Raw genomic sequence first — 72,089 nt, 5'->3', positions numbered from 1 at the left:
TCATATGTCCCCTGAGCCCATGGACTGCAGCCTAGGCAAACGGGTCTCCTATTATGCTTTCCCAACCTAAATAAAGAACAAAAACGAAAACGATCAGAAAGCCATAAATATAGAAATATAACAATGTTTATTAACAGATAGTAGCAAAAGGGGATAAAAGACAGGTACAATTAGAGTAGAACCTTAATCCACGTGCTGCATATAGAAGTAAAGGATGGCAGATTTGCAGGATATATTATTACCTCAGAAGCCCCATATATCAGATACAATCAATAAATATATAATGAATATCAAAGTGTGCCCAAAACACTTAAGTATAATACTAGTACTCATGTATCCATACATATAAAGCCACAAAAGGCCCTCATTATACATACCAATAAGTCAATACTAGGAAGAGCCTATGGGCAAACAAACAGGGTACAGGGGCAACAGTAAGGAGGCTGCACACGTGGAGCTTCTGAGGTAATAATATATCCTGCAAATCTGCCATCCTTTACTTCTATATGCAGCACGTGGATTAAGGTTCTACTCTAATTGTACCTGTCTTTTATCCCCTTTTGCTACTATCTGTTAATAAACATTGTTATATTTCTATATTTATGGCTTTCTGATCGTTTTCGTTTTTGTTCTTTATTTATGCTTTCTATACGATTTAGTCTACTATTAGTCCATATTTGGGTAGTTTTGGATATAAACTATGTATTGATATACAGATGATTCCCTTATGGGGTAAGGATTACTACCGTTTCCATGAACTATATGTGTTGCTTACCCAACCTGCAGTGTGGACTGACGACCCGGCGAGGGGCCACAGGCGTGTACTGTATCCATTAATGGAGTGAAAGTGCTTGGACTGTTAGACTCTGGGAGTCTTGTGACCTTAATCAGAGCTACCCTTCCCCACAAGTTTATCCCTTTCAAAACTGTGGGCATTTGGTGCATCCATGGCGATGCCAAGGACTATCCCGTGGCCACAGTGACAGTGGAAACAGACTGTGGTGCCCAATCCCACGAAGTCAGGGTGGTTAAGGACCTGATACATCCCGTCATACTGGGTCATGATTTTTCTTTATTTTGGGACTTGTAAGGGAAGGGAACTGGACAAAGTAGTGTGGACAAGCCAGGTCCCTGGAGAAGAACCCCCGACGAAGTCTCAGGTGGATGAGTTCCCACTGTGGCTCCCTGAGTTAGATATGTCCAGAGAGAACTTTGGGACTGCTCAAATTCGAGACTTGACCTTAAAAGGGGCATTTGACCAGGTTACTGTATGTAATGGGGTTGCCCAAGAGCCGGGGGCTGACACCAGGTTCCCCCACTTTGCAGTGCAAGGGGAGTTGCTATATCGGGTGGCCAAACTAAGGGGCGGTGAGATAGTGGAACAGCTGTTACTGCCGGGGCCATACTGACAGAGGGTACTAGATATGGCCCATTCACTTGTTCTGGGGGGACTCCTAGGGGTCGAGAAAACTCAGGAGAGGATACTGAGAAGGTTTTATTGGCCAGGGTGTTACTGAGAAATTCAGAACTATTGTAGGTCCTGCCCCACCTGCCAAATAACTGCTCCCTCTTCCCACTTTCGTAGCCCCTTAGTCCCACTGTGATAGAGGTTCCCTTTGAGAGGATTGCCGTGAACCTCGTGGGTCCCTTAGTTAAATCAGCTCGGGGCCACCAATATATTCTGGTCGTCATGGACTATGCGACCCGGTACCCCGAAGCGGTACCCCTAAGGAACTCGTCCAGTAAAAGTATAGCCCAAGAACTGGTCCATATTTTTGCTCGAACAGGTCTGCCAAAAGAGATTCTGACAGACCAAGGAACCCCCTTCATGAGCAAGGTGATGAAGGAGCTTTGCAGAGTCCTTCAGATAGCTCAGATTCGGACCGCGGTTTATCATCTGCAGACGGACGGCTTAGTGGAACGCTTCAACAAGACCTTAAAGGCTATGCTCAGGAAGGTCATTGAAAAGGATTGGCGAGACTGGGACTACCTGCTCCCATTTCTACTTTTCTCCATCAGAGAAGTTCCTCAAGCCTCCACTGGCTTCTCTCCGTTTGAGCTCCTATATGGGCGGCATCCAGGAGGTCTCCTAGACATCGCCAAGGAAACCAGGGAGGCCGAGGTCACGCCACACCGGAGTATGTCGAACATGTCGCCCAGGTACAGGAGAGAATGTCAAAGGTAATGCCCATCGTGAAAGAACATCTCCTCCAGGTGCAGGAAGCCCAGGCGAGGGTATATAACCGGTCGGCGAGACTAAGACAGTTCCAGCCTGGGGACCGTGTTTTGATGCTAATCCCTACCATAGAGAGCAAGTTCCTGGCCAAATGGCTAGGTCCGGATGCGCTGGTGGATAAAATCAGTGAGGTTAATTATAAAGTCCACAAGCCTGGCCGAAGGAAGCCGCACCAAATATATCATGGGAACTTGCTCAATCCGTGGCGGGACTGGGAACTTGTGGAAACTCCTTGCCTGGGAGCCGCACCGAAGGCAAGATGGAGGAGGTCACTATTGCAGAGACTCTATTGCCGGCCCAGAAGCAACAGTGCCGAGAACTACTACAGCGGAATCGGGAGCTGTTCTCAGAGTTGCTGGGGCATACTCAAGTGGTAGAGCATGACGTGCCAACAGAGCCACATGTAAGAGTGAATCTGAAGCCGTACTGGATTCCGGAAGCACGCCGGGAGGTGATTTCGGCTGAGGTGAAGAGGATGTTAGACCTCGGGGTGATAGAGGAGTCAAAGAGTGGGTGGTCAAGCCCAATTGTCCTCGTGCCAAAACCCAATGGAGAATGGAGGTTTTGTAAAGACTACTGCCGACTGAATGAGGTTTCCAAGTGTAACGCGATCCCGATGCCCCGCGTCGACAATCTCATCAAGAGGCTTGGACTGGCGAGGTACATCACCAATCTTGACCTGACAAAGGGCTACTGACAGATCCCCATGTCCCAGACGGCCAAGGAGAAGACGGCTTTCTCGACACCTGATGGGTGTTTTCAATACATGCGGATGCCGTTCGGACTACAGGGGGCCCCAGTCACCTTCCAGAGAGCTATGGATCGGATCCTAGTCCCACATAAGAAGACCTTTACAACATCGTGGTCTTTAGCCCAGACGGGGCTAGTCATCTACCCAAACTACAGGCCGTTCTGCATGCTCTGAGAAAGGCGGAATTTACTATAAATCCAAAAAAAGTGCCATTGGAAAAGAAGAGGCCAAGTACTTGGGCTATGTCGTCGGAAGAGGAGAAATAAAGCCGCAAGTCAAGAAAGTGGAGGCAATCCAGACATGGCCGCAACCGCTCTCCAAGAAGCAAGTAAGAGTGTTCCTGGGAATGGTGGGATATTACCGGCTGTTTATCCCGAATTTCACATTGATGGCCGCACCACTGACGGTTATTCTAAAAGGTACCAAATCAACCATGGTGAAATGGATGGAAGAAACAGAGACCACCTTTCAACAGTTGAAGCTAGCACTGTGCAAGCAGCCGGTCCTGGTCGCCCAGACTTTAAGAAAAAATTTGTGGTCCAGACGGACGATTCAGAGGTTGGTCTAGGGGGCCATACTTTCTCAAGAGATAAATGAGGAAGAGCATCCCATTCTCTATCTGAGCCGTAAGCTTTCGTCCTGCGAGAAGAACTACGCCATAGTAGAGAAAGAGTGTTTAGCCATAAAGTGGGCCGTGGATACACTTAAATATTACCTACTAGGCTGAAAGTTTAAATTAGCATCAGACCATGCCCCATTGAGATGGTTGAGGGAGAAGAGAGAAAAAAATGCCAGGGTAACTAGATGGTTCCTAGGGCTTCAAGATTTTAACTTTTACGTGGAGCATAGACCCGGGAAGTTACATGGGAACGTGGATGCCCTCTCTAGGATTTCCTGCCTGGTGTCGGAAGGTGCCCAAACCCCCGACTTTGAGCAGAGGGGGGGAATATGTGACAGAGTCACTGGTATTATATGCTGGGGGTTACCTCTTTAAAAGGGTGTGGTTTTATGGGAATGACGTAGAGATGGGAGGGAAGTCATTCCCCATACCTCCCCTCAGGGTGAGGCTGAAAAAGGTATAAGTGTTCAGTCAGTTTGTTTCCTGGGTGGAGTGTCTGGTCTGGAGATTGAGGTCTCCAGGCTGTGTGTGGCTGACACCAGAGAGCAACACCGGAGGACTGGTGTTGCGGAACCTTCACAGAACTATCTGCAGCTGGCAAAGGCCTTGCTGGCTAAAAGGACTCCCATTAACCCCAAGAGGGACTGTTTATTTTATTAGGACGCTGCTGGAGTTTATGCTGCACAATAAACACGCAGGAAGCTTACCCAAACCGTGTGTTCTGTGTCTGCCTCCGGAGAGCCGAGGTCGTCTTGCCACAATATATATACATATATATTATATTATATATATATATATATATATATATATATATATATATATACAGTACAGACCAAAAGTGTGGACACACCTTCTCATTTAAAGATTTTTCTGTATTTTCATGACATGGGTGGTTTGAGTTAGGTTTTATTATGTAGAGCAAAATTTTCTAGCTTCTGAAACATATTTGTTTTGAAACTCAGGCTTCTACTGTGAACATAATGAGCTGACTGGGCACATTACAATAGGGACTGGCTATGGGGACATCACAAGATGGGCTGGCTATGGGGACAAAAGGAGCTGGCTATGGGGACATTACTAGAGGGGGCTTGCTATGTGGACATAATGAGCTGACTGGGGAAATTATAATAGAGGCTGGCTATGGGGACATAAGGGGCTGTGTATGGGGACATTACAAGAGGGGCTGGCTATGGGGACATAAGGAGCTGGCTATGGGGACATAAGAGGGTGACCTTACTGTATTGGGTGCTGTTTGGGGACATTTAATTGGGTGCTGTGCAGGACATTATACTGTATATTTGGAGGCTGTGGTGGATATCTGTCACTGGTGTGTCAGGGTTGACAGACAGTCATACGGTGTCCGACTGTAGAAGGTTGCTGCGTTTGGCCTTATAAGCATCTCCCTGATCCTTTAGTGATTCTTCTCTTTAGGACCCAGCTGTGATCCTCACCTTGCCCTGGGATTATACCTTTCACTTTAGGACCCTGAAGTATCCTCACTTTTCTGATGTTAATCAGCACTTCCTAGCTGTGTCCTTAACTACACTCAGTTTGCTCAGAGAGTTGCTAGTGATAGCGTGTTATGCCTATTCAGGCTTGGGATTCTAGTAGTCGGCTAAAATTACCTTGGAGTTCCTTCTTGGATTGTTTCCGTGCTTTCTCCGGTGTCATCTTGGAGCTAAGTTTATTCCCCCTTTTTGTACTTTAGTTGGTAGTGGGGCTGACTTAGTGCTCACCCCTCTCATTCCCTACCTAGGGCCTTGCCTTATGGTCAGCTAGGGCCAGGTTTCCTGCTCGGCGATAGGTGCAGAACCTATTTATGGTCTATAGGGGAGTTGGGGATTGTTGTTTAGATCTGTTTAGGGGTCTCCACTCTCCTTTTCCCTAGTGGTAGGGCTCCCTCCCCTTTTTTTATGCGCTGGGTTCTCTCCATACCTAGCGTGACATTATCACCAGCCAGTTAAAAAGAAAAAAAAAACTGACTTTCGTTTTTGTTTTTTTTCTTTGTTGATATGGATCCCGTTTCGGTGCTGGCGGATTGGCTTTGGAGTTTGTCACTGGAGGTGGCTGACCTTCGATCAGTTGTTCAGCAGCAACATCAGCGGCCGCAGACTCCTAATGTTGGGAACTCTGTGGGTAGGTTTGGGCTTGAGCCCAAAATTGCCCTTCCAGACAGGTTTTCAGGGGGTAGAGACAAGTTTTTTTGTGTTTAATGAAGCTTGTAAATTATACTTTAAGCTTCGACGCCACTCTTCTGGAGATGAGGAACAGCGAATGGGGATTGTGATCTCACTGTTACAAGGAGATCCTCAATCCTGGGCTTTCTCTTTTCCACAGGGTTCTGCTTGCCTCTGATCGGTTGATGGATTTTTCGGGATTCTGGTCCTCATCTATGATGATCCTGAACGAATCTCCTTGGCTCAATCCAGGCTGCGTCACCTTCAGCAGGGGGATTGGTCCGCAGACACGTATAGTTCCGAATTTCTAAGATGGGAAACCGATACTAAGTGGAATGACCCAGCTCTTAGCCAATTTTGTCAGAGTCTTTCAGAAAAGTTGAAGAATACCTTGGCAGTTTACGAAACCCCGGGGTGCTTGGAGGCTGCCATGTCATTTTCTATACGCGTAGATAGACGCCTTCAGCATAGGAGGCTGAGAACACCTTCTCTGGAGCCCCTTTTTCTGGGCAATATCCCTGTGCTGGGGGGCGGTCGAGTCGTTGAACCTGTACTCTTGGATTTGGAGGAGCCCATGCAGTTAGGGTAAGCTACTGCGTTGCATATTTCCCCTGAAATCGGCAACAGAAAGGGGGGTGTTTTTTTGTGTGGTAAAATCGGACATTTTAATGGGGTCTGTCCCTTGGTTTCTAAGCAAAAAGCTTCATCTGGAACTCGATTGACCCTTGGTAGTGTGGGGCTGTATAATCAGGGGGTTTGTTTGTCTTCTACATGCAGCTCTCGGTTTGTCGCAGAGGTGGTGCTAGAGCGCAGGACTGAGAAAATTTCTGTGTTTTCGGTCAGTGGAGCTGGAGTCAGCATGCTTGATACTGGGCTCGTGAGAACTCATGGGCTTACTTGCAGTACTTTAAAGTTAACTAAGCCCATCTACATTATTCCATCGACTCAGCGCCACTTGCTCAGAGATGTCTGACACAGATTGTACATGGTATAAGAGTGAGAGTTTGGCCTCTTCATTATGAAATAATTCCTTGTTATGCCATGGAGGGTCTTCCCTCTCCTGTTGTACTGGATCTACCCTGGTTGGTGAAACATAATAAGGTAGTGGATTGGCAATCCAAGGAAATTGTGGAGAGGGGAGATTACTGTCATGAAAACTGCTTAAACACTTCTCTTTCTGTGGTCTCTACGGAGACCTTACCTGCATTTGTCTGGTTTTGAGGACATATTTTTTGAGAAGGCGTGTCAGAATTTGCCTCCTCATCGTGCATATGTCTGTTCCATTAACCTAATTCCCGGAGCTAAACTACCCTAGTCCAGACTGTATAATCTTTCTGGTCCTGAGAGACAAGCCATGAAGAGTAGAGAAGGGACTTATCAGAACCTCCTCTTCGCACGTGGCGGCAAGGTTCTTCTTAGTTAAGAAGAAAGATGGGGTCTCTGTCCCTGTTTAGATTTCCGGGAATTGAATCAAATTACCGTCCGATATCCGTATCCTCTTACTCTGATTCCAGATTTATTCAACCAGATTGTGGGAGCTAAAGTGTTCTCCATGTTGGATTTAAGGAGATCCTACAATCTGCTTAGAATCAGAGAGGGGGATGAATGGAAAACAGCTTTCAATACACCTGAGGGGCATTTCGAGAGTCTGGTTATGCCTTTTGGTCTCCCCAATGCACCTGCGGTTTTCCAGCATTTCATAAATGATATTTTCCACCATTTAGTGGGCAGGTTTGTGGTGGTCTATTTGGATGATATTTTGATTTACTCACCTTACTTAGGCTGAGTTTACACAATGTGGTTTTAATGCGCTTCCGCAGCGGTTTTTCCACTGCGTAAACGCATTAAAACTGCTTGTTAATAGGTCTTCCGTGCATTCCAATGATAATCCGCTTGTGCTGTGCACATGATTCAGAAATTTCCGCTGCGGATTATCATTGCGGCACAAACCGCAGCACAACCAATTTAGGTGCAATTCCATGGCAAATTCGCGCCCATTGACTTTCATTGAATTGCAGCAAACCTGCATGTATAATATCTATACATGCGGATTTTCTGCGTTTCAATGTAAATCAGTAGGGGCAAAAACGTGCCGGAATCGCGCCGCGGCTGCTACCCGGGTCGGGAGAGGAGGCTTCTACTCCTATCATCCAAACGCTGCTCTAGCTGATAACAGTGAGAGCAGCGTGGATGGGAGAAGCAGCAGCCTGCTTCTCCCAGCCTGCATGCCAGCGGCATTGAAAAAAAGAATTAAAAAAGTAAAAATTAAAAAAAAAAAACGTATACTCACATCTCTGGTGGCCCCCAGTGTCCTCCTCTGCGATGTTGTCCCGTCGGCAGCTCGCTATACACTGTACTTCCAGGACCTGCAGTGATGTCACTGATCAGCTGATGGTCGCGTGACCATCAGGTGATCAGTTCCGCAGCAATCAGCTGATGGTCACATGCTAAAGCCGGTAATCAGCTGATTGGTCTCATGACCAACCAGCTGATCCTGAGCGTGGGAACATTCACAAAAATGTTCCCACGCTCTCTATCTCACCGGGGCTCATAAGCTGATCTTCAGCTGATGAACCCCGGTGACCCCCTGCAGTACTCTATATTGGCAGGGGTGATTTTACACCCCTGTCAGTAAACAGTGCTGTATTCTACAGCTGTGACATCAGTGATTTCTGATGTCACAGCTGTAGAATTGGCCCAGATCATCGTGGGACCTTGGCAGTACCTGGACTACGTCGTTGACAGCGGACAGGTGAGGAATATTGTTGTTTGTATTTTTACGTTTTTTTCAGGAGATTGAGGGCTTTGCGGAGGCGTACAATAAATTTTTTTAAAAAATAACGTGTTTTTTATTTTATTAAAATACTTTATACTGGCCGTGTTTTTTATTGATAAAGCGTCAACTATTTCACTATGCGGTTAGTAATGGGGGCGTCTTATAAATGCCCTCCATTACTAATCTGGTCTTCACGTCAGCCACCAATAGAAGGCTAACTAGAACCCCAACCCCATTACTCCACTCGCCACCTCTACAGGGCAGTGTGGAAGAGCGAGGCTAAGCGCCAGATTTGGCGCATCTTATGGATGCGCCATTTCTGGGACTGCTGAGGGGTGACAGTAATAGCCGCGGAGGGGGCTAGTATTCATGGCCCCTTCCATGGCTATTAATATCAGTCCACAGCTGTCTAGTTTAGCCTTTGCTGGCTAGATTTTATAGGGGGACTCCACATCAATTTTTTTCTGGGGTCCCCCTGTAATCTAGCCAGTAAAGGCTAAACAAACAGCTGTGGGCTGATATTAATAGCCATGGAACATTGTTGGCTAATGGCCCCTTCTGCGTCTACTAATATGAGCCCCCAGCAGTTGGCTTTCCCTCTGCTGGTTATAAAAATGACGCAGGAACCCACACCATTTTTTTTTTTAATTTTAGGCTTTGTGCCCATAAGTCAGACGTAGCAGCGCTTTGAACGCAAATTTTTGCTGCATGCAAAACATTGCATTCTATTGAACGCAGCTAAATCCACATGTGTTCACTGAACCATGTGTATTTACCGCATTCAATACTTTCTAATGGTCAAATTTCTGTTGTGGAGACTAGCAACTCTGCAAGAGAATTTGACACGCTGCTGTCCTGAAAGACGCGCCACATGTCAGTATCCACGGGTGATTTGCAGCCTCAGATGCACACATAGCGAACATGGGATTTCTAGAAATCCCATCCACTATGCTGTAACATCTGGGCGCTGCGTGTTTGACCCTGTATAAACACGCAGTGTCAAACCTGCAGCGGCTCCTCATCGTGGCCACGTACCCAAACTCATCCGCAGCGTACAATTTTTGTAGCGGACATGCCAGTGTCCGCTGCAGATTTTGACCGATTGAATTGTCATTATATGCGGTGAATTTACATGTACCGACAACAAAAGTGCGGCATTAGAACACCGGGTTTTGGACGCAACTTAAATACGTTGTGCACAAAGCGCTGCTGAGTGCTGTTCGAGGGGATGTAGCGGCTAACGAACCAGCTGTAAGATGTTAATTATTGCCAGGGAAATGTTTGCCTAGGGGCACCTTCACAGGCTAAAAAAAACAGCTCACAGAAGTCGCATAAATTACTTGAATAAAAATGCTAATGAAGATTGTGTGTATGGGATTAGCTGACACCCAGATCTTTTGTTTGGTGATGTCAAGGTGTCAATCATACCTTTTCATGACCAAAGTAAAAAAACACACAAACACAATGTAAACACTTTATTTGAAATACAACAGACACATTCTTTAATCATTTAAATGAACCAATATACTCACCCCAGTTCTTATGGTAATCTAAGGGCTTAAGCAATGTCCCACCAACTTATTTAGCTCCAAAAATCATTCATTGATGCTTAACACGCTTAAAAAAACGCATGTAAAAACGCGTCAAAAATGCATGTAAATCCGCATGTGTTTTTTTTCTGCCAGGGAGAGGCAAAAACACTCAGGAAATTTCTGCTTCAAATCCGCATCGTGTGCACATACCCTAAGAGACACATCAGGGTCATGTTAAACAGGTACTATGGATTTTAACAAATAGCAAACTTCATGCCCTACTGGAGAAATGTGTTTTCACGGTCCATGAGGTGCAATTTTTGGGGTATCTGTTGTCACCATCAGGTTTTCTGATGGATCAGGAGAAGATCCGTGTTATACTTGATTGGGGTCGTTCTGAGAACTTGAAGGCATTGCAGCACTTTCTGGGTTTTACAAATTTTTACCGGAAATTAATGGTGAAACCCCTCACTGACATGACAAAAAAGGGGTCATATTTTTCTAATTGGCCGAATGCCGCCCAGCAGGCTTTCTCCTCTTTAAAGAGATGTTTTGCCACAGCACCTTTACTCAGTCAACCCGATGTCTCTCAACCTTTCGTGGTTAAAGTTGATGCGTCGGAGGTAGGGGTTGGGGCTATGTTGTCTCAGGGTCCGTCCCCTGGTAAATGGCATCCATGCTTTTTCTTTTTCAAGAAGCTATCTTCAACCGAGAGAAACTATGATGTGGATAATAGAGAGCTTTTGGTGATTAAGTTGGCTTTCGAGGAATTGCGACATTGGTTGGAGGGGCAGTTCATCCTATTACTGTTATCACGGACCATAAGAACCTGTTATATCTCCAGTCTGCTAAGCATCTCAGCCCTAGGCAGGGTAGAAGGTCTTTGTTTTTACTAGGTTAAATTTTTTTGTCACTTTCCGTCCAGGGGTTAAAAACACGAAAGCTGATGCATTGTCCTGAAGTTTCCCTGGTGGTAGTGACCATGAGAACCCTGTCCCTATTTTGCAGAAGGGAGTGGTCATTTCGGCCTTGTAACCTGACTTGGAAGGAGAGGTGTTGGAGGCTCAGGGGGACGCCCCTGTCTCCTGTCCTTCGGGGAGGTTGTTTGTGCCATCTGATCAGCGCCGTAAAGTAATTAGGGAACATCACAACTGTGTGCTTGCTGGTCATCCAGGTAGTAAGGCATTTTTGGTGGCCGGGGTTGCATCAGGATGGGGTTGACCATATGTCTGCTTGCAGTATTTGCACGCGTTCTGAAGTATCACATACTCGTCCGTCTGGTTCTCATCTGCCGCTGCCTATTCCTAGTAGACCATGGACACACTTGTCCATGGATTTTATTACTGACCTACCAGTATCTGCAGGCAAGACTGTGGTTGTGGATAGGTTCAGTAAGATAGTACATTTCATCGCATTACTGGCACTTCCAAATTTCCAAGACTCTGGCTCAGGTATTCATTAATGAGATTGTAAAGCTTCACGAGGTTCCTTCTGATGTGGTGTCAGATCGGGGGACCCAGTTCATTGTTAAATTCTGGAAAGCTTTTTGTACTCCACTGGGGGTGCAGTTATCTTTTTCTTCTGCCTTCCATCCTCAGTTGAATGGACAGACTGAGCGCATAAATCAAAATTTGGAGACTTACCACAGGTGTTTTGTCTCCGAGAACCAGGAGGATTGGGCATCTTACTGGCCGAGTTCGCTGTAAACAATCATCCCCAAGAGCCTACCGGCTGGTCACCTTTCTTTGGTTTTCATCTGCAGTTTGGTACCTTTAGTGGTGGAGGGGCTTCGGGAGTTCCTGAGGAGGAGCGTTTTGCTTTATCGTTCTCTTTTGTGTGGCAGTGGGTTCAGAATAATTTGAAAGTCATGGGAGACAAATACAAACATATGGCTGACAGGAAACGCTCACCAGGTCCGGACCTAAGTGTGAATGACTTTATGTGGTTGTCTACGAGGAATATCAAATTGAAGGTTCCTTCTTGGAAGCTGGGACCTAGATTTATTGGTCCCTATAAAATAACCAGCGTCATTAACCCAGCTGCGTTTCGTCTGGAGTTATCTCAGGCTCTTAGGATCCACAATGTGTTTCACAGGTCTCTGCTCAAGAAGTATGTGGTACCTCTTAAGTTCTCCCCCTTGCCGCCGCCCCCAATCATGGTTGATGGCAATTTAGAGTTCCAAATATCGAAGATTGTGGATTCTCGTCTTCAGCCTCGTTCCCTTCAGTACTTGTTGCATTGGAGGGGTTACTGTCCAGAGGAAAGGATGTGGGTTTCAGCATTGAACGTGAATGCCCCTAGGTTGGTTTGTTCATTCCATGTGGAATTATAACTGATAAGCACATCCGCCTGTCAACTGAAAATGCTGACAGGCTGACTCTTATAAGTCTTTTTTTGGCAGGTGTATTCCTATGCACCTCTTCACACCCACACATGGGTATACGCTTCCTGATTTTGTCTATTTGCTCTTGTCCTCCTCCTTCTCCTCAACCTCCACCACCTTATCACCAGGGTGACCATGGTCCGTGATGCAACACCGACATAATTTATTTAAAGGGTGTTTATGATGCCCGTAAAAAAAAAAAAATAATAGTACAGTATGTTCATGCATACCCCCAGGGGTAAATGTTTGCCAGCCCATACACTTAGTGCATGGGCATTCCAAGTATAGGACACCCACTCCTTTTTAATGGGAACAATTTTTTATGAGGCTGTCTAAGTCTCTTCCAAGGGGCATTGGAGTGCCCCCCAATTTTTGGCAGCCCTTTCATTCACTGCATAGGCAACAGTATGGGAGACCCTCTCCTTTCTAATGAGAATTTGTCATTACTGTGGCCCTGCCCTATGAGTCTTTAAATTTTTAGTGGGGTTTTTCCTAAAATTAGTCAGCTGTTGGACTCACTGCATACCCTATAACTGTATAGCAGACCCTCTCCTTTCTAATGGGAACATGTCGTACTTGTTACTGTGGCCCTGCTTTATGTGTCTTTAAATATTTAGTGGGGTTTTTCCTAAAATTAGTCAGCTGTTGGACTCACTGCATACCCTATAACTGTATAGCAGACCCTCTCCTTTCTAATGGGATCATGTTGTACTTGTTACTGTGGCCCTGCTCTTTGAGTCTGTCCATTTTTAGTGGAATTTTTCCTAAAATTGGTCAGCCGTTGGACTCACTGCATACCCTATAACTGTATGGCAGACTCTCTCCTTTCTAATGGGAATTTGTCATTACTGTGGCCCTGCTCTACGTGTCTTTACATTTTTAGTGGGGTTTTTCCAAAAATTTGTCAGCCGTTGGACTTACTGCATACCCTATAACTGTATAGCAGACTCTCCTTTCTAATGGGAATTTGTCATTACTGTGGCCCTGCTCTATGTGTTTTTAAATTCTTAGTGGGGTTTTTCCCAAATTTTGGCAGCCCTTGCAGTCACAGCATGGGCATTACCACTAAAGGAGACCCTTTCCTTTATAATGGGAACATTTTTTTGACTGAGACCCTCCTCTATATCTCTTCAAAGGGCAAAGGGATATTGGGTTGCGTCCAAATTTTTGGCAGCCCTTGTAGTCACTCGATACGCAATAACAGTATAGGAGACCCACTTGTTAATCATGGGAACATCAAAGCATACAGTGGTGGCCAGAAGTATTGGCACCACTGCAATTCTGTCAGATAATACTCAGTTTCTTCCTGAAAATGATTGCAATAACAAATTCTTTGGTATTATTATCTTCATTTAATTTGCTTGCAAGGAAAAAACACAAAAGAGAATGAAGCAAAAATCAAATCATTGATCATTTCACACCAAACTCCAAAAATGGGCCAGACAAAAGTATTGGCACCCTCAGCCTAATGCTTGGTTGCACAACCTTTAGCCAAAATAACTGCGAACAACCGCTTCCGGTAACCATCAATGAGTTTCTTACAATGCTCTGCTGGAATTGTAGACCATTCTTCTTTGGCAAAGTGCTCCTGGTCCCTGATATTTGAAGGGTGCCTTCTCCAAATTGCCATTTTGAGATCTCTCCACAGGTGTTCTATGGGATTCAGGTCTGGACTCATTGCTGGCCACCTTAGAAGTCTCCAGTGTTTTTTCTCAAACCATTTTATAGTGCTTTTGGAAGTGTGTTTTGGGTCATTGTCCTGCTGGAACACCCATGACCTCTGAGGGAGGCCCAGCTTTCTCACACTGGGCCCTACATTATGCTGCAAAATTTGTTGGTAGTCTTCAGACTTCATAATGCCATGTACACGGTCAAGCAGTCCAGTGCCAGAGGCAGCAAAGCAACCCCAAAATATCAGGGAACCTCCGCCATGTTTGACTGTAGGGACCATGTTCTTTTGTTTCAATGCATCTTTTTTTTTCCTGTACACTCTATGTTGATGCTTTTTCCCAAAAAGCTCTACTTTTGTCTCATCTGACCAGAGAAAATTCTTCCAAAACGTTTTAGGCTTTCTCAGGTAAGTTTTGGCAAATTCCAGCCTGGCTTTTTTATGTCTCGGGATAAGAAGTGGGGTCTTCCTGGGTATCCTACCATACAGTCCTTTTTCATTCATATGCCGACGGATAGTACGGGTTGACACTGTTGTACCCTCGGACTGCAGGGCAGCTTGAACTTGTTTGGATGTTAGTCGAAGTTCTTTATCCACCATCCGCACAATTTTGCGTTGAAATCTCTCGTCAATTTTTCTTTTCCGTCCACATCTATGGAGGTTAGCCACAGTGCCATGGGCTTTAAACTTCTTGATGACACTGCGCACGGAAGACACAGGGACATTCAGGTCTTTGGAGATGGACTTGTAGCCTTGAGATTGCTCATGCTTCCTCACAATTTGGTTTCTCAAGTCCTCAGACAGTTCTTTGGTCTTCTTATTTTTCTCCATGCTCATTGTGGTACACACAAGGACACAGGACAGAGGTTGAGTCAACTTTAATCCATGTTAACTGGCTGCAAGTGTGATTTAGTTATTGCCAACACCTGTTAGGTGCCACAGGTAAGCTACAGGTGCTGTTAATTACACGAATTAGAGAAGCATCACATGATTTTTCAAACAGTGCCAATACTTTTGTCCACCCCCTTTTTTACGTTTGGTGTGGAATTATATCCAATTTGGCTTTTGGACAATTCTTTTTGTGTTCTTCCATTGAAGACAAATTAAATGAAGATAATAATACCAAAGAATTTGTGATTGCAATCATTTTCAGGAAGAAACTGAGTATTATCTGACAAAATTGCAGGGGTGCCAATACTTTTGGCCACCACTGTAGCCGGCTGATGGCTCTTTAACAATAGCGAGGTCCGACTGCTGGCCTTTTAAGAATAGTAAGGGCCGTCTGATGGCCCTATAAAAATAGGCTTTATGACTTTTAGAGTCCCTCCATCATAAATAAAGCAGGATGTGTCTGATGATGTGTCACAGACCACATTGCCAGATGAGGTTGTAAAATGTTAAAATGACATTTCCCGGTAAATGCATTTGTCTTAAAAAAATAACGTAAAAAAACCCAAAACAATAGGATCTTTCTTTAGTATAAAAAACAGCGTCACCAATTTAACCTCAATGTAATCACATTGTTCAGCTCCTGCACCTCCTTCTCCATCTTCTAAATGACCACATCAGTCACAAGCTGACAGCACTGCTGCACTGCCTTGGCCAAGCGGCAACAGGCTGTGCTGAAGATGACAAGCTTAATGCTTAGGTGACAAACTGCCCAGCGCTGCAGAATTGTTGAAAGCTGTAACACAGTAGCCTGATCTGTGACTTTCACCGCTGAACATACAGCCAGGCATGGTCGTGTGTGACAATGGGCGGAACCTGGTGATCCAGAAATGACAGCCGAAGTAGATACAGTTTCCCTCTATGCCAGTCCGGAATGGTTCCCGGACACTCTATGGCTGCTTTTTTAATACGGATCAGACGTGCTTATGCATGTTATATCTCAAACCACATTGCAGATCAGGCCATTGCCCAACTCTGTAGTAGTGTTGAGCCACCCCCGTAGTGTTCGGGTTCGGTTCGGTTCATCGAACACCGGGATGTTCGAGGAACTGTTCGTCGAACTGTTCGTCGAACACCTTAGAACACCGTCGAACACCGTTAAAACCAATGGCAGGCAAACAAAAACACATAGAAACACATAGAAAACACCTGCAAAGGTGTCCAAAAGCTGACAAACTGCTCAGAAGACACTCTCTTTAAAAAAGCCGGCCGGCAAATTCAGCAGCGGCATACACCGGTACCCGACAATTTAGACAAGAAGGAATAGAGCATCACACATAGATTAGATAGATAGAAACATGTCAGTCACACATATAAGAAGCACAGTGACAGTGTTGGTTACTGCACTTGTCATTTAGTGTAAAGGATTTATTAAAAAAAATATTAGTGTTTTCATGCACCGTCTCTTTAAAAAAGCCGGCCGGCAATTCAGCATCTGTACCCGACAATTTAGAACAGAAAGAATAGAGCTTCACACATAGATTAGATAGATAGAAACATGTCAGTCACATATATATGAAGTACAGTGATAGTGTTGCTTACTGTACTTGTCATTTAGTGTAAAGGATTTATTTAAAAAAATAATAGTGTTTTCATGCACTGTCTCTTTAAAAAAGCCGGCCGGCAATTCAGCAGCGGTACCCGACAATTTAGAACAGAAAGATAGAGCATCACACATAGATTAGATAGATAGAAACATGTCAGTCACATATATATGAAGTACAGTGATAGTGTTGGTTACTGTACTTGTCATTTAGTATTAAAATAAAGGATTTATTATTAAAAAAATTGGCGTGGGGTTCCCCTTAATTTTAGGCTCTAGCGGAGGTTAAGCAGACGGCTGGGGCAGATGTTTGAAGCCTGGGAAGGGGGTAATACCCACGGAGCTTCCCAGGCTACTAATATCAGCCCCCAGCTGAATACATAGCCTTTACTAGCTATTAAAATGGGGGACCCCCCAAAAAAAATGACGTGGGGTCCCCCCTAATTTAATAGCTAGCAAAGGCTAGGCAGACAGCTGGGGGCTGATATTAATAGCCCAGGAAGGGAGCCATGAATATTGGCCCCCTCCCAGGCTAGAAACACCAGCCGTCAGCCGCCCCAGAAATGGCGCATTCATAGGATGCGCCAATTCTGGCACTTAGCCTCGCTCTTCCACGCTGCCCTGGTGCGGTGGCAGGGGGTAATAGGGTTGGGGTTGATGTCAGCTTATAATGCCAGCTGACATCAAGCCCAGGTTAGTAATGGAGAGGCGTCTATAAGACACCCCCATTACTAACCCCATAGTCAAAGTTAAAAAAAACACAAACACCCAGAATAAAGTCCTTTAATTGAAATAAAGACACAATCCTTTATTGTTCTAAATTAAACCATACTTACCGTCACGCCCATTCCAGCTGAAGCCAACGATCTCCTGCAATAAAAGAAAAATAATAAAGCAACCTCATCCTTACCTTTCCATGGTTCCCACGACAGCTTCAGCTCTGCTACATCGAGATGACAGGCTGGACCGCAGCAGAACGCTGCCATCCAGCCTCTCATCCCGCAGACACTGAGAAGCGCAGGCTTGCTTGCGCTGCTCAGCGTCTCTCTGTGACGACATCCAGATGAGCCGAGTTCATGTCCAATGAACTCGGCTCACCTCATGCACGTCACTGACAGCGTGGGAAAATTCTCACGCTGAAGCGGTGAGTGCAGGAGAATTCTCCCACGCTGTCAGTGACGTGCATAAGGTGAGCTCATGTCCAATGAACTCAGCTCACCTCCTGCACGTCACTGACAGCGTGGGAGAATTCTCCTGCACTCAGCGCTTCAGCGTGAGAATTTTCCCACGCTGTCAGTGACGTGCATGAGGTGAGCCGAGTTCATTGGACATGACCTCGGCTCATCTGGATGCCGTCACAGCGAGACAGTGAGGAGCGCAAGCATGCCTGCGCTTCTCAGTGTCTGCGGGATGACAGACTGGATGGCAGCGTTCTGCTGCGGTCCAGCCAGTCATCTCGATGTAGCAGAGCTGAAGCTGTCGTGGGAACCATGGAAAGGTAAGGATGAGGTTGGTTTATTATTTTTCTTTTATTGCAGGAGATCGTTGGCTTCAGCTGGAATGGGTGTGATGGTAAGTATGGTTTAATTTAGAACAATAAAGAATTGTGTCTTTATTTCAATTAAAGGACTTTATTCTGGGTGTTGTGTTTTTTTTAAATACTTTACTAGAAATTCATGGCGGTCATGTCTAATACTGGCGTGACCCCATGAATTTTGGGCTTGGGGCCAGCTGATAATACCAAGCTGGCCCTAACCCCTTTATTACCCAGTGAGCCACCGCACCAGGGCCCTGGATGAGTTGGGTACAGCGCCAGAAGATGGCGCTTCTATGAACGCGCCATTTTCCGGGGTGGCTGCGGACTGCAATTTGTAGCGGGGGGGGGCCCAGAAAGCTTGGGCCTCCCTGCGCTGCAGATTCCAGCCCCCAGCTACCTAGTTGTACCTGGCTGGACACATCAAATAGGGCGAAGCCCCACGTACTTTTTTTTAAATTATTTCATGAAATTCATGAAATAATTAAGAAAAAAAGGCCTTCCCTATATTGTTGTGTCCGGCCAGGTACAAATAGGCAGCTGGTGGTTGGGGGCAGCCCGTTCCTGCCTGCTGTACCTGGCTGGACACAAATATAGTGCGAAGCCCCACTTCAATTTTTTTTAATTATTTCATGAAATTCATGAAATAATTAAGAAAAAAAGGGCTTCCCTATATTGTTGTGTCCGGCCAGGTGCAAATAGGCAGCTGGTGGTTGGGGGCAGCCCGTTCCTGCCTGCTGTACCTGGCTGGACACAAATATAGTGCGAAGCCCCACTTCAATTTTTTTAAATTATTTCAGGAAATTCATGAAATAATTTAAAAAAAATTGACGTGGGGCTTCGCACTATATTTGTGTCCAGCCAGGTACAGCAGGCAGGAACGGGCTGCCCCCAACCACCAGCTGCCTATTTGTACCTGGCCGGACACAACAATATAGGGAAGCCCTTTTTTTCTTAATTATTTCATGAAATAATTTAAAGAAAATTGACGTGGGGCTTCGCACTATATTTGTGTCCAGCCAGGTACAGCAGGCAGGAACGGGCTGCCCCCAACCACCAGCTGCCTATTTGTACCTGGCCGGACAAAACAATATAGGGAAGCCCTTTTTTTCTTAATTATTTCATGAAATAATTTAAAGAAAATTGACGTGGGGCTTCGCCCTGTTTTTGTGTCCAGCCAGGTACAACTAGGCAGCTGGGGGCTGGAATCCGCAGCGCAGGGAGGCCCAAGCTTTCTGGGCCACCCCCGCTGCAAATTGCAGTCCGCAGCCACCCCGGAAAATGGCGCGTTCATAGAAGCGCCATCTTCTGGCGCTGTACCCAACTCATCCAGGGCCCTGATGCGGTGGCTCACTGGGTAATAAAGGGGTTAGGGCCAGCTTGGCATTATCAGCTGGCCCTAAGCCCGAAATTCATGGGGTCACGCCAATATTAGACATGACCACCATGAATTTCTAGTAAAGTATTTAAAAAAAACACAACACCCAGAAAAAAGTCCTTTAATTGAAATAAACACACAATTCTTTATTGTTCTAAATTAAACCATACTTACCATCACGCCCATTCCAGCTGAAGCCAACGATCTCCTGCAATAAAAGAAAAATAATAAAGCAACCTCATCCTTACCTTTCCATGGTTCCCACGACAGCTTCAGCTCTGCTACATCGAGATGACAGGCTGGACCGCAGCAGAACGCTGCCATCCAGCCTGTCATCCCGCAGACACTGAGAAGCGCAGGCTTGCTTGCGCTCCACAGTGTCTCTCTGTGAGGGCATCCAGATGAGCCGAGTTATTGTCCAATGAACTCGGCTCACCTCATGCACGTCACTGACAGCGTGGGAAAATTCTCCTGCACTCAGCGCTTCAGCGTGGGAGAATTCTCACACTGAAGCGCTGAGTGCCGGAGAATTCTCCCACGCTGTCAGTGACGTGCAGGAGGTGAGCTGAGTTCATTGGACATGAGCTCACCTTATGCACGTCACTGACAGCGTGGGAGAATTCTCCTGCACTCACCGCTTCAGCGTGAGAATTTTCCCACGCTGTCAGTGACGTGCATGAGGTGAGCCGAGTTCATTGGACATGAACTCGGCTCATCTGGATGTCGTCACAGAGAGACGCTGAGCAGCGCAAGCAAGCCTGCGCTTCTCAGTGTCTGCAGGATGACAGGCTGGATGGCAGCGTTCTGCTGCGGTCCAGCCTGTCATCTCAATGTAGCAGAGCTGAAGCTGTCGTGGGAACCATGGAAAGGTAAGGATGAGGTTGCTTTATTATTTTTCTTTTATTGCAGGAGATCGTTGGCTTCAGCTGGAATGGGCTTGACGGTAAGTATGGTTTAATTTAGAACAATAAAGGATTGTGTCTTTATTTCAATTAAAGGACTTTATTCTGGGTGTTTGTGTTTTTTTTAACTTTGACTATGGGGTTAGTAATGGGGGTGTCTTATAGACGCCTCTCCATTACTAACCTGGGCTTGATGTCAGCTGGCATTATAAGCTGACATCAACCCCAACCCTATTACCCCCTGCCACCGCACCAGGGCAGCGTGGAAGAGCGAGGCTAAGTGCCAGAATTGGCGCATCCTATGAATGCGCCATTTCTGGGGCGGCTGACGGCTGGTGTTTCTAGCCTGGGAGGGGGCCAATATTCATGGCTCCCTTCCTGGGCTATTAATATCAGCCCCCAGCTGTCTGCCTAGCCTTTGCTAGCTATTAAATTAGGGGGGACCCCACGTCATTTTTTTTGGGGGGTCCCCCATTTTAATAGCTAGTAAAGGCTATGTATTCAGCTGGGGGCTGATATTAGTAGCCTGGGAAGCTCCGTGGGTATTACCCCCTTCCCAGGCTTCAAACATCTGCCCCAGCCGTCTGCTTAACCTCCGCTAGAGCCTAAAATTAAGGGGAACCCCACGCCAATTTTTTTAATAATAAATCCTTTATTTTAATACTAAATGACAAGTACAGTAACCAACACTATCACTGTACTTCATATATATGTGACTGACATGTTTCTATCTATCTAATCTATGTGTGATACTCTATCTTTCTGTTCTAAATTGTCGGGTACCGCTGCTGAATTGCCGGCCGGCTTTTTTAAAGAGACGGTGCATGAAAACACTATTATTTTTTTTGATAAATCCTTTACGCTAAATGACAAGTACAGTAAGCAGCACTGTCACTGTACTTCATATATATGTGACTGACATGTTTCTATCTATCTAATCTATGTGTGATTCTCTATTCTTTCTGTTCTAAATTGTCGGGTACCGCTGCTGAATTGCCGGCCGGCTTTTTTAAAGAGACGGTGCACGAAAACACTATTATTTTTTTTGATAAATCCTTTACGCTAAATGACAAGTACAGTAAGCAGCACTTTCACTGTACTTCGTATATATGTGGCTGACATGTTTATATCTATCTAATCTATGTGTGAAGCTCTATTCTTTCGGTTCTAAATTGTCGGGTACAGGTGTATGCCGCTGCTGAATTGCCGGCTTTTCATGTTTCACTGTTGGCACTGTTCCCATCGATTTGGGCAATCACTGTAATGCCACAACCACCATGGCTGTGGCATTACAGTGAGTGGCAGACAATCCCTGCATGATTGGTGCTCTAAATAGCGCCAGACATGCAGGACACGCTTTTGGTGCACGAACAGTTATCGAACATAACCTCGAACAGCCGAATTTTTTGCAAATCGTTCGGGTTCGTCGAACAACTCGAACACCGCCCAAAACAGCTCGAATTTGAGATTGGCGAACAGTTCTAGTCGAACACCGCTCATCTCTACTCTGTAGTCATGAAATTAAATGCGCAAAGAAAGATGTGTGTGTGTCAAAGCACCACCGACAAGTTGGTATATATACAGTTGGTATATATACAGTACAGACAAAAAGTTTGGACACACCTTCTCATTTACAGATTTTTCTGTATTTTCATGACTATGAAAATTGTACATTCACACTGAAGGCATCAGAACTATGCATTAACACATGTGGAATTATATACTTAACAAAAAAGTGTGAAACTGAAAATATGTCTTATGTTCTAGGTTCTTCAAAGTAGCCACCTTTTGCTTTGATGACTGCTTTGCACACTCTTGGCATTCTCTTGATGAGTTTCAAGAGGTAGTCACCGGAAATGGTCTTCCAACAATCTTGAAGGATTTCCCAGAGATGCTTAGCACTTGTTGGCCCTTTTGCCTTCACTCTGCGGTCCAGCTCACCCCAAACCATCTCGATTGGGTTCAGGTCTGGTGACTGTGGAGGCCAGGTCATCTGGCGTAGCACCCCATCACTCTCTTTCTTGGTCAAATAGCCCTTACACAACCTGGAGGTGTGTTTGGGGTCACTGTCCTGTTGAAAAATAAATGATAGTCCAACTAAACGCAAACCGGATGGAATAGCATGCCGCTGCAAGATGCTGTGGTAGCCATGCTGGTTCAGTATGCCTTCAATTTTGAATAAATCTCCAACAGTGTCACTAGTAAAGCACCCCCACACCATCACACCTCCTCCTCCATGCTTCACGGTGGGAACCAGGCATGTAGAGTCCATCCGTTCACCTTTTCTGCGTCGCACAAAGACACGGTGGTTGGAACCAAAGATCTCAAATTTGGACTCATCAGACCAAAGCAAAGGATTTCCACTGGTCTAATGTCCATTCCTTGTGTTCTTTAGCCAAAACAAGTCTCTTCTGCTTGTTGCCTGTCCTTAGCAGTGGTTTCCTAGCAGCTATTTTACCATGAAGGCCTGCTGCACAAAGTCTCCTCTTAACAGTTGTTGAAGAGATGTGTCTGCTAGAACTCTGTGTGGCATTGACCTGGTCTCTAATCTGAGCTGCTGTTAACCTGCGATTTCTGAGGCTGGTGACTCGGATAAACTTATCCTCAGAAGCTGAGGTGACTCTTGGTCTTCCTTTCCTGGGGCGGTCCTCATGTGAGACAGTTTCTTTGTAGTGCTTGATGGTTTTTGAAACTGCACTTGGGGACACATTCAAAGTTTTCCCAATTTTTCGGAATGACTGACCTTCATTTCTTAAAGTAATGATGGCCACTCGTTTTTCTTTACTTAGTTGCTTTTTTCTTGCCATAATACAAATTCTAACAGTCTATTCAGTAGGGCTATCAGCTGTGTATCCACCAAACTTCTGCACAACACAACTGATGGTCCCAACCCCATTTATAATGTAACATCCCTGGCGTCGTGCTGGCATGGCTTACCACCTCCCACCATGCAAGACCGCCATCTTACCTATCAGTCCAGGCTGCACACTTTGCTCTAGTACATGCTGTGTGCCTGTCTCTTGTCTGATTGGTAAGGGCTGTGGTGCGGTTACTGCCTGTTTCTTATAGTTACTGTGTGCACAGTCCTAATACATCACCAGCCTATTGCTGTGAGTCACTGAATGCTTAAACCCCTCCACCCAGTAGGAGGTGCCTGAGCAACACTTTCTTTCAGTGTGTTCTGTGCAACTGAGTTGCCAGGTCCTGTCCTGTATCTTGTCTGTTTCCGCCACCCTGGGGGCTGTATACTCAAGCCTGTTACCTGTATCTGTGACTTCTAGTCTGTTCTGCCACCCTGGGGGCTGTATACCCAGGCCCGTTACCTGTATCTGTGACTTCTAGTCTGTTTGCACCACCATGGAGGCTGAGTTCCCAGGCTCGTTCCTGTATCTTGTTCCTGGTTCAGTTACTGTCTGAACAGAGTCCTAGTCCGTTACTTGTTTGTCTCTATGTCCGTATTTTCCCTTTTCCTGCAGTGTCTGAACCTGCACCTAACTCCAACTCGTTGTCTCTGTACTTCTGTTTGTGAGTTTAGTATCCACTCTGTTACAACTCTCCTGTTAGGTTTTTTTTAGTTTGCTGGTCACATGACCATTTTTGCCTATTTAATCCGGCTCCGCCCTCCTGGCATTGCTGGACTTCATTGTATTTACTACTGTTGAGCTAGCTTGGTGCTCTGTTGCCGTTCTCTGTTAGTTTTGCTAGGTCTTCGGACCTCTATGCTTTTTGTTGTGTGTTTGTCTTTGACTGCTACGATTTCTGCTAGGAGGTGTCCAACTTATCCCAGTCCCTAGTTCTTGTAGGGAACCCTCCCTCACATCTATAGGTCTTCGTACAGACTAGCCGAGGACTTTAGCGGGTCTGATCGCAGGATCAGGTTCCCCGTTACATCGTAGGGATCTAGTTTAGTTCTATTGTAGGGACAGATCTCCTGTCTTTCCTTAGTCTCTGTAGCAGATCATAACACACTCGCTACTTCATTGTAAGTACCTTGTGTGTATTTGCTTTGCTCTGCTTGTCTACCGCACCTATGGGTTTTGCTCTGCTCTGCTTGTTTACTGTACCTGCGGGTTTTGCTCTGCTCTGCTTGTTTACTGCACCTGCGGGTTTTCCTCTGCTCTGCTTGTCTACCGCACCTGCGGGTTTTGCTCTGCTCTGCTTGTCTACCGCACCTGCGGGTTTTGCTCTGCTCTGCTTGTCTACTGCACCTGCGGGTTTTGCTCTGCTCTGCTTGTCTACTGCACCTGCGGGTTTTGCTCTGCTCTGCTTGTCTACTGCACCTGCGGGTTTTGCTCTGCTCTGCTTGTCTACTGCAGCTGCGGGTTTTGCTCTGCTCTGCTTGTCTACCGCACCTGCGGGCTTTGTTCTGCTTGTCTACCTCACCTGCGTGTTTTGCTCTGCTCTGCTTGTCTACCGCACCTGCGGCTCTGTTCCTTTATCCCAGTCTGTACTGGTCCCGATCCTGCCTGCGTTCCTACCTGCCAGTACCCACCTGTCTACATACCAGCCATGCCTGCCAATACCCACCTGTCTGTATGCCAGCCTAACCTGCCTGTTCCTGCATTCCCCCGGTGTGGGTCAACAGCTGTGACCGGGGTCTGACCTGGAGTAGCATCTGGTCCCTCCGCTCGGTTCCTCCCTGGTTCACGGAGTAGACTGAGCCGCCGTGCGACCTTGGTTGGACCGAGTTGATACTTAGTCACGCCCCTCCAGGCACTCCTCGGTTTATGGTCCAGTGGGATCACTAACCACGCTCACGCCAGTCCGTCCGGGCGTGTGCGTAACACATAAGGCAAGAAATCCCACTTATTAAACCTAACAGGGCACACCTGTGAAGTGAAAACCATTTCCGGTGACTACCTCTTGAAGCTCGTCAAGAGAATGCCAAGAGTGTCCAAAAAGCTGTCATCAAAGCAAAAGGTGGCTACTTTGAAGAACCTAGAATATAAGACATATTTTCTGTTGTTTCACACTTTTTTGTTAAGTATAAAATTCCACATGTGATAATTCATAGTTTTGATGCCTTCAGTGTGAATGTACAATTTTCATAGTCATGAAAATACAGAAAAATCTTTAACCCCTTTAAAGCCCAAGATGTACTAATACGTGTCTGTGCCCTGGGCTTTAAGAGCCTGACCCGTATTAGTACGTGATCGCGATCGTGCGCGCACACAGGCTGTGCGGGCGCTATCGCCGCCGGTTGTCAGCTGATTGTCACAGCTGACACCCGGTACTATGTGCAGGGAGCGGTCTCGCACCGCTCCCGGCACATTAACCCCCGCAATGCTGCGATCGAAGTCGATTGCAGCATTGCGGTGGCTAAGAGGAGGTTATCGGTATACTCACCTCCTCTTCCGGCCTCCAGCGCTGTCTGCCGTGGCTTCCAGGATGTTGCCATGACGACCCGATGTCGTCATGACAACATCCGGGTCACCAGACAGCAGGAAGATTTTTTGGACATGCGCAGTGCATCTCCAAACTATCTTCTCTCTGTCCAGCGCTGACTGCCTGCATGGCACAGGGATGGTGCTCCATCCCTATGCCATGCAGGCGATCAGAGAAAAAAAAGTTTAAGTCCCATAGTGGGACAAAGTAAAAAAGTAAAAAAACTCCCAGAAAGTGGAAAAAAAAAAAAAATGTAAAAATGTAAGAAAAAAAAAATAATAATAATCCACTAAAAATAAAAATATAATGTACCCATCAATAAATATTATTATGAAAAAATAACAAAAAAACAATAAAAGTACACATATTTCCGTAACGACCTGACCTATAAAACTGTTCCACTAGTTAACCCCTTCAGTGAACATGGTAAAAAAAAAAAAAAAACGAAGCAAAAAACAATGCTTTATCATCATACTGCCAAACAAAAAACGGAATAACACGCGATCAAAAAGACAAATATAAATAAAAATGGTACCGCTGAAAATGTCATCTCGTCCAGCAAAAAACAAGCCATCACATGACTCTGTAGGCCAAAATATGGCAATGCAAAAACTAGATTTTAGAAAATATGTGTCTTTTAGTGTGTGACAGCAGTGAATCATAAAAACCCGATATGATACTGGTGTCGCTGTAATCACACCGACCCGAAGAATAAAGTAATCTCATCACTTATACCGCACGAGGAACTGCGTAAAAAATAAACGCTAGGGCTGGGGTTGGGGTTGTGCTAATGTTAGGGTTGGGGTTGTTTTTTTTTTTCAAAAGTAAAAAAAAAAAGAAAAAAAGATGACGATATGGCAACTAGTGTTGAACGCAAGTGCTCGCTACTTGAGTTTGCATCGGGTGCTCGGGTATGCACTGAGTATCGCGGGTGCTCGAGACTCCGCTCCATATGCTTCGCGGCCAAAAAAACCTCGCGGGGATTGCCTGACATGCACGAGTGATCCCCGCATGTTTTTTTCGGGGTGTCTAATAACTGTGAAACATGCAAGCGGGGACTCGAGCATTTCACTTGAGCACCCGTGCTACATGGTGCATACCTGAGTACCCGATGCAAACTCAAGTAGCGAGCACTTGCGCTCAAGAGTAATGACAACTTATTCAATATGATGACCTAATGTTATCAAATTCTGTGTCGTACCTCTGGATTCAAAATGTTCACTATACCCCTTAATAAAATCCTTTAGGGGTATAGTTTCCAAAATGGGGTCACTTGTGGGGGAGCTCCACTGTTTAGGCACATCAGGGGCTCTCCAAACGCGACATGGTGTCCGCTAACAAATTGAATGGAAAATCGGCTCAAATTGTTAGCGGACACCATGTTGTGTTTGGAGAGCCCCTGTGTGCCTAAACATTGGAGCTCCCCCACAAGTAACCCCATTTTGGAAACTAGACCACCCAAGGCACCTATCTAGATGCATAGTGAGCACTTGGAACCCCCAGGTGCTTCACAAATTGATTCATAAAAATGAAAAAGTTTTTTTTTTTTTCCACTTTTTCATTTTTACGAATCAATTTGTGAAGCACCTGGGGGTTCCAAGTGCTCACTATGAATCTATATAGGTGCCTTGGGTGGCCTAGTTTCCATAATGGGGTCACTTGTGGGAGAGCTCCAATGTTTAGGCACACAGGGGCTCTCCAAACGCGACATGGTGTCCGCTAACAAATTGGAACCATGTCGCGTTTGGAGAGCCCCTGTGTGCCTAAACATTGGAGCTCCCCCACAAGTGACCCCATTTTGGAAACTAGACCCCCCCAAGGCACCTATCTAGATGCATAGTGAGCACTTGGATCCCTCAGGTGCTTCACAAATTGATTCGTAAAAATGAAAAAGTGGAAAAAAAAATACTTTTTCATTTTTACGAATCAATTTGTGAAGCACCTAGGGGTTCCAAGGTCTCACTATGCATCTGGATAGGTGCCTTTGGAGATCTAGATTCCAAAATGGGGTCACTTGTGGGGGGGTCTCCACTGTTTAGGCACATCAGGGGCTCTCCAAACGCAACATGGCGTCCGCTAATTATTCAAGCAAATTTTACAATCAAAAAGTCAATTGGCGCTCCTTCCCTTCTGAGCCCTGCCGTGCGCCCAGTGTTTTTTCCCCACATATGGGGTATCTGCATGCCCAGGGGAAATTGCCCAACAAATTTTGGGGTCCATTTTTTCTTGTTACCCCTGCGAAAATAAAAAAAAAATTGGGTCTAAAGTAACATTTTTGTGAAAAAAGTTAAATGTTAATTTTTTTCTTCCACATTCCAAAAATTCCTGTGAAGCACCTGAAGGGTTAATAAAGTTCTTGAAAGCGGTTTTGAGCACCTTGAGGGGTGCAGTTTTTAGAATGGTGTCACTTTTGGGTATTTTCTGTCATAAAGACCTCTCAAAGTGACTTCAAATGTGATGTGGTCCCTAAAAAAATGGTTTTGTAAATTTTGTTGGAAAAATGAGAAATCGCTGGTCAACTTTTAACCCTTATAGATCCCTAACAAAAAAAAATTTTGGTTCCAAAATTGTGCTTATGTAAAGTAGACATGTGGGAAATGTTATTTATTAACTATTTTGTATGACATATCTCTCTGATTTAAGGGCATAAAAATTCTAATTTTGAAAATTGCAAAATTTTTGCCAAATTTCCGTTTTTTTCACAAATAAACGCAAGTGATATCGAAGAAATTTTACCACAATCATGAAGTACAATATGTCATGAAAAAAACAATCTCAGAATCAGGGGGATCCGTTGAAGCGTTCCAGAGTAATTACCTCATAAAGTGACAGTGGTCAGAATTGTAAAAATTGGCCTGGTCATTAACGTGCAAACCACCCTCGGGGGTAAAGGGGTTAAATGAGAAGGTGTGTCCAAACTTTTGGTCTGTACTGTATATATATAATATATATGTGTGCACTGCCTCGCAGAAATCTAAAACACCTTGACCTACACTCACGTTCTGAATCCCTCCTCCCTCTTGCAGACATAAGTTCATTACACAATGCACATGCTGCTGCCACTTTATATAACACCACAACAGCTGTAGCTCTCGATTCTGTCGCCCCTCTCACGCATACCAAAGTTCGCACATTCAATAGGCAACCCTGGCACACCAACCTGACTAAAGAACTACGACAGGCTACCAGGGTTGCTGAGCGGAGATGGAAAAGGTCTCACAAAAGGTCTCACTCCAATGAACACTTCATCACAATCAAACAGTCCCTCACTACCTTCAAGTCCACACTCACTGCAGCAAAACAAACCTACTTCTTATCTCTCATATCCTCCCTGTATCACAACCCTAAACAGCTATTCAAAACCTTTAATTCTCTCCTCCGTCCCCCAGCGCCTCCTCCCTCTCCTCTCATCCCAGCCGAACACTTTGCCTCATTCTTCAAGCAGAAGATTGACATCAGACAAAGCTTCTGCATTAAGTCCCCACAGCCCCTCCTCATATGTACCCAACCTTCCTTCTCCAAAACCATCTTCTCCACCATTTACTCTCCAAATCACACCTCACCACCTGTGAACTCGACCCAATCCTATTCCACCTCATCTCTAACCTTACCACAGTCTTCATCCCAACCCTAACCCACCTCTTCAACCTGTCACTAACAAGTGGCGTCTTCCCCTCATGTTTCAAACATGCCTCAATCACACCCATCCTCAAAAAGCCCTCCCTCGACCCATCCTCTCTGTCTAGCTTTTGCCCCATATCACTCCTCCCCTATCACTCCTCCCCTATGCCTCAAAACTACTGGAACAACACATCCACCTTGAACTGTCCTCCCACCTCTCCTCCTTCTCCCTCTTCGACCGCTTACAATCAGGCTTCCGAATCCACTGAAACTGCCTTGACAAAAGTCACCAATGACCTACTAACCTCCAAATCCAAGCGCCACTGTCCTCCTACTCCTGAACCTGTCATCTGCCTTCGACACAGTGGTCCATTCCCTCTTACTACAGACTCTCTTTTCTCTTGGCATCACAGACTTGGCCCTATCTCTTCATACCTAACAGACCGGACATTCAGCGTCTCCCACTCACACACCACCTCCTCATCTTGCCCCCTATCTATCAGTGCCCCCCAAGGTTCAGTTCTAGGGCCCCTGCTCTTCTCCATCTACACCTTCGGCCTGAGACAGCTCATAGAGTCTCACGGCTTTCAATATCATCTCTATGCTGATGACACACAGATCTACCTCTCTGGACCCGATATCAACTCCTTACTCACCAGAATCCCATAATGTCTGTCCCCTATTTCATCCTTCTTCTCCGCCATATTTCTAAAACTAAACATTGATAAAACTGAATTCATAATATTTCCCCCACCTCACTTAACCCCCCATCTGACCTATCCATCAAAGTTAATGACTGCCCACTCTCCCCAGTAACCAAAGCTCACTAACTCGGTGTAATCCTGGACTCTGATCTCTCTTTCAAACCACATATCCAAGCCCTGTCCACTTCCTGCCAACTCCAACTCAGAAATATCTCCCATATCCACACATTCCTCAGCAAAGACTCTGCAAAAACACTAGTGCATGCCCTTGTCATCTCCTGCCTCAACTACTGCAACCTCCTGCTCTGTGGCCTCCCTTCTAACACTCTCGCACCTCTCCAATCTATCCTAAATTCTGCTGCCCGACTAATCCACCTGTCCCCCCACTACTCCATGACCTCCCCCCTCTGTCAATCCCTTCACTGGCTCCCCATTACCCAGAGACTCAAGTTCAAGACCCAAACCTTGGCATACAAAGCCATCCACAACCTGTCTCCTCCATACACCTGTGACCTAGTCTCCCGTTACTTATCTGCGCGCAACCTCCGATCCTCACAAGATCTCCTTCTCTTCTCCCCTTTTATCTCCTCTTCCCGCAATCGCATACAAGATTTCTTCTTCCGTGCATCCCCCCTACTCTGGAACTCTCTACCCTAACATATCAGACCCTCGCCTACCATGGAAACCTTCAAAAGGAACCTGAAGACCAACCTCTTCCAACAAGCATACAACCTGCAGTAATCACAGCTCCACCATACCGCTGCATGACCAGTTCTACCCTCACCTATTGTATCCTCACCCATCCCTTGTAGATTGTGAGCCCTCGCGGGCAGGGTCCTCTCTCCTTCTGTACCAGTCGCTGACTCATTTTGTTCAAGATTATTGTGTTTTTGCTACGTATACCCCTTTTTCACAAGCAAAGCGCCATGAAATTAATGGCACTGTAATAATAAATAATAATAAAATATGTGTGTGTATATATACATATAAATATATGTACAGTACAGACCAAAAGTTTGGACACACCTTCTCATTTAAAGCTTTTTCTGTATTTTCATGACTATGAAAATTGTACATTCACACTGAAGGCATCAAAACTATGAATTAACACATGTGGAATTATATAGTTAACAAAAAAGTGTGAAACAACTGAAAATATGTCTTACATTCTAGGTTCTTCAAAGTAGCCACCTTTTGCTTTGATGACTGCTTTGCACACTCTTGGCATTCCCTTGATGAGCTTCAAGAGGTAGTCACCGGAAATGGTCTTCCAACAAACTTGAAGGAGTTCCCAGAGATGCTTAGCACTTGTTGGCCCTTTTGCCTTCACTCTGCGGTCCAGCTCACCCCAAACCATCTCGATTTGGTTCAGGTCTGGTGACTGTGGAGGCCAGGTCATCTGGCATAGCACCCCATCACTCTCCTTCTTGGTCAAATAGCCCTTACACAGCCTGGAGGTGTGTTTGGGGTCATTGTCCTGTTGAAAAATAAATGATGGTCCAACTAAACGCAAACCGGATGGAATAGCATACCTCTGCAAGATGCTGTGGTAGTCATGCTGTTTCAGTATGCCTTCAATTTTGAATAAATCCCCAAGAGTGTCACCAGCAAAGCACCCCCACACCATCACACCTCCTCCTCCATGCTTCACGGTGGGAAGCAGGCATGTTGAGCCCATCCATCCACCTTTTCTGCGTCACACACAGAAACGGTGGTTGGAACCAAAGATCTCAAATTTGGACTCATCAGACCATTCCTTGTGTTCTTTAGCCAAAACAAGTCTCTTCTGCTTGTTGCCTGTCCTTAACAGTGGTTTCCTAGCAGCTATTTTACCATGAAGGCCTGCTGCACAAAGTCTCTTAATAGTTGTTGTAGAGATGTGTCTGCTGCTTGAACTCTGTGTGTCATTGACCTGGTCTCTAATCTGAGCTGCTGTTAACCTATGATTTCTGAGGCTGGTGACTTGGATAAACTTATCCTCAGAAGCAAAGGTGACTCTTGGTCTTCCTTTCCTCGGGTGGTCCTCATGTGAGCCAGTTTCTTTGTAGCGCTTGATGGTTTTTGCAATTGCACTTGGGGACACTTTCAAAGTTTGCCCAATTTTTCGGACTGACTGACGTTCATTTCTTAAAGTAATGATGGCCACTCGTTTTTCTTTACTTAGCTGCTTTTTTCTTGCCATAATACAAATTCTAATAGTCTATTCAGTAGGACTATCAGCTGTGTATCCACCAGACTTCTGCACAACACAACTGATGGTCCGAACCCCATTTATAAGGCTTGAAATCCCACTTATTAAACCTGACAGAGCACACCTGTGAAGTGAAAACCATTTCCGGTGACTAACTCTTGAAGCTCATCAAGAGAATGCCAAGAGTGTGCAAAGCAGTCATCAAAGCAAAAGGTGGCTACTTTGAAGAACCTAGAATATAAGACATATTTTCAGTTGTTTCACACTTTTTTGTTAAGTATATACAGCTATATGAAAAAGTTTGGGCACCCCTATTAATTTTAAGCTTATTGTTTTATAAAAATTGGTGTTTTTGCAACAGCTATTTCAGTTTGATATATGTAATAACTGTTGGACACAGTAATGTTTCTGCCTTGAAATGAGGTTTATTGTACTAACAGAAAATGTGCAATCTACATTCAAACAAAATTTGACAGGTGCATAAGTATGGGCACCTCACCAGAAAAGTGACATTAATATTTAGTAGCTCCTCCTTTTCCAAAAATAACAGCCTCTAGTCGCTTCCTGTAGCTTTTAATGAGTTCCTGGATCCTGGATGAAGGTATTTTTGACCATTCCTCTTTACAAAAAAATTCCAGTTCAGTTAAGTTTGATGGTCACCGAGCATGGACAGCCCTCTTCAAATGATCCCACAGATGTTCAATGATATTCAGGTCTGGGGACTGGGATGGCCATTCCAGAACATTGTAATTGTTCCTCTGCATGAATGCCTGAGTAGATTTGGAGCGGTGTTTTGGATCATTGTCTTGCTGAAAGATCCATCCCCTGCATAACTTCAACTTTATCACTGATTCTTGAACATTATTGTCAAGAATCCATGCGTCCCTCAACTTTAACAAGATTCCTGGTGCCGGCATTGGCCACACAGCCCCAAAGCATGATGGAACCTCCACCAAATTTTACTGTGGGTAGCAAGTGTTTTTCTTGGAATGCTGTGTTTTTTTGCCACCATACATAACGCCTTTTTGTATGACCAAACAACTCAATCTTGGTTTCATCAGTCCACAGGACCTTCTTCCAAAAAGAAATTGGCTTCTCCAAATGTGCTTTTGCATACCTCAGCCGACTCTGTTTGTGGCGTGTTGCAGAAACGGCTTCTTTCGCATCACTCTCCCATACAGCTTCTCCTTGTGCAAAGTGCGTTGTATAGTTGACCGATGCACAGTGACACCATCTGCAGCAAGTTGATGCTGCAGCTCTCTGGAGGTGGTCTGAGGATTGTCCTTGACTGATCTCACCATTCTTCTTCTCTGCCTTTCTGATGTTTTTCTTGGCCTGCCACTTCTGGCCTTAACAAGAACTGTCCCTGTGTTCTTCCATTTCCTTACTATGTTCCTCACAGTGGAAACTGACAGGTTAAATCTCTGAGACAGCTTTTTGTATCCTTCCCCTGAACAACTATGTTGAATAATCTTTGTTTTCAGATCATTTGACAGTTGTTTTGAGGAGCCCATGATGCCACTCTTCAGAGGAGATTCAAACAGGAGAACAACTTGCAAGTGGCCACTTTAAGTAGCTTTTCTCATGATTGCATACACCTGGCTATGAAGTTCTAAGCTCAATGAGGTTACAAAACCAAAAAAAGTGCTTTAGTAAGTCAGTAAAAAGTAGGTAGGAGTATTTAAAACAAGAAAATGATAAGGGTGCCCATACTTATGCACCTGTCAAATTTTGTTTGAATGCAGACTGCACATTTTCTGTTAGTACAATAAACCTCATTTCAAGGCAGAAATATTACTGTGTCCAACAGTTATTACATATATCAAACTGAAATAGCTGTTGCAAAAACACCAATTTTTATAAAACATTAAGCTTAAGATTAATAGGGGTGCCCAAACTTTTTCATATAACTGTATATATATATATATATATATATATATATATATATATATATATATTGTAAGGCAGCGCTAGTCATCATACTGGGGTTACTCGCTTCGCTGCGTCAATCAATGCACACGTGCAATGTCTTTACGTATTTTCTCACAATGCTGCAGTTTATTACTTCATAAGCCACAGTTCGCCGGGTCCAACTCCGTGGCACGCCGACACACATTAACACAATGTTCATGAGCCAAGTGGCACACAGGCCCACTTGCTCCAGGTTACAGCTTAAGGCAAGGTAAAAATAGCAATGTTCATATCACAATGTCCATATAGCACAGGGTATTACGTTTGCTGGGTTTAGCTGTCTCAGTCCATTACTCTTGCCACCACTGTGGCTTTGTGGCTTCCCAGGTAGGGGTCTCTAGCCGTCGTCCCCTCGTAGGCTACTGGTATGTCTTCCACACTTGACATCCAGCCTGCGCCTTTCAGGGTTCCTCAACAAGCCGGCTCTCCCTCAAAGGCCACTGGCATCCATGCACAGGATGCGGGCTCGGCCTTTCAGGCTGCCAGGCTTCACTCTCGGCCTCACTAGGCCTCTCACAAACGGTGTCCCACACACACGGAGCACAGGCCTCACGCCTCACACCGAACACACCTGTCTCAAATCACCAGGGTTTATATATCCTGTGCACAGACACCCACATACTGACAGGACCTTGCTGATGTCACAGTCATGTGATCAGTCAGCTGTGTGTATAGGTCCTGTGTGCTGTCCCAGTCATGTGTACAGAGCTTTACTGTGCATACAGAACCTGTGTGATGTCAATTTCACATGCTGTTGTGCAAATGGAATAGACAATAGATGGAAATTATTGGCAATTATCAAGACCCACTCAATAAAGGAGTGGTTCTGCAGGTGGAGACCACAGACCACATCTCAGTACCAATGCTTTCTGGTTGATGTTTTGGTCACTTTTGAATGTTGGTTGTGCTTTCACACTCGTGGTAGCATGAGACGGACTCTACAACCCACAGAAGTTGCTCAGGTAGTGCAGCTCATCCAGGATGGCACATCAATGCGAGCTGTGGCAAGAAGGTTTGCTGTGTCTGTCAGCGTAGTGTCCAGAGGCTGGAGGCGCTACCAGGAGACAGGCCAGTACACCAGGAGACGTGGAGGGGGCCGTAGGAGGGCAACAACCCAGCAGCAGGACCGCTTCCTCCGCCTTTGTGCAAGTAGGAACAGGAGGAGCACTGCCAGAGCCCTGCAAAATGACCTCCAGCAGGCCATAAATGTGCATACAGTATGTCTGCACAAACTGTTAGAAACCGACTCCATGAGGGTGGTATGAGGGCCCGACGTCCACAGATGCGGGTTGTGCTCACAGCCCAACACCGTGCAAGACGCTTGACATTTGCCACAGAACACCAGGATTGGCAAAGTCGCCACAGTCGCCACTGACAGATGAAAGCAGGTTCACACTGAGCACATGTGACAGATGTGACAGAGTCTGGTGATGATGTGGAGAGCGATTTGCTGCCTGCAACATACTTCAGCATGACCGGTTTGGCAGTGGGTCAGTAATGGTGTGAGGTGGAATTTCTTTGGAGGGCCGCACAGCCCTCCATGTGCTCGCCAGAGGTAGCCTGACTGCTATTAGGTACCAAGATGAGATCCTCAGACCCCTTGTGAGACCATATGCTGGTGCGGTTAGCCCTGGGTTACTCCTAATTCAGGACAATGCCAGACATCATGTGGCTGGAGTGTGTCAGCAGTTCCTGCAAGATGAAGACATTGAAGCTATGGACTGGCCCGCCCGTTCCCCAGACCTGAATCCGATTGTGCATATCTGGGACATCATGTCTCGCTCCATCCACCAACGTCACGTTGCACCACAGACTGTCCAGGAGTTGGCAGATTCTTTAGTCCAGGTCTGGGAGGAGATCGCACAGGAAACCATCCGCAACCTCATCAGTAGCATTCCCAGGCATTGTAGGGAGGTCATACAGGCACGTGGAGGCCACACACAATGCTGAGACTCATTTTGACTTGTTTTAAGGACATTACATCAAAGTTGGATCAGCCTGTAGTGTGTTTTTCCACTTTAATTTTGGGGGTGACTCCAAATCCAGGTCTCTATTGGTTAATAAATTTGATTTCCATTGATGATTTTTGTGTGATTTTGTTGTCAGCACATTCAACTTTGTACAGAACAAAGTATTCAATGAGAATATTTCATTCATTCAGATCCAGGATATGTTATTTGAGTGTTCCCTTTATTTTTTGAGCAGTGTATATACAGTGAAGGAAATAATTATTTGTTCCCTTGCTGGTTTTGTAAGTTTGTTCACTGTCAAAGACATGAACAGTATATAATTTTAAGGGAAGGTTAATTTTAACATTGAGAATTAGAATATCCGCCCAAAAAATCAAGAAAATCACATTGTATAAATTAGATACATTTATTTGCATTTTGCAGTGAGAAATAAGTATTTGATCCCTTACAGACCATTATGAGTTCTGGTTCCTACCGACCAGTTAGACGCTCCTAATAAACTCGTTACCAGCTTTAAAGACAGCTGTCTTACATAGTCACCTGTATAAAAGACTCCTGTCCACAGACTCAATTAATCAGTCAAACTCTAACCTTTACAACATGTGAAAGACCAAAGAGCTTTCTAAGAATGTCAGGGACTAGATCATAGACCTGCACAAAGCTGGAATGGGCTACAAAACCATAAGTTAGACGCTGGGTGATAAGGAGACAACTGTTGGCACAATAGTAAAAAAATGGAAGAAATACAAAATGACTGTCAATCAACATCGATCTGGGGCACCATGCAAAATCTCACCTCGTGGGGTATCCTTGATCATGAGGAAGGTGAGAGATCATCCTAAAACTACATGGGGGGGAACTTGTTAATGATCTCAAGGCAGCTGGGAACACAGTCACCAAGAAAAACATTGGTAACACATTACGCCTTAAAGGTTTAAAATCCTGCAGTGCCTGCAAGGTCCCCCTGCTCAAGAAGGCACATGTGCAGGCCCATCTGAAGTTTACCAATGAACACCTGGTTGATTCTGTGAGTTATTGGGAGAAGGTGCTGTGGTTAGAAGAGACAAAAACTGAGCTCTTTCGCATTAACTCAACTCGCCGTGTTTGGAGGAAGAGAAATCCTGCCTATGACCCAAAGAACACCGTCCCCACTGTCAAGCATGGAGGTGGAAACATTATGTTTTGGGGGTGTTTTTCTGCTAAGGGCACAGGACTACTTCACCGCATAAATGGGAGAATGGATGGAGCAATGTATCATAAAATCCTAAGTGACAACCTCCTTCTCCCAGCCAGGACATTAAAAATGGGAAGTGACTAGGTCTTCCAGCAAGACAATAACCCAAAACATACAGCCAAGGCAACAAAAGAGTGGCTCAAAAAGAAGTACATTAAGGTCATGGAGTGGCCTAGCCAGTCTCCAGACCTTAATCCCATAGAAAACTTATAGAAGGGAATTGAAGCTCTGAGTTGCCAAGCGACAGCCTCAAAATCTGAATGATTTAGAGATGATCTGCAAAGAGGAGTGGACCAAAATTCTTCCTGACGTGTGCGTAACCCTCATCATCAACTAAAAAAAACGTCTGACTGCTGTGCTTGCCAACAAGGATTTTGCCACCAAGTATTAAGTGTTGTTTGCCAAAGGAATCAAATACTTATTTCTCGCTGCAAAATTCAAATAAATTTTTCTAATTTATACAGTGTGATTTTCTTTATTTTTTGGGGGATATTCTTTCTCTCTATTAGTCTTCTGTAGCAAGTAGACTCCAGTGAAGTTTTAGTCCTGGAACAATGCTCTAAACGTTAGTATGAAGCCCAGATTTGATAATTTTTCTTTTTCATCTTTCTAACATCAACTGAGACAAAGTATTAATGTCACGCAAGCTAAAAAATACTACTTTGGTGGGACTCGAACCCACAACCTTTGAATCACATCAGTTCCCTAGAAGTACACAGAGGCACAAGTCTCCTGATGAGGTGGGTGTCCTGTCTGGTCTAGACAATCCATTTTCCTGATGATGACTTGATGACTGTAAGATTCCTGTTCTCTTTGAAACTTTGCTTTAGTCTTCTTATATGTAAAAGTAAAACTTGCCAGCAAGAAAATGCAAATGTTTTAAAAAAAGATCTATTCATATTAATGCTCCTTACATGTGTTTTTTAGTCTTACATGCCAGCAGTTCATTTTACATTTCTAACAGAGTACCCTGTTGCTAAAGTGTGGCATTGAAATGTATGCAAGGCCAAAAAAGGGGTAGCTTTTTTTGGTTTCTATCTCTCAAGCGATCAGCTTTATTAATTTCTATTGCTTCAATGCAGTAGCCACTGGCCCTCTGGAACTTATGGCAAGAAAAATTGTTTGGAACATAAGTATCGTTGTACGCTAATGGACCACTGGATTGGGAAGGATAGGAGTCAATACAAAAGAAATTATTTTAGCCATGTGAGAAGACTATCAGAGAACATGTGTTTTAGTCCAAATAATTGCTGGGAAATTTTCTGTAGTGCTCCTGCTATGTATCCTGATTTCAGCAGGCTCCTATACCATTAATTAGACGTTTTTCCTTTCCTCATTTTTTCCTATTGCAGTTTTTCAAAGAATAACTAGGACTCAACAATAATGGCCAAAAGTGTTCAGACTGATACAAAATTTGGTTTCCACAAAGTTTACTGCTTCAGTTTTAACAGTGGTAATTTGTGTTAACTCTAGTTTATTATGAACTAGCTTTTACCCGCGGCTTCGCTCGCGTGGAATTTGGTCTGCCACATTAAGTTTCGTGACAGATCATTTTAATAGTAAAAAAAAATAATCTTAATAGTAAAAAAAAATAATCTTAATAGTAAAAAAAAATAATCTTATTTAGTTACTCGTACATCCAAAATTTCAGATGTCTAACTTCAAAACTGACGGATTTCATACAATCTTTGAATCCCTATAATATTAAGAGGGAAACTCTTGAGGGTGGAATTATCAAAATTCCTTTCTTAGTGCTCATTTAAGCTATAATAGAACCTATCTGCAAATTTCTAGATGCTAAGTTCAGTGGTTTCGGCTGTGCGTTGACCGCTAGGTGTGTCAGTCAATCAGGTTTACAGTTTTATATAATCTTCGCCTGTATGGTGTGTTTATAAAAAGTAGCCCTATGTCCTTCCCCAGGCTTGAAATTATCCATATCAAATTTCATCACAAACGGATTACTAAACACTGATTAATAAACAGGACGGACTGAAGTTACTTGCGTTTAATATTGTTCGTGTTAGTAAAGAATTAGTATGTAATTGGAATAATGGAGATCTGCAGGTAATTTATCTATGTGTTTTTACTGCAATATACTCCTGTAACCTATGTTATTTGATTTTTTTCGTTCAGCGAAAATATGTAGATTTTGCGATTTAGAAACACGTGAGCAAGCTAAGTATAGCTGACCGTGGGAAAAACAGGGCGTGCTTAAATGTATCCCCGCTACCTTCAAAGTTTGCCCTTGCGATTTATTGATGGTCATTGAAAATGCAACTTTAAGTGGGAACTGCAAACGTTTGAAATTAAAGGGTAAGTTATTGGGTATTATTGGGATGCGTGGTATAAGAATATTTTCACCCTTAGCTTCTCCAGTTAAAATTGTGGCCTTTACAATGTGCCTGCCTAGTTCAGTGACTCGCAATATAGTGCCATTACATAATCTCGGGGCGTCCAAGTTGGGCATTAACAAAACGGGTATACCGACCTTTAATTCGAGCTTATGAGATGGGACCCCGGATAGCTCCAAAGAGTTAAGAAACTCCACGGGGTAGCTCGTACAGTCTTCAGATGACATGACTGTGTCGATGGAGTTGTAGGTTGTTGTATCGCTGGTTACTTGGTCCAAGATAATTTTATTGATTTTCGCAACTGTTTCATTTCTTGGTGCTAGTATAGTTCTTTCACATAGCCAATTTTCATTGTGGATGTTTTGTTGCAAATTTGGAAAAACTAGAGCAATAAGTGCATCTTCCGAATCCACAACATGACAAAATTGGTTAGTGAATAGAACCATACCTTCTTCGTCAGTTTCGATTCGACCTTCATCGATCTCGTGCAGTTTCTCAGCGTACGCGCCCGACTCCAGATCACTGAATAACTGGACACCCATGTTAGTGGCGAGGTGCAGCTTTTCAACTTTGGTCCATAAATATGAGGATTTCATACATGCGTTAATTTCATCTGCTGCAGTGCCTCGCTCGATGACAGGCAAAGTTTGCCTAAAGTCCCCAGCCAATAATACAACCACACCACCCATTATTGTTTGTTTACTGTGTAAGTCTTGTAAACAATGATCAAGAGCTTTGATGGCGCGTTTGTGTGACATTGTGCACTCGTCCCACACGATTAGTTTGCACTGTTGCAACAGGAGGCCACGGGCGCTGCTCTTGCTGATATTACACGATGGGGTTTCTTCGTTCACCAGATTAAGAGGTAATTTAAAGACTGAATGTGCCGTCCGTCCACCACTTAGCAATGTTGCAGCAATTCCAGAGGAAGCCACAGCTAATGCAACGTTATGACCGCTACGAATTTTTGCTAAAAGTAAATTAAGCAAGAACGTTTTTCCTGTACCACCCGGGGCATCAAGGAAAAAAAGTCCGCCTTCACCATTTTCAACTCGTCCTACTATTTTGTGATAAATCTCTCTTTGATCAGGTAGCAAACGTGGCTCAGTTTCGCAAACGTGAGCGTCTAACTGGTTGGTATCATAGCTTAGCTCTTTTATCAACTCGTTCGACAGCTCTCCTCTACGCTGCGGTGAGGGTAGACCAAAATCGGACAATTTCTTTCCAGAAATTATTAATATTTTGTCCTCGATAAGCCCAACGCCTCATTGAAACACAGATCATCGTTAACGTGATCCATTCTTTCAAATCTGTGCATGATATCCTCTGATAACGCAATTTTATACTTGTGCCAGAGTTGTAGAGGATTGGATAAACCGCAAGTGCATATCAATATGGCAAACAGCTCTCTTATTTGCGCCGGGGAGCGACATAGCACGGACTCTTCTAAGGTGGTATCCCAGTGGTTATCATCTTCCAACAACCCCATCTTCTCACACACCTGACGAAAAGTTTCAAGTTCTTGACCTTCAAATGTTTTTAAATCCGAGAAGTTGGTTGGACCCCTTATTACATTCAGCAGCATACGCAAGCAATAACATTCAAAATTGCTAACGTGCACCATGTAAATGCGACCTAGAGCGTCTCCTGCCTTCACACCTGGCCAGCCATTGACAGGTGTTCCTTGTAAACGATGTTTCTATTGCTTCCGTGCCACATTCCAAGTATAGTAGCGAGGCACGTCAATGTAAAATAATGTTTTTGCAAACGTATCACTTTGGCACAACAGGAAAAATGCAGTTAGTGTAGTTTTAGGTGGTGCTTCTAATCTCTCTCTAAAATTATTTTCTGTAAAGTAAACCCTCTCGCCATTGGGTAAATGAATCGCGATATGAGTGACGGTTGGGTGTCTCTCGTGCAGAGGCAGACCTAAGATCCGCCACGCTGCTTCGTTACTACTAACATATCGGGCGGTTCTAAAGGTCTGCACCTCATCTCTTGGGTCAATGTTAACATTCCCTTGCTGGCGGATGTTAAAAATAGCCTGGTCGCTACCCTTATTAATATGTTTATAAATATATTTTATCGCCTGTACCATATTACAGAACTCTACATTTAATTAAATGAGAATTAAAAGTTTTTGATAAGAGTGGAGAATATGGGACCACCCAGCTATTGTCCACCAATATTTGCTGTGTTCCTCTACGGGTTTTTATAATCGTCGTGCGTCCACCAATCTCTGGTGCTCTGCGCCTGTACAAAGGATAACCTTTGTCATTGGTTTGAGTATCTTTTAAAAGCTTCCTCGGATATTTTTTGGTACATTTTCCTTCCTTCATGCATGGCAATGAAGAATTGAATGTACCACATGGCCCTTGAATCATATTCTTTGTCACTGTATCATAGAGCTTTTGATCGGTTTCTGGGTTTGGTATCTCAGCACATATGATTTCGTCAATTTGGTTCGGATGCAATTTTTCCTTTAACCACAGCAGTAAGAGCACATGAGGCAAACGTCGCTTTTGCCACTCGATCGAGTACATGAAGCATTGCATATCACCAAATATGTTACCTTTTGTAAGTAGAGCTACCAACTTCTGTACTTTTATTCTAAATACTCGGGCTGTTAAGACATGTCTGTCCGTTGAATTTTGACCAGCCATAAGCTCTTTGGTGATTTCTGGCCAAGCGGGGTTGCAAGTCATTGTAATAAATAAATCAGACCTCCCATAATTCCGTACGTATGTGAACGCATCTTGTGTATATTCGTGTAGGTATCTCGGGCTATTTACAAATGATGACGGGAGAATCACCATCTGACCTAAGTTATTTGGATCCAAATCCGCATAATTTCTTATTGCATCTTGCAAGGTAATATAATTTTCTGCGCACAGTCTTTTTTGATTTAAAGAAATGAACCTTAAGCACTCACTTTCCATCTGTACATACATGTCGACCAGAAACTAATGAAGTAGGAGCCTACACTTAAGCATCAAATTAAAATCGCTGCGACGGACCATCAAGTGAAAGGCATAAAAATCTTTGCAGGACACCTTTTTGCTTGGCATTGCTTGTTTGGTAATTGGATTTATCTGAGGAATATCAATGCTGTACCCCTCTTGTCCTTTCCAAAAAATTATTGGGTACTCGAGAGCGTCATAGAATCTATGTATATCGGGAACCCTAGTGAGCATGCCATCGCGCGACTGCACAACGATGTCCCGAGACATAGTTTGTTTGCTACTAACTATTACAGCAGCTATTTCATTTGTAGTAGGGGCATTGAATCGTCTCTCATGTTGACCACGTGGTACACGGTCTGGGTGAATCACTACTTTGAAATGATCGTCATTGATCATTCTGTCTCTAGCCATTTTAAATTCATGCACCAAAATGTTGTGGTCGTGAAGTACTCGTTGTAATTTTTTAACTATGTTTCTATCTACGCTTTGCACGCACTCAGTATGCCTGTTGATTTGTTCTTCTTCGTCACCTATGAAATAAACTTGTAAAAATTGTGGTTGCGAAATGGACGTAGGAATTAAAGAACCGATACGGTGGTATACTTGTCCTTGTATTGTAAAGGTCGGGCAAAACCCTGGCATTGAGACAATTTGATCTGCTCCAAAAGACGTCATATGAAAGCACATGTTGTATTTTCTTATATTATTTAGAAAAAGGCGAGATTCATCAGTTTCATTAGAGAAAAGTTCTTTTAAAGGTTGAACTGGCTCGTTTATATAAGGAAGAGCTACTTTCCCGCCCAAACAACACATAACTGCTGCTTCCTCTTTCCACTTAAGAGCTCCGCACTATTTGCAATCTATGGTCATTGTTTCTATTTTTATAAGCTTGAGAGTTTCATAATCAAGAGTCTCGTCATACTCAAATGCAGCTTTATTAAACAATATCCATGTATTTCTTGTAAATGTTTGTCGTCGCTGTGCTGCCCTTTCAGCAACAGTGCGTCTGCGAGATTCAGCCATTTCATAAGTTTCAGTGGCTCTTTGGGACGCCATGTAAGTCGCTTGCTGCTGACGTCGAGCTTGGGACTGTTCTGGAGTTTCAGCAGCCCGTTGAGACACCAGATACTCCGCATTCCGTTCACGTCGGGCTTGGGATTGTTCTGGAGTCTCTGCAGCTCTATGTGCCGCACAACGCACCGCCTGCTCAAGCCTTCATTGCTCGGCTTGTTGAGACGTCTCATCACGTCTAATTATTTTGATAGCTCGGGCTTTATTAGAGCTTTGCGAAATGTTAGACTTACGCTTTCGCGGCATTTTTATAAGTACTACTTACAAAATAGGTACTTAGTAAAGTTCAAACAAAATACTAAAACAATCTAATTAGTTATATTACGATCGCTGTACAGACGATATCAGTTGTATATGACTGGTCTATGAGGAGCAGCTGTGGCGCGGTTACCCATAGCAACCATTCCCAGTGCTCTGTGGGAGCTGAGAGCAGCCTGCTGGTGCTGTGGGTGACATGCTGCGCTGCACACACACAGGGCTGTGCTGCACACAGGAGGGGAGGACGCCATTTGTGTAGCGCTGCTGCCGGTGCTGTCGGGCTGCAGTGTGTGCATCCTCCATGGAGCCGCGCTCAGGTTACTGCCCCTCCCCGTGTGTGAGTCACTTCCCCTCTGCCCAGGTGAGGCGCTCGGAACTTTCCCCGCTGCAGCAGCTGGCGCAGGTGAGCACATGTTTTATTATACGGTGTTATGTGGAGGGACAATGGCGGCGGGGACCCCCTGTGTGAGGACAATGACGGCCCGGTGCCCCGGGGCAACTTGCAGGAGGAAGCCTCACACTCCCCCCGGGCTGTGGGCGCGGGCAGGCCGTACTGGGACGTGTAGTTCCCTAGTAACCTGTTCCTGACATATGGGCTGTTTTCTGGGCTATTTTTTTTTTTTCTTTTTTTAAGTCTGAGAAAATGTCATAAATTATCCTTCTCCCTTCAGCTGTTTCCAGAGTTTAATGTATCAGGGTGAGCTCATGACTGACAGCTGCCATAGTTTCTAGGAAATGTCAGTCCCTGGGGGTCGTGTGTGAACCCCCTGTGCCACACTTGTACCTGTCCACGGTATATGATCACCCCTGTATTCTGACTGTGGACAGGCGGCAACTGTGACCTCACTATACAATGATCCACTATGGGCAAATTATTGTATTATCAATCTCTTCTGACTGCTGTAAATCAGCCATTTAAATATCACCTGTGTATGTGTGTATATAAGGGTTTGATAAATATACTAAAAAGTTTGATAAATATACTAAAATGTGCATTGTAAAATAGTATCTAATTTAATTAAATTTATGGTTCACAATTTTGGTCATAGTGGCTTCCACATAAAAGGTAGATATATGCTGTCGCGGACTTTTATTTAGAACTATTCAAGACAAACAATTCTACGGTACATCATCTTTGTGTAACTCCAACGGTTTAGGCAGCGTACGCCAAGATAGCTCTCAGAGGCCAGATTTGTTTCCGACTTAATTGACATGTATCGTTATATTACGACCAAAATTACATAAAATCATTACAAATTGTAGCCTATATGTTATTCCGATGTATAATCTATATTACTGTAAAGTTTCATGCAAATCCGTCCAGTAGTTTTTTCGTGAAAGAGTAACAAACATACATACTCACAAACTTTCGCATTTATAATATTAGTAGGATAGGATAGAGATCAAACGAACTGCCAACATTTGCAAACTCATTTCTTGCCATGAAAATTAACTTATTCACAAAAATCTCATTTCCACTGAATTTTAGCTCTCCAAAAAATGACCTGATTACATGATTTCAGTGATCTCGTTAGCTCAGGAGAAAGTGTTCATGAGGACAAGCCAGCTGATATCACTCTGTTCTTATCTTTGGAAAAATATCCAAAAAAGATTTCCTCCAGGCTATTTGCACTCCCGAATAACTTGTAAGTACAAGCTATAGTATTATCCTATATGGATCTTTATTATTTCTCCAAAAACATGTACATACAACACGTTTCGACAAATAAAATGTCTTCCTCAGGTATTTTGCTATGAGTGCTACTTAGTTCTGACCAGCTTTTATAAGAGGTGTTACTATAATGGTTAGGGTGTGGAACACATATGGTTAATTTTGACACACCCATTCCAAAAAGGCACTACAAGTCAGTAGTTGGTAGAAAGGAAAAAAAATCCCTATATGAATAAATATAAATACATATATACAAAAAAAAAATGTGATATATAACTGCTTACATGTTTGTTGTATGTTACGAAACTTTTTTTTTTAAAAACACTGTTAAAAACATGTATAAAAATATATATATAGGAAGACTAATAAAAATTATAACATATGTAAAACCATTAATAACAGTATCCAGAGGTATATTGATTCCTCCTATATACCCTCAATAATATCATCCAGCCCATCTGGGTGTAAAGTGCCCATTTTAAATATCCAAAAAGATTCTTTACGGTTTAATCTCTTAGTGCGGTTTGGACAATTCTCAGGGATTTGTTCCACTGGTGTAACTTTTATGTTGAACTTTTATTCCCAGATCGTGTTGGATATTCGAATACAAGGCGTTTACATCCATAGTGATGAAAAGAAAGTCATCCTCCCATATGATGTTTTTACATCGCTGTACCGAGTTGCTGTATCTAGCGTTGGTTTTGGAAAATGAAGACATTATGTTCCAATATAAACTTAAGACCTTTCAGAAGGAATTCCCTCTGAGGGTCTGGCATATGTAGAACGCCATTTAGATAGTGCTCCACCGCTTTTATTCCCAGATCGTGTTGGATATTCGAATACAAGGCGTTTACGTCCATAGTGATGAAAAGAAAGTCATCCTCCCATATGATGTTTTTACATTCACTTAGTAACTGATTTGAATCCATTAGATATGAGGGTAAGGTTTTAACTATATCCTGCAGAAACAAGTCAATGTAATGGGACAGCTGACTTGTAAGGGAACCGATGCCTGCTATTATAGGCCGGGCCGGTGGGTTATTTAGACATTTATGTACCTTTGGAAGGTGATAAAATATAGCTGTATTAGGATTCTTATTTATCAGAAATCTTCTTTCTTTTTTGTTTATAATATTTTTTCCAAATGCTTCATTAATTAGATCATGGTATTCTTCCAAAAACTTTTTAGAGGGATCCTTGCTCAATTTTTTATAATATTTTTCATCAGCAAGTATTCTATGAGCTTCTTTCAGGTATATCTCCCTATCTTGAAGTACAATCCCCCCTCCCTTGTCTGCTTCCCTTATTACTATCTTAGTATTTTCCTTTAGATTTTTCATAGCCCTCTTTCTTCCCTAGAGATGTTTTGCTTATGACCATGTATTTTTATATTAATATAATTTTTCTTTGTGGATTTTTCGTTCACAGTTTTTGCATTAATATCGCAAAATTCTTCATTTACCAATGAGAAAAATGTCTCCAAATTACTACCCCGGTGGTGAACCGGGTTGAATTTGGACTGTGGGCATACTTCTTTATGTAAAAAATTATCCAAATTTTCATCAGGTTTTTCCATTATATGTTTAGCTTTATCATTTTATGAACATTCCTGTATAGAAAAATGACATGCTATTGTAAGCTTGCGGATATACTTATTTAAATCTATAAAAAGGTCAAAGGCTTTTGCTTCATGTGTTGGACAAAAACCTAGACCTTTAGAAAGGACAGTTAATTCCGATTTTGTCAAACAGTGTTCAGAAAGATTAAAAATCTGGATTGTATTTTTCTTATTTTTCTTATTTTCTTCTACTATAGCTTCTTTTCCTTTTCTACAGTCTGCACTTTTTTTCTTTTTTCTCCCTCCTCTGGACCCCCTGGGCCTCCTTTTCTTTTTAGCAATTTTGTGGAGGTTTGGGGGAAATATTTCAAAATCGTGTTTATTCCCTGTTCTTGCATAGACATTGGTGTTGCTATCTGTGAATCATTCTCGATACTGGGTAATAATATCTCTGTTAATGGGGGACGTTTCAATACCAGCTCTAAAAAAGAAATATTAGAGTTCGCTGGTGAGGGTGATGGTGCCTGCATCACTGTAGTAAACAAATTAGGCGAAGCGGAAGTCTCGTGTATAGTGAATTGGCTACACACAAATGGAACTTCCTGGTTGTCCTCCCGGGGACACAGTGTCTCCTGAGTCCCCTTTAGGCTCAATATGGAATTTTCAGAGGGGAATTCAAACTGACTAGTATTGGATTCCTCCCTTTCTTTGCTCCTTTCCCTGCTAACTCCATCATTTGAGCCATCTCTGGAAATGGTGATTGGAGCTATCCCGGGTGTGGAAGAGATGATCTTTCTCCCCCAAATGTTATTTTTATTATTTTTTTTAGGTATAGCTCCTCTTTCCTGTGGCGTATATTTATTGTTATTAATAGTAGTTTAATTCCCTCACCCAATATTGCTTTTGTTTTCATGTTATAAAATGTCCGCAGGCCCTTCACTATTTCATCTTGTTTATTTGTAGGATTATTCTTAGTATCCATTTTTTTGGGAACTGGTTTCTTGGGGAATTCCTTCTCCTTTTTCATTTTTCGTTGCTTTAATCCCGTCTTACTTTTTTTGTTTTGGTTTCTATTAAACCATTTTCATATACTTCCAGATTTCTATTAGTATCCTTATCCAAGGCCTCATACAATGGATAGATTTTGTAAGAGGATAGTTCTTTTAAATCCTTTTCACATAATATTGAAAAAGTTTTAGCCAGCATGTTACGTTTTTTTATCAACAATTTTATTAAATTATAAGAACGATCATCCAGTATATCATACCATTCATCCAAGAAGATATCATCATCCTCGAACGTACTTTTAAAATAAATGCGTAATCCTGCTGGTATGATATTGTGGAGAAGACACAGATTCAAAAAATCAGCATCCAATTAGTGTCTGATTTCATTTTTCATGTTTTTTTCCAGACTAGAAAAAAGCTTAGTGATTTTGAATTTAGTGTCAAGATTACAATCTTTGTTTTGTGCATTTTAGCAAAATAATGTCCACGTTTCGCATAATGGTGCAAAATTTATACCAGAAGTCATGCATACATATAATCACTCTACGGATGGACTGGAGTATGCTTGCACCAAATTCTGCATTTTTTAAGCTATAGTTGATAAATCAGCCAAAAATATCTAGAAACCCCAAATCCAACCCACAATAGAGATCATAAAGAAATATCAGGCAAATACATACAAAAAAGACTTTTAAAAATGCTCAAATTAAAAAAAGAATCTCTGACCAGTGAAAACAAGTAACAGAACATCAAACACTAGACCAAAAATAGGCAATAACAAATTGTGCCCTATCTGCTATCCTTTGGGACATGGAGCCGTTAGTAGCTGCTCCCTCTATGTTCTTTGCTGAGCTCAAATCTAAATGTGACTTCCAATTTGTAAGTTCAGGATTAGTGTCGAGCCACCCCCGTAGTGTTTGAGTTCGGTTCGTCGAACACCCGTATGTTCGCCGAACTGTTCATCGAACTGTACATCGAACACCTTCGAACACCGTTAAAACCAATGGCAGGCAAACAAAAACACCTTCAAATGTGTCCAAAAGCTGACGAACTGCTCAGAAGACACAACTAACACATGGAAAAGTGACAAGAACATATAGTCATGCGAAAAGAAAAGAGGTGGAGGAGTAAAAGGAGGGGGAGACACAGATATAGGCATGTCATGCCCTTCTAAAACCAAAATAGTGCGAAGCCGACACGGCCAGTCCGTTCCTGCCCGTGCGACCTCTGTGTTGCCGGGTTTGTGCCAGAGCTGCGGTGGACCCTGACGGCCAGCCCTCCTCTCCCAATACTGGTGCCTGTCCGCTGGTGGGTCGAGCGAGCCCCCCTGCGGTGGAGGCAGGTCTAATCTTTTTAATTTAAATTGTCTCTCTAATTTGAATGAGTACACTTTAAATCCTTTTACAAGGATCTATTGGAGGGCAAGTCTCATGCCAGCAGCCGTGGTAATTCAAGCTCCAGTAGCGTCCACTAAAGCTGCTGCAGTTAAAAAGCTTTTATAAGGATCGAGTTTGGCGGTCCACCGCAAGGCGTCCTACCGCCAGTCCCAGCCCCTGTGCCTTGGGGTGCCTCCCCGATGCTCTTCACTGAGTGTCCCGGGGTCCCGAAGCATTTCCTTTGAAAAAATTAAGTGTCCAAACTACAGGTGGTGTAGCTTGCTTAACAGCTGGGATAATCCGCTGACTAGCAGACACCGCTACTAGGCACAAAGTATTTCCTGGGCTAGATGCAGTTAAAAATTTGTAATTAGATACTCTCGTTGGATGCTGAGAAAGCATTCCATAGAGTCTCCTGGCACGCCATATATTATTCTCTTAAAAAGCTTGGGGTAGGGGTCTAGGGGACCCTTTTATAGCCAAAATCACGGCCCTGTATCGCAATACGTCACCTAGGCTGAAGATAAATGGAACATTTTCATTAGTGTTGAGCCACCCCCGTAGTGTTCGAGTTCGGTTCGGTTCGTCGAACACCCGTGTGTTCGCCGAACTGTTCGTCGAACTGTTCGTCGAACACCTTCGAACACCGTTAAAACCAATGGCAGGCAAACAAAAACACATAGAAACACATAGAAAACACCTTCAAAGGTGTCCAAAAGCTGACAAACTGCTCAGAAGACACAACTAACACATGGAAAAGTGACAAGTACATATAGTCATGCGAAAAGAAAAGAGGTGGAGGAGTAAAAGGAGGGGAAGACACAGATATAGGCATGTCATGCCCTTCTAAAATCCAAAAAGTGAGAAGCCGACATGTTCAGTCCGCTCCTGCCCGTGCCACCTCCGTGTCGCCGGGTTTGTGCCAGAGCCGCGGTGAACCCTGACGGCCAGCCCCCCTCTCCCAATACTGGTGCCTGTCCGCTGGTGGGTCGAGCGAGCCCCCCTGTGGTGGAGGCAGCTCTAAGCTTTTTAATTTAAATTGTCTCTCTAATTTGAATGAATACACTTTAAATCCATTTACAAGGATCTATTGGAGGGCAAGTCTCATGCCAGCAGCCGCGTAATTCCAGCTCCAGTAGCGTCCACTAAAGCTGCTGCAGTTAAAAAGCTTTTATAAGGATCGAGCTCGGCTGTCCACCGCAAGGCATCCTACTGCCAGTCCCAGCCCCTATGCCTTGGGGTGCCTCCTGATGCTCTTCACTGAGTATCCCGTGGTCCCGAAGCATTTCCTTTGAAAAAATTAAGTGTCCAAACTACAGGTGGTGTAGCTTGCTTAACAGCCGGGATAATCCGCTGACTAGCAGACACTGCTACTAGGCACAAAGTATTTCCTGGGCTAGATGCAGTTAAAAATTTGTAATTAGATACTCTCGTTGGATGCTGAGAAAGCATTCCATAGAGTCTCCTGGCACGCCATATATGATTCTCTTAAAAAGCTTGGGGTAGGGGTCTAGGGGACCCTTTTATAGCCAAAATCACGGCCCTGTATCACAATACGTCACCTAGGCTGAAGATAAATGGAACTGTAGCACCCTGAGGGCTCGGTTGCTACAGAGGTATTGCACCTCACCCAGAGGTGTGATATCTCACTCTCAGGTAAGGATTGAGTGTGGATCAGGACCCGACACCTGCATGCATTACACCACATTGCCGTGGGGCAGGGTGACCAATACGCCTCTGAGATGGGCACGACAGTCCCTGTCCCTGGCTGGAGTGGGGGGAGGGAACACTGAGGAAGGGGAACCCTGTAGTGCAGGAGCAGGGAGGAAGCAGTTCCTGGGTGCATTGAGAAGGGAGTATAAAAGGTGGGCACCATCTTAGTTCAGTGCAGAGAAGTCTGAGCAGAAGTGGCAGGGAGCAGGGTCTCTGCATGGGCTCTGCTCCGGAGGCGGGCCTAGTAACAGAGGCCCAGGCCTGGAAGAGGGAGAAGGAAGGAAGAGGAGCGGAGAAGGCTCCAGGAACGAGGAATGAAGGGATCCCAGGGGTGCGGACGGGCGAGTCGCCACCGCACGCCCGAATCCACCTGCATGGAGGGGTCAGGCCAAAGGGGGAGACCGGTCCCCGAAACTAGTGGAGGCAGGAAACGACCCTCAGCTAGAAACCGGAGGCTGTGACATTTTATGTGGCGCAGCCCCTCGCTACACCCGCTAGGAAGGCACCACATAGGGTCTGGGAAACTGGCGCCAAGTTTACCAAGAGGAGGCCCGAGGCAGCCGGACAGAAGGGTTGGTAAGAAAGGCCAGACAAAGGACACACAAAGGGGGTCCTGTGAAGCGCTCCAAAGTTATCTGGGAGTTGTCTGAGCCCCTCACCTGGTGAGCACAGTACGACGTGGGCAGACGTTACCTGCAGACGTGGTCTGGATAATAAGAACTGTGAGTAAAGGCCCTGGACTGCATCACTGACTCCGTGTCGTTACTGCTGCTGCCCTGCACCATCACCCCCATCCTCCGCATACACTGCCCTGAGGCTATACTCCTCCCGTGGGGAGTTATGCTACGCTCTGCTGCACCCACAACACCAGCCTCAGCGGTCTGCCCTGCAGCGGCGGTTCACTCTCACCGCAATCCACGGGTGGCGTAGTCGGACATTTAAACATCAAAACCACATAAATAGTTCCGCCACTGGTTTGACCACCCTGAGCCACGGAACCGGGTCGCCGCCACGAAGAGTACAACCACCAGCATCCACCAAAAAGGGTCCGGCTCCGGGTGTACCAAGGCCCAGGGGGTGCATCAGAACATTTTCATCACCTTTCACAATCACCAATGGGACAAGGCAGGGATGTCCTCTGTCCCCTCTCTTATACATCCTAGTGACGGAGCACCTGCTCTCATCAATTCGCCATAACCCCAATATTAGGTGGATTGAGGTGGGAGGCACCGAGTACAAGTGCTCTCTATTTGCTGATGATGTCCTAGTATATATCACTCAATCACATATATCCATCCATGCTGTTATGGCTGAAATAGATCACTTTGTTACATGGTCAAATTTTAAAATCAATGCAGCGAAGTCTGAGGCCCTCGATGTCTCCCTCCCCAAATCCATATAGGATTCCATCCAGTCCAACTTTTCCTTTGCCTGGCCCTCACAGGGTATCAAATACTTAGGAATTCCTATTCATAGAGACCTCTCCCATCTATGTTATCTTAATTTTGGGCCCTTTATTGAACAACTCCATACAGACCACGGTTGGCAAGTTAGAACTGTAAGATTCACTACGTGAACCACTGGTGTTTTGTGGAAAAGCACATGTACACTGTGTTCCAAATTATTATGCAAAAAGTGTTTAGGAGTGATAAGGGAAGAATTTGTTTGTTTGTCAGTTAAACTCATTGATGGTGATGTGTGTCAGGGCTCTTTATATCACTGTAAGCAATTGCAGACACCTGTGCTAATTAGTTTGGCAGGTGTGTCCAATGAAAGGCAAGACTACTTAAGAAGGCTGTCTCACATTATTAAGCAGCCTACATTTTCTGCCAAAATGGGAAAGAAAAAGGATGTGTCGGCTGCTGAGAAGCAACAAATTGTGGAGTGTTTAGGTCAAGGCATGACTACAATCAACATTGTGCGATGATCAGGATGAAGTGTCTTGGCAATCAAGAAGTATGTAGCTGATTCACAGTACACACGTGTGCGTGCTGATAAGGGCAAATTGAGGACTCTTTCCTATAGGCAATTATGTCAGGTTAAAAGAGCAGCGGCAAAAAAGCCTTGTCATAGCAGCAGACAAGTTTTTGAAGCTGCTGGTACCTCCAACGTCCCCCGAACAACAAGATGCAGGGTCCTTCAGAGGTTTGCAGCTGTGCATACGCCATCCTGTCGACCTCCTCTATCCACTTCACACAAGCAGAAACGGCTCCAGTGGGCCAAACATTACATGAAGACTGATTTCAAAACTGTTTTGTTCACGGATGAGTGCCGTGCAGCGCTCGATGGTCCAGATGGATGGAGTGGAGGATGGCTGGTTGATGGACACCCCACGCAAACACGGCTACAGCGCCAACAAGGAGGAGGTGGAGTAATGTTTTGGGCTGGAATCATGGGGAGAGAGATTGTCGGCCCCTTTAGGATCCCTGAAGGCGCTAAAGATGAACTCCATAATGTATGTGGATTTTCTCAAACAGCACTTCCTGCCATGGTTCAAGAAGAAGAACCGTGTATTTCACAGCAAGATCATTTTTTTGCATGATAATGCACCATCTCATGCTGCACATAAAACATCTGCATCTCTGGCTGATATGGGCATAAAAGGGGACAAACTTATGGTGTGACCCCCATGCTCCCCTGACCTCTACCCCATTCAGAACCTCTGGAGCATCATCAAAAGGAGTGTCTATGATGGCGGGAGGCAGTTCACATCTAAGCAACAGCTCTGGGAGGGTATTCTGTCATCATGCAAAACAATTGAAGCAGAAACCATCCAAAACCTGACAAATTCAATGGACGAGAGAGTTCAGAAGCTCCTTTCGAACAAGTGGTCCTATGTGAAAATGTAACATCACCTAGAATAAAGTTTTGAGTTGAAAACTGTTTGATTTCAGTTTCTAATAACCAGCTAATGCTTATAATTGCAAAAATGACCATTTTTTTGGTCTTTATTAAAATGAAAAGGTTGATCGAAAAGTTTGGGGGATCTAAGAGTGTGGCAACCCAGTAGTCATGATTACTTCGAATTCTGACAATATGAGGGTCATGTTGCAGGTAGTGCAGCAAGAAGGCACTTATGTGTCTTGCGCATCTCGGAGCCCCAAAATTATTTTCCGGGCTAGATGCAGCTAAAAATTATTATTAATTTGAAAGCTGGTGGAGCTTAGTATAGATGGCCTAATAGGATCAGTGCTACACACTGCTACAAAGCCCAAATTATTTTCCAGTCAAGATACAGATAAACATGATTAGTAATTTTAAATCTGGTGGAGCTTATTATAGATGGCCTAAAAGAATCAGTGCTGCACACTGCTATAAAGCCCAAATTATTTTCCAGCCAAGATACAGATAAACATGATTAGTAATTTGAAAGCTTAAAACGGTTGGTAGGGTGATTTTAACCAATCATCAAGCTTTTACTCTCCCCAGGATGACACAGGGGTAGAAAAGTCGTTTCGGATCCATGATTTGTTCATCTTTATGATCGTGAATCTGTCTACATTATCAGTGGAGAGCCGCGTGCGCTTATCTGTCAGCACACCACCAGCAGCGCTGAACACACGTTCAGACAGAACGCTGGCTGCAGGGCATGACAAGATCTCCAAGGCGTAAGTGGCTAGCTCCGGCCATTTATCCAGATTGGAAGCCCAAAAAGAGCAAGGGTCCAGTGACACAGTCATGGCTTCAATGTTTACTTGGAGATACTCCTGTACCATCGTCTCTAGGCGTTGACTATGTGTCAGACTTCTTGTCTCCTGTGGCCTTGCAAAGGATGGGCTAAAAAAGTGGTGAAATGATTCCGCAAAATTGATGTTACCAGCAGATACTGTGGTTCTGTTACGGTTTGAGTGCTGAACACTTGACTGTCCCACTGTTGGCAAGTTGGAACTGTGAGATTCACTACGTGCACCACTGGTGTTTTGTGGAAAAGCACATGTAAGATTCTGCAACAGTCTCTGCTGATACTCCTGCATGCGTGCATCCCTTTCTATGGCAGGAATAATTTCTGCAAATTTACTTTTGTACCGGGGATCTAACAGTGTGGCAACCCAGTAGTCAGGATTATTTCTAATTCTCACAATTCGAGGGTCTTGTTGCAGGTAGTGCAGCAAGAAGGCACTCGTGTGTTGCGCATCCAGGAGCACCAAGTCCCTGTTGTGTTGGTGGTGAGGTAACAATCATGCTTCCTTCCTCTGTCCTCTCCCCCCAACCTCGCACAACAGAAATGTGATCAAGGTCTCCCTCATCTGATGAGTCTTCCATCAGTTCGTCCTCCACTTCTTCCTGGGCTCCTGCACCTTCCTCACTAGTTTGGCTGCTACCATGCGCCCTGGTAAAACCATCTCCCCCACCCTCACATGCCTGCCGCCTTGGTGCTGCCGACCGTCTGGACCTTGCAGATGTTAGCCCTTCCGCATACAACTCCTCCTCCTCTACTTCCTCCACCTCCTCTTGTGCCACCACCTGACTCCGAATTCTGTTTAACATGTGCTCCAGCATGTAAATCACCGGAATAGTCATGCTGACAATGGCATCGTCAGCACAAAACATCTTCGTCGCCATTTCAAAACTGTGCAGAAGGGTGCATAGGTCCCTGATCTGAGACCACTCCTCCAGCGTGATTTGCCCCACCTCTGGATCTCGTTGGCCCAGGCTATACGTCAGAACGTATTGCACCAGGGCTTGTCGGTGCTGCCACAGTTGCTGCAACATGTGCAGAGTTGAATTCCACCGGGTAGGCACATCACATTTTAGCCGGTGAAGTGGCAGGCCCAACGACTTCTGTAGAGATGTAAGTCGCTGAGCTGCGGGATGCGAACGACGGAAGTGAGCACACAGCGACCGTGCCCTCTGCAGAAGGCCATCTAGTCTGGGATAGTGGGCTAAAAATTGCTGGACAACCAGGTTCAACACGTGAGCCATACAAGGCACGTGTGTGACATTGCCCCGGCGAAGGGCCGCACCCAGGTTTGCAGCATTGTCGCACACGGCCTTCCCTGGTTTCAGGTCCAGTGCAGACAACCATTCATGAAATTGGTTCTCCAGAGCTGACCACAACTCCTCAGCTGTGTGACTCACATTTCCCAGACATTTCAAAGTAAAAATCGCCTGATGACGTTGAGCCCTACTGCCAGCATAGTAAGGAGGTGTGCAGGATCCCTTCTGCGCAGTTAGAAAGCTTGTGGCATGACCAGACAGGCTTTGGGTGCAGGTGGAAGACCGAGAGGAGGTTGAGGAGGCAGAAGCAGTGGAGGAACTTTGACATAAAGAGGATTGACGCACAACTCATGGGGACGGCAAGACTTGGACAGCAGCCCCTTGTCCTGCTGTCACCATAGTTACCCAGTGCCCAGTCAGTGACATGTAACGCCCCTGTCCATGCCTACTCGTCCAAGTGTCTGTGGTGAAATGCACCCTGTCACACACAGAGTTTCTCAAAGAAGCGGTGATGTTGTGTGCGACATGCTGGTGGAGTGCAGGCACACCTTTCTTTGAGAAGTAGTGCCGACTGGGCATCTGGTACTGGGGCACTGCGACGGACATAAGGTCTCGAAAATCCTCTGTGTCCACCAGGCGGAAAGGCAGCATTTCTGTAGCCAAGAGCTTGCAGATGGTGAAATTCAACCTCTTAGCTTTCTCATGGCTAGGAGGAAATGGTCTTTTACTTGTCCACATCTGAGGGACCGACGGCTGGCTATTGTGCTTAGACGGGGTTGATAAGGGTGTCCCCGGCAAACTGCCGGTCTGTGAGGAAGATGCAGGCGGACATGTTAGGTTGCCTTGATCCAAAGGTGGTGCTATCGATGTCGGACAGCACTCAACACCAGCTGGTGTTACCACCTCCAAAGAAAATGATGACCTGCCAATCACACTGGCTGTTGCGGGTAAAGAGGTGGCAGGTCTGCGCCCAAAAACAGGTGTGACTGCTGTCCCCCCAGTCACAGAGGATGAAGAGGCCGCGGATGCACAAGATATGGCAGACGGTGGTTGGCCCGGCCGGCTAGGCCGCATTGTAGCACACTGAGCTTCCCACTGCAACTTATGCTTCATGTCCATGTGCCGGTTCATGCATGAAGTACTCAAACTATGTATTTTTTGGCCTCTACTTAGCTTTTGCTGACAAATGTTACAGATAAAACGAGTTGGGTCATCTTTATCGATCTGAAAAAATGCCCAGGCTATGCAAGGCTTAGCACCCATGCGACCTGAAGAGCCACCACGACTTGTGGTGAGAGGCAGAGTTGTGTTTGAGGATGCAGTTGTTGACGTGCTTCCAGTACTACGTCTCTGTCCAGGAAGGCGCAACCTGACCTCGTCATCACTAGCATCTTCCTCCACCTCCTCTGCTGACCTCATCTCTTGGCTGACTGTGGGTTGACAGTAAGTGGGATCTCCAACCTCATCATCATCACCCTGTGCGTTATCACACCCGTCGTCCTCAGAGCCAACCTGTTCCTGCCCTGACAAAAAACTAAAGTTGTCGCTCCAATCAGGTATTTGAGTCTCATCATCGTCTTCCTCATCGTCTCCACCAACAGGATTTACAGTTTGGGAATGAGGGTCTACATTATGGTCAGAACCTTCTGCGTCTGGTCCTGGATCCGACTCATAAAGATTCTGGGCATCAGTGCAGATCATTTCCTCGTCTGGATTCACAGAAGCGCTGGAGTCGACCTCTGATTCCCAGGCTATAGTATGAGTAAACAGCTCTGCAGACTCAACCATCTGTTCTACCTCATACTCAGACGGGCAGCTGGAGATTTGGGAGCTGTGAGGAAGCAAGTGCGATTGGGGTGACACCTTTGAGGACTGGAGTATTTGTGATGTTGAAGTTGATGTGGAGGAGAGCCCACTTAAAGGAGCACTTGATATCCGTTGAAGCACCTGCTGTTTTTGTACCTCATCTGGAATTTGTAGCGATTGGCGTGGCCGTAAGAAAGGGATCTTATCACATTGTCTGCTAAAAGAAGTAGACATTTTAGTTTGGCTGGAAGATGGTCTTTCTTCTGCAGATGTTACTGTTGCTTTAACACCTACCCCACGAACACAACCTTTTTTCCCCTTCCCAACACGCCTATTCTCCTTTCCACCAGCAGCAGGCCTTTTTCCACTCATTTTGGTGGTTAACTAATTCACAACTCTGGAGTTGTTTGCACAAAAAAACAATGGATGGTAACCGAGCAGAGCTGAGTGGCCAAACTGTGGTATTAGGCCAAAACTATTGGCTGGGTTAGATGCAGAAAAAAATTATATTCAATTTGCAACCTGATGGAGGTCAGTATAGATGGACTAATAGAACAAGTCCCACACACAGCTAGAAGCCCAAATATTTTTTCAGAGGTAGATGCAGAAAAAAAATATATTCAGTTTGCAACCTGATGGAGGTCAGTATAGATGGACTAATAGAGAAAGTCCCACACACTGCTAGAAGGCCAAATATTTTTTCAGAGCTAGATGCAGGCAAAAAATTATTTTGAATTTGCAACCTGATGGAGGTCAGTATAGGTGGACTAATAGAACAAGTCCCACACACTGCTAGAAGGCCAAATATTTTTTCAGAGCTAGATGCAGAAAAAAATTATATTCAGTTTGCAACCTGATGGAGGTCTGTATAGATGGATTAATAGAACAAGTCCCACACACAGCTACAAGCCCAATATTTTTTCAGAAGTAGATGCAGAAAAAAAATATATTCAGTTTGCAACCTGATGGAGGTCAGTATAGATGGACTAATAGAGAAAGTCCCACACACTGCTAGAAGGCCAAATATTTTTTCAGAGCTAGATGCAGACAAAAAATTATTTTGAATTTGCAACCTGATGGACGTCAGTATAGGTGGACTAATAGAACAAGTCCCACACACTGCTAGAAGGCCAAATATTTTTTCAGAGCTAGATGCAGAAAAAAATTATATTCAGTTTGCAACCTGATGGAGGTCAGTATAGATGGAAGAATAGAACAAGTCCCACACACAGCTAGAAGCCCAAATATTTTTTCAGAGGTAGATGCAGAAAAAAAATATATTCAGTTTGCAACCTGATGGAGGTCAGTATAGATGGACTAATAGAGAAAGTCCCACACACTGCTAGAAGGCCAAATATTTTTTCAGAGCTAGATGCAGACAAAAAATTATTTTTAATTTGCAACCTGATGGAGGTCAGTATAGATGGACTAATAGAGAAAGTCCCACACACTGCTAGAAGGCCAAATATTTTTTCAGAGCTAGATGCAGACAAAAAATTATTTTGAATTTGCAACCTGATGGAGGTCAGTATAGGTGGACTAATAGAACAAGTCCCACACACTGCTAGAAGGCCAAATATTTTTTCAGAGCTAGATGCAGAAAAAAATTATATTCAGTTTGCAACCTGATGGAGGTCAGTATAGATGGAAGAATAGAACAAGTCCCACACACAGCTAGAAGCCCAAATATTTTTTCAGAGGTAGATGCAGAAAAAAAATATATTCAGTTTGCAACCTGATGGAGGTCAGTATAGATGGACTAATAGAGAAAGTCCCACACACTGCTAGAAGGCCAAATATTTTTTCAGAGCTAGATGCAGAAAAATATTACATTCAATTTGCAACCTGATGGAGGTCAGTATAGATGGACTAATAGAACAAGTCCCACACACAGCTAGAAGCCCAAATATTTTTTCAGAGGTAGATGCAGACAAAAAATTATTTTTAATTTGCAACCTGATGGAGGTCAGTATAGATGGACTAATAGAGAAAGTCCCACACACTGCTAGAAGGCCAAATATTTTTTCAGAGCTAGATGCAGGCAAAAAATTATTTTGAATTTGCAACCTGATGGAGGTCAGTATAGGTGGACTAATAGAACAAGTCCCACACACTGCTAGAAGGCCAAATTTTTTTTCAGAGCTAGATGCAGAAAAAAATTATATTCAGTTTGCAACCTGATGGAGGTCAGTATAGATGGATTAATAGAACAAGTCCCACACACAGCTAGAAGCCAAAATATTTTTTCAGAGGTAGATGCAGAAAAAAAATATATTCAATTTGCAACCTGATGGAGGTCAGTATAGATGGACTAATAGAGAAAGTCCCACACACAGCTAGAAGCCCAAATATTTTTTCAGAGGTAGATGCAGACAAAAAATTATTTTTAATTTGCAACCTGATGGAGGTCAGTATAGATGGACTAATAGAGAAAGTCCCACACACTGCTAGAAGGCCAAATATTTTTTCAGAGCTAGATGCAGGCAAAAAATTATTTTGAATTTGCAACCTGATGAAGGTCAGTATAGGTGGACTAATAGAACAAGTCCCACACACTGCTAGAAGGCCAAATATTTTTTCAGAGCTAGATGCAGAAAAAAATTATATTCAGTTTGCAACCTGATGGAGGTCAGTATAGATGGACTAATAGAGAAAGTCCCACACACTGCTAGAAGGCCAAATATTTTTTCAGAGCTAGATGCAGACAAAAAATTATTTTTAATTTGCAACCTGATGGAGGTCAGTATAGATGGACTAATAGAGAAAGTCCCACACACTGCTAGAAGGCCAAATATTTTTTCAGAGCTAGATGCAGATAAAAATTATTTTTAATTTGCAACCTGATGGAGGTCAGTATAGATGGACTAATAGAGAAAGTCCCACACACTGCTAGAAGGCCAAATATTTTTTCAGAGCTAGATGCAGAAAAAAATTATATTCAGTTTGCAACCTGATGGAGGTCAGTATAGATGGACTAATAGAGAAAGTCCCACACACTGCTAGAAGGCCAAATATTTTTTCAGAGCTAGATGCAGACAAAAAATTATTTTTAATTTGCAACCTGATGGAGGTCAGTATAGATGGACTAATAGAGAAAATCCCACACACTGCTAGAAGGCCAAATATTTTTTCAGAGCTAGATGCAGATAAAAATTATTTTTAATTTGCAACCTGATGCAGGTCAGTATAGATGGACTAATAGAGAAAGTCCCACACACTGCTAGAAGGCCAAATATTTTTTCAGAGCTAGATGCAGAAAAAAATTATATTCAGTTTGCAACCTGATGGAGGTCAGTATAGATGGACTAATAGAACAAGTCCCACACACAGCTAGAAGGCCAAATATTTTTTCAGAGGTAGATGCAGACAAAAAATTATTTTTAATTTGCAACCTGATGGAGGTCAGTATAGATGGACTAATAGAGAAAGTCCCACACACAGCTAGAAGCCCAAATATTTTTTTCAGAGGTAAATGCAGAAAAAAATTATATTCAGCTTGCAACCTGATGGAGGTCTGTATAGATGGATTAATAGAACAAGTCCCACACACAGCTAGAAGCCCAATATTTTTTCAGAGGTAGAAAAGTCCCACACACTGCTAGAAGGCCAAATATTTTTTCAGAGCTAGATGCAGACAAAAAATTATTTTTAATTTGCAACCTGATGGAGGTCAGTATACATGGACTAATAGAGAAAGTCCCACACACTGCTAGAAGGCCAAATATTTTTTCAGAGCTAGATGCAGATAAAAATTATTTTTAATTTGCAACCTGATGGAGGTCAGTATAGATGGACTAATAGAGAAAGTCCCACACACTGCTAGAAGGCCAAATATTTTTTCAGAGCTAGATGCAGAAAAAAATTATATTCAGTTTGCAACCTGATGGAGGTCAGTATAGATGGACTAATAGAACAAGTCCCACACACAGCTAGAAGCCCAAATATTTTTTCAGAGGTAGATGCAGACAAAAAATTATTTTTAATTTGCAACCTGATGGAGGTCAGTATAGATGGACTAATAGAGAAAGTCCCACACACTGCTAGAAGGCCAAATATTTTTTCAGAGCTAGATGCAGGCAAAAAATTATTTTGAATTTGTAACCTGATGGAGGTCAGTAGGTGGACTAATAGAACAAGTCCCACACACTGCTAGAAGGCCAAATATTTTTTCAGAGCTAGATGCAGAAAAAAATTATATTCAGTTTGCAACCTGATGGAGGTCAGTATAGATGGACTAATAGAACAAGTCCCACACACAGCTAGAAGCCAAAATATTTTTTCAGAGGTAGATGCAGAAAAAAAATATATTCAATTTGCAACCTGATGGAGGTCAGTATAGATGGACTAATAGAGAAAGTCCCACACACAGCTAGAAGCCCAAATATTTTTTCAGAGGTAGATGCAGACAAAAAATTATTTTTAATTTGCAACCTGATGGAGGTCAGTATAGATGGACTAATAGAGAAAGTCCCACACACTGCTAGAAGGCCAAATATTTTTTCAGAGCTAGATGCAGGCAAAAAATTATTTTGAATTTGCAACCTGATGGAGGTCAGTATAGGTGGACTAATAGAACAAGTCCCACACACTGCTAGAAGGCCAAATATTTTTTCAGAGCTAGATGCAGAAAAAAATTATATTCAGTTTGCAACCTGATGGAGGTCAGTATAGATGGACTAATAGAGAAAGTCCCACACACTGCTAGAAGGCCAAATATTTTTTCAGAGCTATATGCAGACAAAAAATTATTTTTAATTTGCAACCTGATGGATGTCAGTATAGATGGACTAATAGAGAAAGTCCCACACACTGCTAGAAGGCCAAATATTTTTTCAGAGCTAGATGCAGATAAAAATTATTTTTAATTTGCAACCTGATGGAGGTCAGTATAGATGGACTAATAGAGAAAGTCCCACACACTGCTAGAAGGCCAAATATTTTTTCAGAGCTAGATGCAGAAAAAAATTATATTCAGTTTGCAACCTGATGGAGGTCAGTATAGATGGACTAATAGAACAAGTCCCACACACAGCTAGAAGCCCAAATATTTTTTCAGAGGTAGATGCAGACAAAAAATTATTTTTAATTTGCAACCTGATGGAGGTCAGTATAGATGGACTAATAGAGAAAGTCCCACACACTGCTAGAAGGCCAAATATTTTTTCAGAGCTAGATGCAGATAAAAATTATTTTTAATTTGCAACCTGATGGAGGTCAGTATAGATGGACTAATAGAGAAAGTCCCACACACTGCTAGAAGGCCAAATATTTTTTCAGAGCTAGATGCAGAAAAAAATTATATTCAGTTTGCAACCTGATGGAGGTCAGTATAGATGGACTAATAGAGAAAGTCCCACACACTGCTAGAAGGCCAAATATTTTTTCAGAGCTAGATGCAGACAAAAAATTATTTTTAATTTGCAACCTGATGGACGTCAGTATAGATGGACTAATAGAGAAAATCCCACACACTGCTAGAAGGCCAAATATTTTTTCAGAGCTAGATGCAGATAAAAATTATTTTTAATTTGCAACCTGATGCAGGTCAGTATAGATGGACTAATAGAGAAAGTCCCACACACTGCTAGAAGGCCAAATATTTTTTCAGAGCTAGATGCAGAAAAAAATTATATTCAGTTTGCAACCTGATGGAGGTCAGTATAGATGGACTAATAGAACAAGTCCCACACACAGCTAGAAGCCCAAATATTTTTTCAGAGGTAGATGCAGACAAAAAATTATTTTTAATTTGCAACCTGATGGAGGTCAGTATAGATGGACTAATAGAGAAAGTCCCACACACAGCTAGAAGCCCAAATATTTTTTTCAGAGGTAAATGCAGAAAAAAATTATATTCAGCTTGCAACCTGATGGAGGTCTGTATAGATGGATTAATAGAACAAGTCCCACACACAGCTAAAAGCCCAATATTTTTTCAGAGGTAGAAAAGTCCCACACACTGCTAGAAGGCCAAATATTTTTTCAGAGCTAGATGCAGACAAAAAATTATTTTTAATTTGCAACCTGATGGAGGTCAGTATACATGGACTAATAGAGAAAGTCCCACACACTGCTAGAAGGCCAAATATTTTTTCAGAGCTAGATGCAGATAAAAATTATTTTTAATTTGCAACCTGATGGAGGTCAGTATAGATGGACTAATAGAGAAAGTCCCACACACTGCTAGAAGGCCAAATATTTTTTCAGAGCTAGATGCAGAAAAAAATTATATTCAGTTTGCAACCTGATGGAGGTCAGTATAGATGGACTAATAGAACAAGTCCCACACACAGCTAGAAGCCCAAATATTTTTTCAGAGGTAGATGCAGACAAAAAATTATTTTTAATTTGCAACCTGATGGAGGTCAGTATAGATGGACTAATAGAGAAAGTCCCACACACTGCTAGAAGGCCAAATATTTTTTCAGAGCTAGATGCAGGCAAAAAATTATTTTGAATTTGCAACCTGATGGAGGTCAGTATAGGTGGACTAATAGAACAAGTCCCACACACTGCTAGAAGGCCAAATATTTTTTCAGAGCTAGATGCAGAAAAAAATTATATTCAGTTTGCAACCTGATGGAGGTCAGTATAGATGGACTAATAGAACAAGTCCCACACACAGCTAGAAGCCAAAATATTTTTTCAGAGGTAGATGCAGAAAAAAAATATATTCAGTTTGCAACCTGATGGAGGTCAGTATAGATGGACTAATAGAGAAAGTCCCACACACAGCTAGAAGCCCAAATATTTTTTCAGAGGTAGATGCAGACAAAAAATTATTTTTAATTTGCAACCTGATGGAGGTCAGTATAGATGGACTAATAGAGAAAGTCCCACACACTGCTAGAAGGCCAAATATTTTTTCAGAGCTAGATGCAGGCAAAAAATTATTTTGAATTTGCAACCTGATGGAGGTCAGTATAGGTGGACTAATAGAACAAGTCCCACACACTGCTAGAAGGCCAAATATTTTTTCAGAGCTAGATGCAGAAAAAAATTATATTCAGTTTGCAACCTGATGGAGGTCAGTATAGATGGACTAATAGAGAAAGTCCCACACACTGCTAGAAGGCCAAATATTTTTTCAGAGCTAGATGCAGACAAAAAATTATTTTTAATTTGCAACCTGATGGAGGTCAGTATAGATGGACTAATAGAGAAAGTCCCACACACTGCTAGAAGGCCAAATATTTTTTCAGAGCTAGATGCAGATAAAAATTATTTTTAATTTGCAACCTGATGGAGGTCAGTATAGATGGACTAATAGAGAAAGTCCCACACACTGCTAGAAGGCCAAATATTTTTTCAGAGCTAGATGCAGAAAAAAATTATATTCAGTTTGCAACCTGATGGAGGTCAGTATAGATGGACTAAAAGAACAAGTCCCACACACAGCTAGAAGCCCAAATATTTTTTCAGAGGTAGATGCAGACAAAAAATTATTTTTAATTTGCAACCTGATGGAGGTCAGTATAGATGGACTAATAGAGAAAGTCCCACAGACTGCTAGAAGGCCAAATATTTTTTCAGAGCTAGATGCAGATAAAAATTATTTTTAATTTGCAACCTGATGGAGGTCAGTATAGATGGACTAATAGAGAAAGTCCCACACACTGCTAGAAGGCCAAATATTTTTTCAGAGCTAGATGCAGAAAAAAATTATATTCAGTTTGCAACCTGATGGAGGTCAGTATAGATGGACTAATAGAGAAAGTCCCACACACTGCTAGAAGGCCAAATATTTTTTCAGAGCTAGATGCAGACAAAAAATTATTTTTAATTTGCAACCTGATGGAGGTCAGTATAGATGGACTAATAGAGAAAGTCCCACACACTGCTAGAAGGCCAAATATTTTTTCAGAGCTAGATGCAGATAAAAATTATTTTTAATTTGCAACCTGATGCAGGTCAGTATAGATGGACTAATAGAGAAAGTCCCACACACAGCTAGAAGCCCAAATATTTTTTTCAGAGGTAAATGCAGAAAAAAATTATATTCAGCTTGCAACCTGATGGAGGTCTGTATAGATGGATTAATAGAACAAGTCCCGCACACAGCTAGAAGCCCAATATTTTTTCAGAGGTAGAAAAGTCCCACACACTGCTAGAAGGCCAAATATTTTTTCAGAGCTAGATGCAGACAAAAAATTATTTTGAATTTGCAACCTGATGGAGGTCAGTATACATGGACTAATAGAGAAAGTCCCACACACTGCTAGAAGGCCAAATATTTTTTCAGAGCTAGATGCAGATAAAAATTATTTTTAATTTGCAACCTGATGGAGGTCAGTATAGATGGACTAATAGAGAAAGTCCCACACACTGCTAGAAGGCCAAATATTTTTTCAGAGCTAGATGCAGAAAAAAATTATATTCAGTTTGCAACCTGATGGAGGTCAGTATAGATGGACTAATAGAACAAGTCCCACACACAGCTAGAAGCCCAAATATTTTTTCAGAGGTAGATGCAGACAAAAAATTATTTTTAATTTGCAACCTGATGGAGGTCAGTATAGATGGACTAATAGAGAAAGTCCCACACACTGCTAGAAGGCCAAATATTTTTTCAGAGCTAGATGCAGGCAAAAAATTATTTTGAATTTGCAACCTGATGGAGGTCAGTATAGGTGGACTAATAGAACAAGTCCCACACACTGCTAGAAGGCCAAATATTTTTTCAGAGCTAGATGCAGAAAAAAATTATATTCAGTTTGCAACCTGATGGAGGTCAGTATAGATGGACTAATAGAACAAGTCCCACACACAGCTAGAAGCCAAAATATTTTTTCAGAGGTAGATGCAGAAAAAAAATATATTCAATTTGCAACCTGATGGAGGTCAGTATAGATGGACTAATAGAGAAAGTCCCACACACAGCTAGAAGCCCAAATATTTTTTCAGAGGTAGATGCAGACAAAAAATTATTTTTAATTTGCAACCTGATGGAGGTCAGTATAGATGGACTAATAGAGAAAGTCCCACACACTGCTAGAAGGCCAAATCTTTTTTCAGAGCTAGATGCAGGCAAAAAATTATTTTGAATTTGCAACCTGATGGAGGTCAGTATAGGTGGACTAATAGAACAAGTCCCACACACTGCTAGAAGGCCAAATATTTTTTCAGAGCTAGATGCAGAAAAAAATTATATTCAGTTTGCAACCTGATGGAGGTCAGTATAGATGGACTAATAGAGAAAGTCCCACACACTGCTAGAAGGCCAAATATTTTTTCAGAGCTAGATGCAGACAAAAAATTATTTTTAATTTGCAACCTGATGGAGGTCAGTATAGATGGACTAATAGAGAAAGTCCCACACACTGCTAGAAGGCCAAATATTTTTTCAGAGCTAGATGCAGATAAAAATTATTTTTAATTTGCAACCTGATGGAGGTCAGTATAGATGGACTAATAGAGAAAGTCCCACACACTGCTAGAAGGCCAAATATTTTTTCAGAGCTAGATGCAAAAAAAAATTATATTCAGTTTGCAACCTGATGGAGGTCAGTATAGATGGACTAATAGAACAAGTCCCACACACAGCTAGAAGCCCAAATATTTTTTCAGAGGTAGATGCAGACAAAAAATTATTTTTAATTTGCAACCTGATGGAGGTCAGTATAGATGGACTAATAGAGAAAGTCCCACACACTGCTAGAAGGCCAAATATTTTTTCAGAGCTAGATGCAGATAAAAATTATTTTTAATTTGCAACCTGATGGAGGTCAGTATAGATGGACTAATAGAGAAAGTCCCACACACTGCTAGAAGGCCAAATATTTTTTCAGAGCTAGATGCAGAAAAAAATTATATTCAGTTTGCAACCTGATGGAGGTCAGTATAGATGGACTAATAGAGAAAGTCCCACACACTGCTAGAAGGCCAAATATTTTTTCAGAGCTAGATGCAGACAAAAAAATATTTTTAATTTGCAACCTGATGGAGGTCAGTATAGATGGACTAATAGAGAAAGTCCCACACACTGCTAGAAGGCCAAATATTTTTTCAGAGCTAGATGCAGATAAAAATTATTTTTAATTTGCAACCTGATGCAGGTCAGTATAGATGGACTAATAGAGAAAGTCCCACACACTGCTAGAAGGCCAAATATTTTTTCAGAGCTAGATGCAGAAAAAAATTATATTCAGTTTGCAACCTGATGGAGGTCAGTATAGATGGACTAATAGAACAAGTCCCACACACAGCTAGAAGCCCAAATATTTTTTCAGAGGTAGATGCAGACAAAAAATTATTTTTAATTTGCAACCTGATGGAGGTCAGTATAGATGGACTAATAGAGAAAGTCCCACACACAGCTAGAAGCCCAAATATTTTTTTCAGAGGTAAATGCAGAAAAAAATTATATTCAGCTTGCAACCTGATGGAGGTCTGTATAGATGGATTAATAGAACAAGTCCCACACACAGCTAGAAACCCAATATTTTTTCAGAGGTAGATGCAGAAAAAAAATATATTCAGTTTGCAACCTGATGGAGGTCAGTATAGATGGACTAATAGAGAAAGTCCCACACACTGCTAGAAGGCCAAATATTTTTTCAGAGCTAGATGCAGACAAAAAATTATATTCAGTTTGCAACCTGATGGAGGTCAGTATAGATGGACTAATAGAGAAAGTCCCACACACTGCTAGAAGGCCAAATATTTTTTCAGAGCTAGATGCAGATAAAAATTATTTTTAATTTGCAACCTGATGGAGGTCAGTATAGATGGACTAATAGAGAAAGTCCCACACACTGCTAGAAGGCCAAATATTTTTTCAGAGCTAGATGCAGAGAAAAATTATATTCAGTTTGCAACCTGATGGAGGTCAGTATAGATGGACTAATAGAACAAGTCCCACACACAGCTAGAAGCCCAAATATTTTTTCAGAGGTAGATGCAGACAAAAAATTATTTTTAATTTGCAACCTGATGGAGGTCAGTATAGATGGACTAATAGAGAAAGTCCCACACACTGCTAGAAGGCCAAATATTTTTTCAGAGCTACATGCAGGCAAAAAATTATTTTGAATTTGCAACCTGATGGAGGTCAGTATAGGTGGACTAATAGAACAAGTCCCACACACTGCTAGAAGGCCAAATATTTTTTCAGAGCTAGATGCAGAAAAAAATTATATTCAGTTTGCAACCTGATGGAGGTCAGTATAGATGGACTAATAGAGAAAGTCCCACACACTGCTAGAAGGCCAAATATTTTTTCAGAGCTAGATGCAGACAAAAAATTATTTTTAATTTGCAACCTGATGGAGGTCAGTATAGATGGACTAATAGAGAAAGTCCCACACACTGCTAGAAGGCCAAATATTTTTTCAGAGCTAGATGCAGATAAAAATTATTTTTAATTTGCAACCTGATGGAGGTCAGTATAGATGGACTAATAGAGAAAGTCCCACACACTGCTAGAAGGCCAAATATTTTTTCAGAGCTAGATGCAGAAAAAAATTATATTCAGTTTGCAACCTGATGGAGGTCAGTATAGATGGACTAATAGAACAAGTCCCACACACAGCTAGAAGCCCAAATATTTTTTCAGAGGTAGATGCAGACAAAAAATTATTTTTAATTTGCAACCTGATGGAGGTCAGTATAGATGGACTAATAGAGAAAGTCCCACACACTGCTAGAAGGCCAAATATTTTTTCAGAGCTAGATGCAGATAAAAATTATTTTTAATTTGCAACCTGATGGAGGTCAGTATAGATGGACTAATAGAGAAAGTCCCACACACTGCTAGAAGGCCAAATATTTTTTCAGAGCTAGATGCAGAAAAAAATTATATTCAGTTTGCAACCTGATGGAGGTCAGTATAGATGGACTAATAGAACAAGTCCCACACACAGCTAGAAGCCCAATATTTTTTCAGAAGTAGATGCAGAAAAAAAATATATTCAGTTTGCAACCTGATGGAGGTCAGTATAGATATACTAATAGAGAAAGTCCCACACACTGCTAGAAGGCCAAATATTTTTTCAGAGCTAGATGCAGACAAAAAATTATTTTGAATTTGCAACCTGATGGAGGTCAGTATAGGTGGACTAATAGAACAAGTCCCACACACTGCTAGAAGGCCAAATATTTTTTCAGAGCTAGATGCAGAAAAAAATTATATTCAGTTTGCAACCTGATGGAGGTCAGTATAGATGGACTAATAGAACAAGTCCCACACACAGCTAGAAGCCCAAATATTTTTTTCAGAGGTAGATGCAGAAAAAAATTATATTCAGTTTGCAACCTGATGGAGGTCTGTATAGATTGATTAATAGAACAAGTCCCACACACAGCTAGAAGCCCAATATTTTTTCAGAGGTAGATGCAGAAAAAAAATATATTCAGTTTGCAACCTGATGGAGGTCAGTATAGATGGACTAATAGAGAAAGTCCCACACACTGCTAGAAGGCCAAATATTTTTTCAGAGCTAGATGCAGACAAAAAATTATTTTTAATTTGCAACCTGATGGAGGTCAGTATAGATGGACTAATAGAGAAAGTCCCACACACTGCTAGAAGGCCAAATATTTTTTCAGAGCTAGATGCAGATAAAAATTATTTTTAATTGGCAACCTGATGGAGGTCAGTATAGATGGACTAATAGAGAAAGTCCCACACACTGCTTGAAGTCCAAATATTTTTTCAGAGCTAGATGCAGAAAAAAATTATATTCAGTTTGCAACCTGATGGAGGTCAGTATAGATGGACTAATAGAACAAGTCCCACACACAGCTAGAAGCCCAAATATTTTTTCAGAGCTAGATGCAGACAAAAAATTATTTTTAATTTGCAACCTGATGGAGGTCAGTATAGATGGACTAATAGAGAAAGTCACACACACTGCTAGAAGGCCAAATATTTTTTCAGAGCTAGATGCAGATAAAAATTATTTTTAATTTGCAACCTGATGGAGGTCAGTATAGATGGACTAATAGAGAAAGTCCCGCACACTGCTAGAAGGCCAAATATTTTTTCAGAGCTAGATGCAGAAAAAAATTATATTCAGTTTGCAACCTGATGGAGGTCAGTATAGATGGACTAATAGAACAAGTCCCACACACAGCTAGAAGCCCAAATATTTTTTCAGAGGTAGATGCAGATAAAAATTATTTTTAATTTGCAACCTGATGGAGGTCAGTATAGATAGACTAATAGAGAAAGTCCCACACACTGCTAGAAGGCCAAATATTTTTTCAGAGCTAGATGCCGATAAAAATTATTTTTAATTTGCAACCTGATGGAGGTCAGTATAGATGGACTAATAGAGAAAGTCCCACACACTGCTAGAAGGCCAAATATTTTTTCAGAGCTAGATGCAGAAAAAAATTATATTCAGTTTGCAACCTGATGGAGGTCAGTATATATGGACTAATAGAACAAGTCCCACACACAGCTAGAAGCCCAAATATTTTTTCAGAGCTAGATGCAGACAAAAAATTATTTTTAATTTGCAACCTGATGGAGGTCAGTATAGATGGACTAATAGAGAAAGTCCCACACACTGCTAGAAGGCCAAATATTTTTTCAGAGCTAGATGCAGGCAAAAAATTATTTTGAATTTGCAACCTGATGGAGGTCAGTATAGGTGGACTAATAGAACAAGTCCCACACACTGCTAGAAGGCCAAATATTTTTTCAGAGCTAGATGCAGAAAAAAATTATATTCAGTTTGCAACCTGATGGAGGTCAGTATAGATAGACTAATAGAACAAGTCCCACACACAGCTAGATGCCAAAATATTTTTTCAGAGGTAGATGCAGAAAAAAAATATATTCAGTTTGCAACCTGATGGAGGTCAGTATAGATGGACTAATAGAGAAAGTCCCACACACAGCTAGAAG

This window comes from Phyllobates terribilis, unplaced genomic scaffold (genome assembly GCF_046119375.1).
Source record: "Phyllobates terribilis strain yellow unplaced genomic scaffold, ASM4611937v1 Scaffold_1__5_contigs__length_1240528914, whole genome shotgun sequence".
Taxonomy (NCBI): Eukaryota; Metazoa; Chordata; class Amphibia; order Anura; family Dendrobatidae; genus Phyllobates; species Phyllobates terribilis.
This window is presented reverse-complemented; position numbering follows the sequence as displayed.